This window comes from Lotus japonicus, chromosome 1, assembly GCF_012489685.1.
Source record: "Lotus japonicus ecotype B-129 chromosome 1, LjGifu_v1.2".
NCBI classification, from domain to species: Eukaryota; Viridiplantae; Streptophyta; class Magnoliopsida; order Fabales; family Fabaceae; genus Lotus; species Lotus japonicus.
In genome coordinates, this window is record NC_080041.1 from 34,308,225 (window position 1) to 34,371,134 (window position 62,910).

The 62,910-nt window shown below is 36.3% G+C and overlaps 6 protein-coding genes across 9 annotated transcripts; 4 read left to right on the forward strand and 2 right to left on the reverse strand.

The window, feature by feature from the left end:
• Positions 1-1,010: 1,010 nt before the first annotated feature.
• LOC130734503 (glutaredoxin) lies at positions 1,011-4,719 on the forward strand. Of its 2 annotated transcripts, none has more exons than XM_057586950.1 (4): positions 1,011-1,937; positions 3,005-3,093; positions 3,738-3,836; positions 4,388-4,719. In XM_057586950.1, exons 1-4 carry the CDS (start codon positions 1,837-1,839, stop codon positions 4,471-4,473), a joined length of 375 nt encoding a protein of 124 aa, XP_057442933.1. In that variant the 5' UTR covers positions 1,011-1,836; the 3' UTR covers positions 4,474-4,719. The 2 variants fall into 2 exon arrangements, 1 of the variants encoding a protein (XP_057442933.1); XR_009017972.1 differs by having other exon boundaries at positions 1,525-1,937; positions 3,738-3,969.
• Positions 4,720-10,894: 6,175 nt separating this feature from the next.
• On the forward strand, positions 10,895-14,727 carry LOC130734500 (anthranilate phosphoribosyltransferase, chloroplastic). The gene is made up of 10 exons (XM_057586948.1): positions 10,895-11,143; positions 11,249-11,392; positions 11,493-11,654; positions 11,755-11,838; positions 12,051-12,239; positions 12,877-12,967; positions 13,076-13,135; positions 13,286-13,404; positions 14,094-14,228; positions 14,317-14,727. The coding sequence occupies exons 1-10, from the start codon at positions 10,955-10,957 to the stop codon at positions 14,350-14,352; spliced, it is 1,209 nt and encodes a 402-aa protein (XP_057442931.1). The 5' UTR covers positions 10,895-10,954; the 3' UTR covers positions 14,353-14,727.
• Positions 14,728-17,259: 2,532 nt separating this feature from the next.
• LOC130734499 (uncharacterized) lies at positions 17,260-23,748 on the forward strand. 2 transcript variants are annotated; one of them, XM_057586947.1, is made up of 5 exons: positions 17,260-18,855; positions 19,421-20,410; positions 21,081-21,306; positions 22,558-22,700; positions 22,842-23,257. In XM_057586947.1, the coding sequence occupies exons 1-5, from the start codon at positions 17,551-17,553 to the stop codon at positions 22,848-22,850; spliced, it is 2,673 nt and encodes an 890-aa protein (XP_057442930.1). In that variant the 5' UTR covers positions 17,260-17,550; the 3' UTR covers positions 22,851-23,257. The 2 variants fall into 2 exon arrangements, with proteins under 2 accessions (XP_057442930.1, XP_057442929.1); XM_057586946.1 differs by lacking the exon at positions 22,842-23,257 and adding an exon at positions 23,285-23,748 and having other exon boundaries at positions 17,264-18,855.
• Positions 23,749-24,125: 377 nt separating this feature from the next.
• Positions 24,126-26,922, reverse strand: LOC130734501 (uncharacterized). The gene is made up of 8 exons (XM_057586949.1): positions 26,271-26,922; positions 25,769-25,802; positions 25,431-25,658; positions 25,079-25,168; positions 24,913-24,978; positions 24,736-24,827; positions 24,494-24,541; positions 24,126-24,320 (listed from the first exon to the last, which is right to left on the reverse strand). Exons 1-8 carry the CDS (start codon positions 26,594-26,596, stop codon positions 24,203-24,205), a joined length of 1,002 nt encoding a protein of 333 aa, XP_057442932.1. The 5' UTR covers positions 26,597-26,922; the 3' UTR covers positions 24,126-24,202.
• A 506-nt stretch (positions 26,923-27,428) lies between these two features.
• Positions 27,429-32,800, forward strand: LOC130733704 (succinate--CoA ligase [ADP-forming] subunit alpha-1, mitochondrial-like). Its single transcript, XM_057585949.1, has 5 exons — positions 27,429-27,750; positions 31,152-31,312; positions 31,599-31,769; positions 32,361-32,484; positions 32,649-32,800. Exons 1-5 carry the CDS (start codon positions 27,429-27,431, stop codon positions 32,798-32,800), a joined length of 930 nt encoding a protein of 309 aa, XP_057441932.1.
• Positions 32,801-48,249: 15,449 nt separating this feature from the next.
• LOC130734504 (uncharacterized) lies at positions 48,250-51,891 on the reverse strand. Of its 2 annotated transcripts, XM_057586952.1 has the most exons (9): positions 51,752-51,891; positions 50,845-51,199; positions 50,159-50,192; positions 49,821-50,048; positions 49,442-49,531; positions 49,252-49,317; positions 49,072-49,163; positions 48,824-48,871; positions 48,250-48,674 (listed from the first exon to the last, which is right to left on the reverse strand). In XM_057586952.1, exons 2-9 carry the CDS (start codon positions 51,168-51,170, stop codon positions 48,557-48,559), a joined length of 1,002 nt encoding a protein of 333 aa, XP_057442935.1. In that variant the 5' UTR covers positions 51,171-51,199; positions 51,752-51,891; the 3' UTR covers positions 48,250-48,556. The 2 variants fall into 2 exon arrangements, with proteins under 2 accessions (XP_057442935.1, XP_057442934.1); XM_057586951.1 differs by lacking the exon at positions 51,752-51,891 and having other exon boundaries at positions 50,845-51,718.
• Positions 51,892-62,910: the final 11,019 nt, after the last annotated feature.

Consider the following 62,910-nt stretch of genomic DNA (forward strand, 5'->3'; position numbering starts at 1 on the left):
CAGATTTCGTCCTTCAGGAATGCACTTTATAATAGACCTTTAACTTTCACTATGCTTGAGTAGAACATGATTCCCTCAGTAGAGGATACATGTGGTCAACACAAATAAATTATAAGGACTTAGTTGAAAAGATTATTAAACATGTGGACCATATTAATGTGCAAAAACGAAAGTTTGTTAAGAATGATTGTTATTTTTTATCAATGAAGATATATTGTAGCCATATCAAATATAATTTCATTTAGGAAGTTTATTAAATACTTCATTGCATACTACATTTTTATTCTATTGTAGATGAGTGCAACAATGATATATCTCATAGGAGATTATAAACTCATACTAAATATTATTAGAAAACATATTTTAAATTAAAATTATAACTATTATCGACCAAAAATTTGAAATTAAACTATTTTGACAAATAAATTTAATTAAATTATTCTATTATTTTTTATAACTAACATGACATGCATAACATATTTAATATATATCTCCTAATTTAATTAACTTAGTTTTTAATATATTTAATTTATTTATCATCATATATGTATTTAAATGGAAAAACTACTCTATGATAATTTTAACTATCAATAATTATTTAATAACAAATATTTATTATTTTAAATATATTTTATCAACCAAAAAAATCTATTTTATCTAAATTAATTAATTATAAATATTATTTATAATTAATTAATTTTAATTTAATTAATTTTAATTCTTAATATTTATCAACTCAAGTTATTTTTTTTAAATTACAGCTATTATTATTTAATATAGGATTTTTTGTGAATATTTAATGTAGGTAGTTGAATAGCTTTTGATAATACAATTTTTTTTTCAGTTTTTAATCTTATTATTCAATATATTTATTACAAAGATAATTTGTTATTACTTAATGCATTATAATACATGCAATCTTTACTAATGTATTTAATGTAATAGTTCAAGTGTGCTTTACTTATATATATAGATATAGACTAGTAGAAAAAAATGAGTAAACAACCATTTTGGTCCTTGACTGTGTTCACTTATGACGGAGTGGTCCTCATGCTTTGAAAATGAGTGTTTTTCATCCCTGAATGTGCTGCTGTCGGTCAAGTTAGTCATTGGTTCAGTTTTCCGTTAGCCCCTCAAACAGAAAACACCACATGTCACGTTTTTTTACACGTTGGCATCCTACTTGGCTCCTTATTCATATTCCCTCAGAAACTTCACTGTCAAACAAGTCCTTGGATAGGTGTCGATCCTCTATTGGATGCCAAAGTCGGGCAAATCAGTCTTTGCCAGCTTCTTTTAGAAACCAAGCGTTTCTTCACCTCTTACCCATCAGATAAACAGCCAAAAACACAGAGAGAGGAGAGTGAAGAACGGCTGAAGAACCCTAGGTTTCTACTCCATTGCAAACGCTATGTGGTGTTTCCGTATGAGAGACTAACGGAAAACTGACCCAATGACTAACTTGACCGACAGCAACACATTCAGGGATAAAAAACACCTATTTTCAAAGTATGATAATCACTCCGTCATAAGTGAACATAGTCAATGACCAAAATGCATGTTTACTCAGAAAAAAACTAAAAATTAAAGACCAAATTTGCGTTGACACTTGACACTTGACAAGAGCAAATAAAGCAGAATTCCACCATATCACAATCTGATCGCGGTACACGACGACGCCGTGGTTTCTAATTTTGTTCTGTTTTCCTCTCAATCTACGTGCCATCCACCAACATCAAATTTCCAACACCTGTGTGTTCTGTATTCTAACACCTGTCAATTGCCAGAAGCTTCAAGATTTCTCATCACTGCGTTTTACCCTCTCTTGCTATATTAATGGGGTCTGCGTTTAGTTCAGGGTTGAGCAAGGAAGAGATGGAAACGATGATGAATAAGGCTAAGGAGTTAGCTTCCTCTGCTCCTGTCTTTGTCTTCAGGTATGTATTTCACTTCAATCTCATCTTTTTTTTTAATGATTAAGGATGGCTTCAATGTTAGGCACTAATTGAGTAGTGTATTTATCTAGTTCATTCTACTTGTCAAACTGCAATTAATTTTTGAGTATGTTTGGTTTGGTATTAAATGCTAACTTGATTTCACAATAGTATGATGATAGTACCAACAATTATTAGAATTTGAGTGGTCTTAATTCAACTCAAAAGTTAGTTCGTGAGTTAATGGTTGTTTTATTCTTTAAAAAACTATCTTGATCATATCTCTAGTAGAAACCTGGGACTTCTCAACACACGTTCTCACGCCTAACCCAGCCTCTGGGTTGGATATTTGGAGTGTGAGATTTGTAGGATCGAACAACCGAGGGTGGATATACGGGTGTTATTTACTTAACGGATCTAGGATAGACTCTAATATCATATTAGAATTTGGAGATCTAACTCAACCCAAAAGTTAGCTCATGAGTTGAGGGTTGTTCTACCTTTTATTAAGGTTATCTTGGTTATCAATGTGTGACTTTTCAATATCAACAGAGAAACTAGAATTTTACGGTTGAGTTTAAGATGAAGAGGAGAAGCAGAATTTTGCCACTTCAAGGGAAATTCAAACATACATTAGGTTTAGACCCAAAACCACGTTCATTGAAAAGCAACAATAGCTAATGTTTGTTCAAACTCACATCCAATCGTGGTTTATTTCAATGTAGTATACCAATTGATATGTACTATGTAGTGTTTGGCAAGTATCATTTTTCCACTGATCAGATTCTAATTTTAGAATTAGTTTGGTTTCATTAAAAAATGGAGAAATTTGTGTACAATTTTCTTTCATTACTGAGATTTTCCTCAATTGTACTTTTTTCATTTTTATTTCCCAATTCTGACTTTGGTAGTTGCAACTTTGGAAATTGATTGTGCATATATGTCCCTTTAGCTTTAAATACCAATTGGTGTCTTACATTTTCACTCACCCTTATTTTTCATTTTGATAAAACAGCTTCTTTTTATTTTTTATATCTTAATAACCTATATTGTAAGTTTTGTTCTGGCAGTAAGACTTACTGTGGTTACTGCAAGCGGCTCAAGGATCTCCTCACACAACTAGGAGCAACCTACAAGGTCATTGAATTGGATACAGAACGTAAGTGTGCTTTAAATGGAAATGCTCTCTCAATGGAATTCTTGTTTGTTCCATTAAATGCGTGGTTAGAGACCAGTTAAATGCAATATGAATGAACTTTTAAGTTTTATCTCAATTTATAAGAACAGTTCTCTCTTTTATTTTTCTTAAACTACATGTTAACATCCATTTGCTATTCAAATTAGTCTAGTGTTGGTGTGAGGAGTTTGAGGACTGCTTTTGTTGTCCCTTCTATAGGTTTTGCCTGATATTGACCCTTTCTTACATTTGAAGTTTCCCAATTAGATGGTTAGATAACTGTGGAGGTGAATTGGTTGCTTCTGAACACTTGTCTGATAGTTTATGCATGACAGCACATGTCAGAGTTACTTTGGTTTCTTTTTTTCTTGACCAGCAAAAGAAAATTTATCAATAATCGTAAGAGTATCATCTATTTTTTGATACTTTTCTATTTGCATCATGATTTATGCAAATATGTGAACTTTATCCCCCATTTTATATCCGACTTAGAGTCTAATGGTCTATTTTCTTCTGCCTAGAGAGCTAAACATTACTTTCAGGAAACTAATTTGCTACCAATTCTTCGTGATGCCTCTTTTTTGTGATTTCGTTTTCAAGAACCTAATTTGCTATTAATTTTGAAGGTGATGGAGATGGTATTCAATCAGCTCTAGCTGAGTGGACAGGTCAGAGGACGGTGCCAAACGTGTTCATTGGAGGAAAACACATTGGTGGTTGTGACAGTAAGCCCCCCCCCATTTGCTATTAATTTTGAAGGTGATGGAGATGGTATTCAATCAGCTCTAGCTGAGTGGACAGGTCAGAGGACGGTGCCAAACGTGTTCATTGGAGGAAAACACATTGGTGGTTGTGACAGTAAGCCCCCCCCCCCCTCCCTCCCCTCTTCTTTTTCCCTCTTTTGTGCCAATCATTTTCAAAGATTTGGATCTCTTGACAAAATTTCAACAAAAGCAAACTTGTGGAAACTTTCACATAAGAGGTTCATCTCACCTATTTCATACAAATGAAGAGAGAAATAGATACAAAGTTTCACCACAATAGAACTTAGGAAATTTTCATGTGACAGCTGACACCTCTCAACTGTCTCATACACCACATTTTCTCTATATCTCTTTTTTCCTATCACATCACATTGTATATCTCATCTATCATTTATCTCTCTTCTCTTCGTATCTCACATCAGATGTTTACATCACTTAATTAGTTAATTGGATCTACACCAAACATTTCTTTTTTTCATCATCTTTCTGTATGGTACTATCTTGTCTTGCAGCTGTTTTGGAGAAACACCGGGCAGGTCAATTGGTTCCCCTTCTCAATGACGCTGGAGCCATTGCCAATAACTCTGCTCAGCTCTGAAAATCCACGGAATGTTTTCTTCTATAAGCTGAGAAAAGGAAAACGTATATGCTGAAATTCTGAGAATGTTTTGTATGGATATAAAGGGCAACCAATAAGCACTGTAATGTGCTCTAGTATGGGAAAGAGGAATCCTCTTGTGACAATAAGAGGAAACCTAATCATTGTCATAAATGTGTGTATGTAACATCAAAATCGAAAATATGAAATTGTGTGATTATTTTTAATGGTTATTTAGTTTTTGCAGGGATTGCTAGCTTAACATTTTTTATATGGAGAATTGCTAATTACATTCTGTTTTGGTGAAAAATGTGTGTTATACATGTAAAATTAAAACAAAAATTTATTGATATTTTAGTCATGTATACTTTTATTTCTTTAATGAACAAAGAGGTTAGAAAATTTTAAATTTATCGAATAAAGAGAATTTCATATTCTAATATTATTTTATAGGTGTTTTGGTACATATATTCTAATATTATTTCATAGTTAATTGTATTCATTATTAATAACTTTTTAATTTTTTAATTAAATTAGGTAATAGTAATATTTTGTGTAACTGTGTGTATATATTAATATTCGGGGGTGTTTGAGGAAAATTGCACTCAAATCTTACCTCGTGAGTGCATTGTCATATCTCTATTAATCAACTTTTTTTTGAAAAATCTATTAATCAACTTAAAATCACATAAGTCCTAGTAGAGTGTGGAGAGAGAGAAAAAAGGTATTGCACCGTCATCCCTGCCGGATCTCCTCCCCTTTTGGTGGGTCACCCTCTTCTCCGTGGATGGTATTAAGAGAAATAAGCTACAGCTTAAAGCCTCCCAAGAAAAAAATTAGTTACTCACTATTAATAAATTTTAAACAACCAAAGTATAAAAAATAAGAATTATTTATTTCTTAAATATTAGCCAACTAAAAAAGGAAGTTAGACCAATATATCATTTTTTTTTAAATTAACTAAAAGGTCTTATCACTTATTTAAATAACTATGTGGAAAAAGGGTTTGCATTGGCTTTAGAATCCACAAAAATGATGGCCATTGAAATCGATATAGAGCCAAAATTTCGTGAAAAACGTAAAATTCATAAAAAAAAAGCTCATTTTGATAGAAATACTTGTAACTAGAAATAATACTCGTGCGTTGCATGAGTTTATTTACACTACTTTTTTTAATATAGTATAAAAATTATTACAGTGTAATTAAATTTCTTTTGTATTAGTATTAAATTAATTTTAAAAACTTTGGTTGTAATATATTTTATTGTTTTGGGTTCTCTGTTTTTAAGTTTATTATTGTGGTTTTAATTGCAGAGGTGTTGATTTATCATATATCCGGTTGTAAACATTGATACTCAATTATTGTCCCCATATGTTATTCTATTTTTCAATCATAACTAATCTTTAAAAACCAATTTAATAATTTGAAAAATCCTTAAGTGAATTTAAAATATTTTAAATCAAGTAATGAGGTTTTAATATAATTTATAATAACATATTTTTTTATACTTTTTTATCAACAATAAAATAATTTTAACTTTTTTTTAACTTGAAATAATTTTAACTTAAAAATTATAATTGAAATAACTTTTTATTACTTGAAATAAAATAATTATTTTTATTTTTTGTGCTTCCTCAAGTTATTTTTACTTCTACATAATAGATCAAAAATCATATTAATTTTTTTTTCAAATAATATACACATTCGATATAGTAATAATAATATCTTATAGAGACATTGTTTTTTAATTTTCAACTATTTTTTCGATATTAATTATTAATAAATATTTTTTATAAGTAATAAATAGTAATAATTTTTTTTTTATTTTTTTTTTAATTTCTCAACTTATGATTAATAACTAATAAGATTTATAATTATTATTAACAATAATGTAAAGAATATAAACAAATTATTATTAACAATCTATTATTGTTATTAATGTAAGGTAGTCAATTTCAATTATTATTATTTTTTAAAAATTCACCTCAAGTTGTAATGAATAATTAAAATTTAAATAATTTAAATATTTCATTTTAAATAAGAGAAATTGAAAAGTTTTAAATTTTAATATTTACTTTTAAATATGAGAAATTGAAAAGTTTAACAATTAATAATTAATATAATGAATAATAAAGTTGATGTAGTTTTTATTTTAGTTTTCAATTTTTTTTATTTAATGTTTTTAATTCAAAATAAATTTACTATTTTTTATGTGTTTAATGTTATTTTTTCAAGTCTGCTTTACATATATATATATATATATATATATATATATATGAAATTTTTTTATTTTAAAAGTTTTTAATCTAAATTAATTATTAATAAATATTATTTTGTTTTTAATTTTGATATTTTAAATTTGTTAAATGCAAAGCTCAAGTCAATTTTAAGTCTATGAATGTTGTTATTTAATATAAGTAGTTGAATAGTTTTTTATAATACAAATTTTTTCAGTTTTTAATTTATTAAATTATTTATTTTTTAATGTATTTAATATAAAAGTATGTGAGCTTTTATGATTTAATGCATTTATTGCATGCAAAAAACACAAGTGTGCTTTACATATATACTAGAAATAATACCCGTGCGTTGCACGGGTTGATTTATAATATTTTTAAAATTATATATAATTATTATAGTTTTGATAAATATAAATATAAAATATGTTTAATTATAAAATATAATAAATTAAATAATAATGGAAGTGAGACATTCATTGAATAGAATTAGAGTTCTCTAGATCTAAATAATTAATATTACTCAAATTAATAATTGATATTTAAAAAAAATACTGAAACGCAATAAAAATGAGAACAATCTTCTCATTTAGATAATTACATTGGATCACAACAAACCTTATCTGTTGTTCTCTACCACACCCTTGATTTACCAAAAAGTTCGTCACAGTGTTTCCCTCACGCAATACATGCACCACACCAACACACTGAATTACAAAAATCAGATGATCTATATGATTAAATACATTTTTCAATTTCCATGACCTCCTATCTCCCCTAGACACTCACCCAACCACTAAGGAGGAATCACTCTCAACCACCACATTTGAAAATTTAAATTGCTGAAAAAATAACAAAGCATGTAACACTACTTGAACCTTCGTCAAAAGCTCACAACAATCCAGTTCCTTTTGCAAAGTAACCACAAAACCCCGCCAATACCACTTACCATTGGGTTCCCTTTCGCGCCTCATCCACATTAAACTTCAAAATAGTGGCTGGCGGTTGCTCCCAATACACTGTTCGTGGCATCTTTTGTTTTCGTGGCCATTCGATACGCTCAAAGCCTCTAGCAAACTATTCCAAATTATATGGACAATCATTCCACTTCCCCTTGACCCACCAAACACACAAACCAAGCAATAGTCTCATATATGTTCAACACAAACAACTTTATTATTAAATACGCATGCATTTCTTTGTAGTAATTGATATTAAATAATTAGCACTGAAGTAGACTTAAAATTTTATTCATTTAAAAAATATAGAAAATCATTATGTGAATTTGAAAGATATGAAATAAAGTAATAAATTTTAATATCTTAAATAAGTTATAAAGACATATTTTTACACATTATATCCACAATAAATTAATTTTAACTTTTAAAATTATAATAAGAAATGATTTTATTAGTGTAAAGAATTATTTATTAAATTTAAACTTATTAAACTTTGGTCATAGTTATTTTACTCCGTTATTCTTTTTCAAGTAATTTCTACTAATATATAATAGACCAAATATTATATTTAAAGAATTTTTTCAACGAATACACACATATTATAATTAATGGTAAATACCTATAGAGCACCACTTTTTTATTTAAAGACAACATTTTCTTAATTATTTTTTAATAAATATTATTTTATTATATTTAATTTTAACTCTCAATATTTTTTTGTGTATCAAGATATTACATAGTTTTATTTTAACTTTCTCCCCTTCAATTTATGATTGATAATTAATATTCTAACATTTTTTAATTAATACTTATAAATATTTTTTTATAAGTAACTGAAATGTATAATTAATAGTTAATACAATTAAAAAATGGGAGTTTTTTATTATTTAATATATTTTCTATTTTTACTATTTAATATATAGTACAACCATATGATTTAATGTAGTTTTTTTTATAGTTGATGATTGTTTTCTTGAAATAAAGAAATAATAAATGGGTAATGTAAAAAAAAAACTCAAAATTTAGTTTATAATTTTATTATTTAGTATAGGTAGCTAAATTAATCTTTATATTTAATTTATTTAATAAAAAATTATTACATAATTTAATTCAAAGGTTACATTATATTGGCATGTGTAAAGTCAAAAAATAAAAAGATTGACATGTTTCAAAAGTTACATTATATTGAATGTTAAATAGAAATTTAATTTGGTTAACTTCATTGTTTAATGTATTTAATACTTATAGCTCAAGTGAGCTTTACATATATATATAGATATAGATATAGATATTAGATAGATAGATAGATGAGAACACACATTCACCTGAAGAATCTTTTCGTATTGAGTATTTTTATACATATTAGATCTATCAATTAATTCTATTGAGAAACGATTTGAACAATTTTTACAATATATGAGACCATTTTTGGTTTTTTATTTGATACCAAAAAATTTAAATATTTAGATGAGGATGAATTAGTCTTGAAAAGTTTTTAAGTTTTAATGAGTATTCTGATATTGATGGTTTTGATTTATTTTCAGAGTTGAAAGTACTAAGAGAAGTGTTAACAACAGAAATGAGCACACTGATTGTATTGAGTTATAAAACATAAAATCTATTGAGTCAACAATGTTACAAGATAGTTTGAACGTGTTCGCTATTTTATCTATTGAAAGTGAAATGTTAGAATTATTTAATTATAAAACTCTGGTCAATGATTTTGCAGGTAAAAAAGTTAGAAGATTAATATAAAAATAAATATTTTATGTTAAGTTTCTTAAAAAAGGCCCATTTAACATTTTCGCCTAAGGCCACAAAATGTCTGTACACGGCCTTGCCTCTTCTATGGAGGCTTTTCATTCAGTTTAGTATGTGTTTTCTCTAAAATAGGTGGTTTTATTCCACATCAGATTATTTTGCTATTCAAATAAGTGAGTTTTTTTTTCAATTAGTTTGAGTTTTTGTCCCTTTTCATTCTTCTAGTGTCTTGGGTACTTTGGAAGTCCCATGCATCCGCCCCCACTATCATCTTTTTGCCACCCATGTTGTGTGCACCACCTCTGCTTGGAACCTTTTTCTGCTTGCCCTCGCATGTCACCACCGCTTATGGCCTCCACCCACCTCCTCCAGCCTCTATATATAGTCTCTTCTACGGCTGCCACCACCCACCTTTGGGCTATGTCCTTTCACTACAAGAAAAATGTCCATTATTGATGGCCAAAAGCTATCAATAACCATGAAAAATCATCGGTAATGTTTAATTACCGATAACCAAAAGGCAACGGGTATTGGCTTAGTCAGTATTTTTTTCCCGAAGGATCTGAAAAGTCATCGGTGCCTTACTGATGGTTTTTTTTTTGTCGATAGCTTATCACCGACTTTTTTCGTTAATTATTAGCCATGGTTGTCAGTAATAGATTTGGTCTGCACAAAAAAACTTCTTTTGTTGTGAATAAAATTTGTATTTTCATGAAAGTTTCATCCATAAAAATAGCATTCTTATCCGCAGCAAATATAGCATTTTGCATTCCTATGAACTTTAAAACTTTCATTATTCATAATTTATACAATCGTAAAATTAAGAATGTAAACGCTTATTTATAGGTTACCAACGATTTTAGCACTTTTTAAAGATACTTATTTGTTATCTCAAAAGAGAAGTAATGTAAAGAAAAGGGGAGGAAGATATAAGAGAAAAAGAAATGGAAGTGCACTAAGGATTACATTGTGGATAATTGACTTGTTTGAAAGATAAAATATTTACCCGTATTTATAGTAATCCATTTAGTATCTTAAAATCGTAAAAAAACATTTAATTCTTTCTCCATTTAGTATGTAAGATGATTTATAGGAAAATGAATTAGGAGGATATAAAGTCACTCAAAAGAGAAAGTTAAAAACCTAAGAGAATTGCTTTAGTAGAGCATGATAGAGTCTTGTATCTGACAGGTCGCAGGTTCGAACTCCTGTAAATTTCCTTTAATGAAGTAAATGTAAATCTTTTATAAGTGTTTTTTGAGCCCGACAACTTTCTCTACCTTAGACTTAGACTGAGACATCATCCTCAAACCCTTATACGTGAAAAAACCTTAAAATGGACCATGAACAAAAAGAATGTGCCCACCTTCACATTTTTACCATTTTTAGGCAAGATTACCAAATTCCACCCAATCATGTGCTCCCTGGTCCTCCTACTACTTGTTGTATATATGACTAGACTCATTCCTCTCAATTTTGACAAATGTAACCCAAAAAAAATAAAGTAAAACCAGAAAACCACTATGGTTATGGCACAAGCTCTCTTCTCCACACTCACTTCTTCCCCTTCCTTCTTCTTCACTCACCACCGCGTTCCCTCTCCCAATCTCACCCTCCTCCGAACCCCGCCACTTCCCTCTCCGATTTCCCACCGTGTCTCCGCCGCCGTTTCCTGCAATGCTGGTGTCTCCTCCATTAAGTCCGTCCCTCAGGTCAATCAATTCATTCTTTCACGGTTAATCAATTTCATCATTACTTGTCTTCAATTCCGTCGATTGAAATTGAAGTTGAAATTGAAATTGAAATTTCATGTGCAGCTAATTGAATCGTTGATTAATGGCGTTGACCTGTCGGAAACCGAAGCCGAAGCGTGTCTTGATTTGGTCTTGAATGAACCCAATGAGGCATTGATTAGCGCTGTTCTTGTGCTCTTGAGAGCAAAAGGGGAAACATTTGAAGAAGTAACTTTGCTTTTCTGCTTCACATTCTATATTTTATGCCTAATCTATCATGAAAATGTTGAAAAAAATGGGTGGTTATTGTTGATTTTTTGTTGTTTAGGTTGTGGGGTTAGCGAGGGCTATGATGAAACATGCAAACAAGGTTGAAGGTTTGGTGGATGTGGTTGACATTGTGGGCACAGGAGGGGACGGGGCGAATACCGTTAATATTTCAACTGGGGCTTCCATTCTTGCTGCTGCTTGTGGGGTTAAAGTTGCAAAGGTTTTGTTGTGTTGTCGTAGCGCGAATCTGTTATTATTATTATTGATTGAAAGTGTGTTTTGATGTGTGGTTTGTGTTTTGTTTTGTTTCCTCGCTGCAGCAAGGAAGCCGTTCGAGTTCTTCTGCGTGTGGAAGTGCTGATGTATTAGAAGCTTTGGGCGTGGTTATTGATTTGGGCCCTCAGGTTAGTGGGGGGGGCAAATATCTCGGTTACTACCTTTGTTTTGTGGAAGTTGATAACATGTGCTAGGATTGTATGTCTCATTCAGTAGTACATTTATGGTTAGTTGTATAAAATGATAGGGTAAATAGTGCTTGCTGGTGTGTGTTTTTGGATATCGAACTGGTTATCGATCAATGCATTTGGCCATTGATTTTTCTGTTCTTGCAAACCAGGGGGTAAAAAAGTGTGTGAATGAAGCAGGAATTGGGTTCATGATGGCACCAAAGTATCACCCGGCAATGAAGATTGTCAGGCCTGTGAGAAAGAAGCTGAAAATAAGAACTGTATTCAATATATTGGGTCCCATGTTAAATCCAGCAGGGGCACCTTTTGCAGTTGTAGGAGTGTACACTGAGGACTTGGTAAGCTCCATCATAGATAATTGATCGGTAATGTATTCAAATTGATAACATTTGCTGAGTGAAGATTGATTGAAATAATTGGGTTGCATTGAAATTTTGTAAATGAGTTCCATCCTTCCTCTCACATCAACCTATTTTAGCTACTTTTGATATTCTAAACTTTAAACATTGATGTATGAAGCAAAAGGGCTCTGACTCCAAATATTGACCTGGTCGGACAGTACTTTGCACCAGTTTTAGACCGGTTTTTTCATTAGTTTTCCCTGATTTTGAGATCAACGGATTCTTTAGGGTAAGCATTTGAACCAGTCAGTTTGGGTCAGATTTCAAAACTAAGGTTTCTGCTCAAATCAGAACTTCAAATCGTCTAGAGTCTTACCCTTTTTTTTACTAAGAGATTGTAATTACAAACTGAATTTGACATGTTTCAATTATAAATAAACTTCATGGATTATTTAGTTTCCCCCCTTAACTTACTTTATAAACATTTGTTTTTGTTTGCTAATTCCTTTGTTCCTTTTACTAAAAAATAAATAAGTGAAGGAAATATAAATTTAAAGGTTTAGAATCTCATTCTTGCTGCTTTTCTCTATCTATGTCGTCCCTAATAAGCCATTTGTCTTGGGCTTTTGGTTAGGTCATCAAAATGGCTAAGGCACTTCATAGATTTGGCATGAAAAGAGCTTTAGTTGTCCACTCTGAAGGTTTGGATGAAATAAGTCCTCTTGGTAAGATATCTTGCAGTTTGGCATCTGGAAATTGTTTATTTGAAAGACATAGGTATTTGAATCTGATTTGTTAGGTACCTTCTGATCTCTTGTTTGTGTGGCATACAGGACCTGGTCTAGTGCTTGATGTTACTCCAGAAAAGATTGATAGGTTCTCATTCGATCCCTGTAAGCATATGATAATTGTTAATCTTTTATCTGTTTCTGTTGCGAAGTAGTTTGGTAAAGCTGACTCACATGCGAAGGTGCTATTATGGATCTTTCATTGAAAATACACACTTTAATGCATTCTTCACATCATGTTGTCTATTGGAACAGTGGATTTTGGCATTCCGCGGTGCAATCTTGAAAGCTTAAAAGGTGGTGACCCAGAATACAATGCAGCGATTCTGAAGCGTGTTCTAGGTGGGGAGATTGGGCCTATTGCAGATGCTTTGGTGAGTATCTTTGGTTTCTATGATCATTTAAAATTCTGAGAGAATGTTAGCTCAGCATGATTGATTGGAAGGTGCGGTGGCCTTGGAAATGTGGAATGAAAATATATAATGATGCTTTGACTGCAAATTCAGCTAGGAGCTTATGATATTTTGATTGAGATGGACTTGTTCCCTTATATCTTAATTTGACCTTGTTACATTAAAACTGTAATTAATTTATCTTCCTTATTTTTTTACTGGCTTAAAATTTAGCTCTGATTGGCCTCATCAGGATTCAGGAGATGAAACTTGTGTCTTTACTTGGTTTTCAAGAAATGAAATTTACCATGTAATTGTGTCAGTAAGCTCCTTCGGCAGCCTTTTTTTTTTTTTCTTTTTCTTTCTGCATAGAAGATTTTGCGTCTTAACCACATGAAAGTGATTCTTGATGAAATACGGGCAGCAGTTGTTTGCATCTATACTTTTATCCCCCACCCCCCTAAAAGTAAAAGTTCTCTTGTAACTCTAGAGTGCTATTTTACTGAATTCCATTCAAAGGCAGATTCTCTATTGTTCATTCTGTTTCAATTTTCCTCGGAAGTAATGAAATTCATAATATGTCCTGCATTATATATGGTTACTTATCTTTCGCTCTATGAATGCACTTGTTTTAACATTTAATTTTGTTATTATGCACCAAAAATGGCTAGGTTCTCAATGCAGCAGCAGCTCTCTTGGTTAGTGGCTATGTAAGCAACCTAGCTGAAGGGGTGTCTATGGCGCGTGAAACACAACAATCAGGAAAGGCTCTCAAGACACTCAACTTGTGGAAGGATATCTCAAATGTGAGTTTAACTGGTTCCTGCATCTAGACATCTACTACTTTGGTTGCAATTTTAGTTAATTTTCTTTCACCTCCTTTTGTTATTGCAGAACATAAAAGATGTCGCAGACATGGAATATGCCTGAATCATTTTACTATACTCAGGTTTGATTTTTACAATAAACTGGATTCATACCAGAGGAGCCTGGAAGACCATGCTGTACATTTGGTTGTATTACTGAAGAGATGTACACAAATAATGTAATTTAATGTTAGTTATAAAAGTATTTTATCCTTCAGTGCTGTGGGAAAAGGTCACAGGATAGGAAAGAAGGATAATAAATTAGGCTGTTTTCATTTCAAAAAAATATTTGCACAGAAAATAGATTTATTGTTTTGTTTTTTACATGAACTTTGACATTTGTTGTTAAATTCTCGTGGACAAAGATATCCTCGTCCATGGGAATAGAACTTAGCCCTTGGCTTGGTTTTGCAACATAAGAGTTTGGGTTCGATCCTCACTCCACCCTATAGTTGGATTTTTTAAAATTGTCACATAAAATGCTTACGTGTTCGCGACTCAGGATGCTGATTGTGCAATTATCTGCCATGTAAGCATGACATATCCTATTCGTCATATGCCACATCACTCCCATTTTAACAGTTTCTTCCTCGCTATTTCATTCAATACTTACATTCTTGTTGATTGTAACCTTGAACAACTAACCTTGCTTTGTTCCTTGTAAATGTACCATCTTCGTCGAGCTTGTTTCTAAAAACCTATCTTGCTCCAATGACTATCTTGTCTTCTGGTTCTAGAACAAGGGTCCATATATCATTTATCTTGAATTAATTGAGTTCTTCTTGCATAGTTAGAATCCATATCTCATCATTTAGAGCTTCATCTTTGTCTTTAGGCTCAATCTCAAAAATAAATGCCTCAAGTTCAGGATCCTTAGTCGTGAGTTCAGGATCCTTAGTCCTGAGCTCGTCACGACTCCTCTTAATGGTTCTCCGATGATTTGTTCAGGAGACTGATACTTTTTGTACTTCCACTGCTTGTTGGTATGATCATCATTCTTATCTCTTTTAGTACTAGTTGTGTCCATCATATGAGTAGCATCAGTATCTGAACTGTCCAAATTCTAATCCTCATTTAGATCCAGTCCTGCAAGCGATTCTTCATGTTCTAGAATGTGTTCCAGACTTTAACTTTCATCAAATTTAACATGCACAATTTCTTCCATAGTTTGAGTTGGATAATTGTATGCTTTGTATGCCTTAGATTTTTTCAGGATAATCAAGAAATATTTCCTTATCGTTTTTGCATAAAAGTTTCCAATTTTATCTATAGTATTAAGAATATAACACTATTAAAAAAAAAAAGAATATAACACACATCCAAAAGCATGAAAATATGAAATGTTTGGGATTTCTACCATTCCGAAATTCATATGAAGTTTTCTTTAATATTGGTCTTAACAGCATTCTATTATGGATGTTGCATGAAGTGCCGAAACCTCCCGCCTTGAAATACTTTTACAGATATTTCCCATGCAACGTAGCTCTAGCTATCTCTTGGAGAGTCCTATTTTTTCAGCTCTACTACTCCATGGCGTTCTTGGAGCTAACAATTTGCGAGGGATGCCACTCTCCTCACAAAAGGATTTGAACTTTACATTTTTAGATTCGCCTCCATTGCCAATTCTAATAGCAAAGATGTGAAATCCCTTTTCAATTTGCACCCTCTTACAGAAGATTGAGAATTTCTCAAAAGATCCATTCTTGAAGGTTAAGAAGATCACCCAGGTGAATCTAGAACAATCGTCAACAATGACTAAGCCATAGTATTGTCCACACAAACTTGCAACTTTTATGGGTGCAAACAGATCTAGGCGCAAAAGCTCCATCTGTTCAAAAGTGGATACTAAGTTCTTAGACTCAAAGGGACTCAAAGGAACTTTTAGCCTACTTCACCTTCTGACATGCTTCACATAAGGCACTGGGATCATATTAGATCTTAGGCAAACCACTTACAAGGTTGTTTCGACTTAGCTTAGGAAGATGCTTGAAGCTTACATGCCCAAGTCTCTTATGCCAAATCCATTGCTCATCTGTCATCACGATGAAACATGATACATCTTTGATCAGCAAGGTCATCATTATCAATCTTATACAAATTTATTCATTTATGAGCAACCAACAAGCGCTTATCATGTGAATCTTTGACTATACCAGACTTTTTGTTAAAGATGACTTGATAACCACTGGTGCATAATTGACTGATTCTAAGTAAGTTATGCTCCAATCCCTTAACATATAACACATTATTAAGTAGGGTCAACGTCGAGGATCTTCACTTTCTTCTACAGTTCAGAAACTTCATCACATTGTTCTGATCTCCAAGTCTTCTTTCGATGTGCTGCTTTGAGAAGAAGATCATTCTTCTCGTCAAACAACATGTTACATCTCTTGAAAAATTTCTCATAGTTTTTCTCAGATTGCTTTTCACAGTCAATTTTAAGCTTTTTCTCCAGATCCTTGTACTCGTGTACTAAATTATAAGTGTTGATCATAAGATCTTCCTAAGCATCTCTAAGTTCAAAATAAAGGATCACCTCTTCATAGTCTTCTTCTGCTTCAGATTCTCTGTCAAAGTTGTTGAAGCAACCATGAGACACACATGTTGGCTTCCTCTTCAACAATGCCTTCTTCAGAATTATCCTCGTTGTCTTATGATAATTCTTCATCAAGATCCTCCCAGACAGTCATTAATGTCTTCTTCTTTTTGAAGATCTTTCTAGGTTGACTTTCGAACCGAAGACAGTAGGTTCTGTATGATGTGTTCATAATTGAAGAAACATATCTCCTATACCTTTATGCGTCTTGAGTTTTCACACATGTACATAATAATAAGGTGTTGGTTTCATGATAAACAAGTTGAAACTTGAATCTATGTAAGTGTGAGACAAAAAAATCCAAAGACAAAAATAAAAAACTAGTAGAAATAAACACACAAGACAGGACAGTTGATTGGTAGGTAAAGCAGTAAGCACATCCACGCCTCCGGTCTTTAAACTGGTAGTTTTGAAACTACTTTTCTCTTTTTTTTTTTCCAAGTCGAAAAATAACAAAAATCTGATTCTCATTTTTGTTTTTCCATTTTCCCCCTCTGCATCATCGTGATTTCTTCGTGTTCTTCTTCCCTTCGTGTTACAGCGAAGAAGAAGAAGCCTCTCACCACTGTGCCCAATCTCAACCTCGATCCTACGATTCCTTTCCAGATTCACAGGTTCCGTTTCCCATTTCTCTTCGATTCGTGTTTTTTGATTGGATTTGAAATCATGAACGGTGGTTCACCTGATCCATTGGATTCGTTCCCACGGTTGCGGCTTCGCGAATCGGACGGTGCATCGCGCCGCTCCTCCTCCTCCTGCGACGGCGACTCCGAGTTCGAGCGCTACTGCAGCGCCAACTCGGTCATGGAGACTCCGAGCACCAGCATGAGCATGCGCAGCGCCATCACCGTCTTCCACGACTTCTCCGATTTCGATTTCACCAGGGGCGGCGCCGCCGCCTCCGACGACGTTAACAGCGGCTCGGAGAATTTCAGTTCGGCGGCGGAGACCAAGTTCAGGACGCAGCGGAACTTGAGGTACGGTTCCTGCGGATTGGAGATGTATGGTGACGGCGGTGACGAGCTTTCTATGACGGAGCTCGATTCGTCGGAGTTTATCGGGTTTAACCGGAGGGAAGAGGGTGAGGGGAATGAGAGTGATGGTGAAGGTGGGGAAAGAGAGGTGGAGGGGGAAGAAGGTGAGGAATTTTCAGAGGGCGAGGAATCGATGTACAACTATGGGAGTGAGGGTGAGAATAGGAATGAATTCTATTTGAGGCAGGGTGAAAATGCGAATGAGTTCTATGCATCTAACAGTGGTGTGTGCTATCATGAGGAAATTGAAGTGAGAAACGATGATCATCCTTTGTTTATGAATTCTTCTGTTGCATTTGGTTCGCATGATTTGGATGATTTTTTGCTGCAAAATGGTCCCATTTCTGGTATGTCTGATCTATTTCGGAAGCCGCAAGAAAAGGATGATCAAGTTGAAGAGGGTGCAGTGAGTTCAGGTGGAAAAGAGGGGAGAATAGATGAAAAGGATGAAGAAGTTGAGGAAACTAAAGATGGTGGTGATTCAGAAGATGTGAAAGATGTGAAAGATGTCAGGGATAGGGACAGGGACAAGGACAATGACATTCTTGCTGAATACAGTTGTTCTCAAGGTTCTCATAACTCCGAGGTCTGTCAAGAAGGTTTGGATATGGTGCCAGAAGAGGTTCCCCAGAATAGGAGTTTGGATGTTACTGATGGTGTAAGCAAGGAAAAGGGCGGTGATGAAGCTATTGCCACTAGAAATGCTCAATGTGTAAACCCTGAGGTGGATAATTCCATGTCTGAGTTTGATTACTTTGGTGATAGGGGAGTTGATCACAATTCTTCCGATCCACGCATCCATGTAGGGAGTGTGAATGCAAAATCATTTGAGAATCTTGAACCAATTGTGCTGCCTTCAAGTAGTGGAATGGGGGAAACATTAGAGAGCTCTTCCACTTCGACAAGTTTGTTAGAAAAAGGTCCTGTGATGTCTAAGGTGAGCAAAGAGTGCCATTGTCTTTCAAGTTATCATTTTCAAACCTCTCAATTTGTACAACTTTTATTAATATGTAGCCTCTAAGTTTTAAATTGTAAGTTTGGTTGAGTAATTGAGTCGCAGTTACGGTTGTGTAACGGGAGTTGTGGGCCTGAGTGGGACACTATGAGGTTGCAGTGGCTGCTGCAATTCTGATATGGTGGCCAAATCGGTTGATGTTGTTCATGATTTAAACCCGTCTGTAAACCCTTCAGATTTTGTATTGCATTTCTAACTCAATATTAAGTAAACATGCATAATGTCCAGGAAGAAATATTTTTGCCGGGTTTGAAATTATTTATTCTTGAGCTAATTCATTAAGCTGTACTCAATCAGTTAGAGCCTGAAGTCTATCTTATTTTTATTATCAAGAAAGAATGTTTTATTTCCTGTCTCAGAAAAAAGATGGTTAGAAATGCTGTCATGGGCTTATGGATTGAAATAACTCATTTTGGCTTTAAATTTTGACATTGTGGCAGTAACCATTCTACATATATAGAGTTTAATGTTTCACTAAATATTGCAGAAAGAGGACTTTGAGCTAAATGAATTCTATGATGAGGTTGTTCAGGAGATGGAAGAAATTTTACTGGACTCTGTGGATTCTCCTGCAGCTAGGCTTTCCATGGGTAACAGATTTTTTGAACCACAATTGTCCATGCCTTTAAGAGATGGTGGCATGACTGCTTCTACTTCTAGTACAGATGATGCATACCTGCTAGTTCAGCGCCCAAGAAGAATAAATAGGATTGAAGTTGTAGGTGCAAGGCAGAAGAAAGGGGATGTTTCTCTTAGTGAAAGATTGGTTGGGGTGAAGGAATACACTGTTTATAAAATTAAAGTGTGGAGTGGCAAGGATCAGTGGGAGGTTGAAAGGAGATATCGTGATTTCCTCACTCTCTATCGTTGCTTGAAAACCTTATTCAATGAGCAGGGCTGGATTTTACCTTTGCCTTGGTTGTCTGTTGAAAAGGAATCCAAGATATTTAGAAGTGCATCTCCTGATATTATTGTGAAAAGAAGTGATCTCATTCAAGAGTGTTTACAGTCTATTCTCTGTACCAGGTTTTTTTCAAGTCCTCCAAGACCATTGATTTGGTTTTTGTCCCCTCAAGATGCACATCCTATTTCACCTGTGTCAAATGCACCTGCGCCTCAGTCTTCTTTTACAAGAGGGGAAAACATTCGAAACTTTTCCACTTTAGGGAAGACCATATCACTTATAGTTGAAATGCCGTCAAATAAATCTATAAGACAGTTGTTAGAAGCACAACATTACACTTGCGCTGGATGCCATAAGCATTTTGATGATGGAAAAACTTTGATTTGGGATTTTGTACAGACATTGGGATGGGGGAAGCCTCGACTTTGTGAATATACTGGTCAATTGTTCTGCTCTTCTTGCCATACAAATGATACTGCAGTCTTGCCAGCAAGGGTTTTACATCATTGGGATTTCACTCGTTATCCTGTTTCTCAGATGGCAAAGTCTTATCTGGACTCTATACATGAACAGGTAATTTTAAAACTAACACTAGCCTATTGTTTTCACCTTATAAAATGAACCGGCTTATCTTTCATATGTATATGTCTTGTCCAAAGTTTCTAAATTTTCTAGAAATAGCTGCTGTTTCTCACTCTTATCTTTGTTTGTTGCAAAAACTGAGTTTTCCTCCTATCTTCGATTCCTATAGGGTGGATATACATATAGTGAATTAATGATTGTTACTTGTGAGTGTGAAAGATGCTGTTTAGTTGCAACTACAGTGAAGATTGGGTGCACAGACTTTGAAGTGATTCGAACTAACTACACTAATGCATATTGATGCATGTTATGATCTTATTTCCTTTTCCATATGCTAATTAAATTTCATGGCTTTTCTTCGTTAGTGTTGTAGCTTAATTGTCCTTGTATTTTCTCAAGTGTTTAGCTGCCACTGACTTGTAAGTTTGAATTTGGATCCAATTTTATTCTGAGGAGTCCCAGGAAGTGTTCGTAGTATAAAACAAGTGCTTAATTGAACATGAGTATATTTACATTACATAATCATTATTTGTTGAACAACCAATATGCTAGATTCATGTATTTTTTCTTCCTTCCCACTCATTTGAACTTCATATTTTTTGAAATTATTCTTATCAAGTATCAACCACTTCACATTTTTATTGATGAAATTTTCCTGCAGCCTATGCTTTGTGTCACCGCAGTTAATCCCTTCCTTTTGTCAAGGGTCCCAGCCTTGCTTCATGTTATGAATGTCAGAAAAAAGATAGGTATAATGCTTCCATATGTTCGCTGCCCATTCCGAAGGTCTATCAACAGAGGGCTTGGAAACCGGAGATATCTTCTTGAAAGCAATGACTTTTTTGCTCTCAAAGATTTGCTTGATCTTTCCAAAGGAGTCTTTGCCGGTTAGCTTCTATTTTTGGCTCATTCGAGCTTTGTGTTTTAGATGGAAGTTATCTTCATTTAATTTTCACGTACATGTGCTTTACTTCTTTTGATGAATAATATTGGGTGTGATGCAATGGTATCTGTTAGGAACCAGAAAAGAGCACAGTGACTGAGAATGAAAATAGGATAGATGAGCACCGAATCCTCTGGAAAATACCCAGAAGCAGTGTTTTAGAGAATTACAAATAACAGTAGAAAATTAAAGATAAGAAACTGAGGCAATTCGAGAGTGCCTCTACTCTCCCAAGCCTAATCCCAAAACAAGCCTAACCTCTCTCTCACACAATACATGCTTATATAATCCCCAACCTCTCTCAGCATTCTCTCTCTTTCACACTCCTAGCACCCTGAAGATACTGCCACATCAGCTTGGCAGTTATCACTAGTGGGAATCAATTTTATTCCCCCTTCTACCCTTCCTAACAAATACCTTAGCAATACTAAGACTACTAATATTTGGGTTCCTATCAGTATCTAAAGCCTACTTCTGGTGCACCCACAGACATAAAAATACATTACTTGCCCCTAATACCAAAATTGACACCCTGACCAGTCTGATTTTAATTTTATACTGAGCTCTCTCAGTTTTTCCGCTTTGATGGGTTGGCTAAATAATTTTACTATGTGGATTTCATGGTATAGCAGTCTGCCTGAATATAGATTCATATCATTATGAGGATTAATTGTGGTTGAACCAGATCATTAATGGTCCAATAGATCTCTCTATATCTGCCTAATGGTAACTAGTCATTGCCAGTTCTAGAAATTAGGGTCATAACAGGTAGTATGGAGGGCATATCGTGTGGTATCTCAACTCTGTGAGTTAACATTAATCATCAGGATCCTGAAATTGGTGCTTGTAAGACTTTCAGAGATGTGGCTACTATTAGTTTTTGACTATTGGTTAATACCCTGGATAGAACTGCAGCCCGTAATATAGGATTTACAGCTGTTAGTGGTATCGAAACCGTGATCTAATCCATTATCTGGAATCAACATATTTGTTAGAAAGTGGGCATCATGATTTACAATTTCGTAGCCTGTATAGTAACATAATGTGTATTGGCTTGTATGTTTCACTACAGTTTCATGTCTTTATTTTGTTTTATGAGAGCAGAACTGTGGAATTGGTCATGAATTGATTAGTAGTTAATTTGGAAGTTTTGTTGCGTTCCCTGTATTTCTGATGTAAGGCAACTATTATGCAGCACTTCCTGTAATGGTGGAAACTCTGTCAAGGAAAATCCTGGAACACATTACTGACCAATGCCTCATATGCTGTGATGTGGGAGACCCCTGTAGCGCCCGACAAGATTGCAGTGACCCATCGTCTCTCATTTTCCCATTTCAGGTGTGTATCTTTCAGTAGCTAAGATTCTGAAATATAGAACTAGTTAAGGAAAAAAATATTTATATCAGTGAAAAAAGGTAATGATTTCTTGTAAAAATTTTAATCAGCTACATATGTTTACTGTTAGAAAATGAAATGCAGGGTGCATAGATGAAGAGATTGATGATTTGGATGTGGTGAAATATAATCACACATAAAAAGGAGGTTAATGAACATCAGAAGGGTTTTGTAGACCATTGATTTTTCATAAAAAAATGTGGTAAGAAGGGGAGAGAAAAATGAGTGGTAATTATTGAGTCTGTGAAATGCGTTTAAAACTTGTCTGCATGTAACAGCACTTCAGACTTTTATGAAGTGCAAAACGAGTCACATAAAATTTAGGCTTAATGTAGCCTAAATTTTATAAAGCCTAAATTAAACAAAATAATAGTACTTTTAGATTTTTCAACAACTTAGCCTCCCACTTCTGATTAAAAAATTCAAGTCATTCCGTTACTTTATCATCCAAGCCTGAATGTGGCATTACTCCATTCTTTTAGTCTACTGAAAAGTAGCAACTTTAATGTAAGCTAATTTATCAACAGGAAGACGATATTGAAAGGTGCAAAGCTTGTCAATTGGTTTTCCACAAGCGTTGTTTTAAAAAGATTTCTAATTGTCCTTGTGGTGCACAACTGAGATTGAATGTGACGAGGAGCTTAACCAACAGAGCAAGCCATAGAGGAGGAGGTGAAACAAGAGGAACTTTGGACTTCTTAGGCAGAGGACTGAGTTCTGGTTTGTCATCTAAGTTCCTCTCTGGACTATTTACGAAGGAAAAGCCTGAGAAGACTGGGGAGCATAAAGGCGAAAATATCATCTTAATGGGTTCCTTGCCAAGCACTTCTTTGTGATCCATATCTCAAGTTGATCAGCTGTACCTATATTCTGTTGCATCTTTAGGATGTTTCTTCAATAATCACAATTGTGTATGTAGTCATTTTTTGGGTGTGATTCTTTGTAGCAAAAATTCATGTATAGTAATAAATCTCTTCATTTCTTTCGTTCATCCATGCTGTCCATTTGCTTGGAATACAACTCTTGAGCAATTCGATCCTCTGAATATACATGTATGTCAGCTCACCCTTCACCAACTTAGGCACCGTGAGCCTTATAAGTTGCAATCAGCCCCAACAATGACATCTCTTTTAGAGAAGTGTTAGCAAGAACGAATTTCTAGTTGCTTTTAAAACTGTTAATCTTCCCTGGAAAAACAAAATAAACAAAGTTGATATATTTTTCTATTGATTTCAGCTATCGGGTCTCTTCGGGTCTAGGGATATGTTCGGGTTTAAAAACTGACCCAATCAATATTTAGGGTCGGGTAAAAATCAAGTCGAACCCGTCCCAACCCTCCCCACGAACACCCCTACTCATTATTGCTACAATGGTACTATCTGACATTTTATTCTTCCTTCTATGGTAAAATATTCTCTCCCGTGTAGTTTACTCCTAAGCCAAAGTCACCTTAGACATTGATATGAGTCAGGGCACCACGTAGTGAAGACATAGTGTTTCAGCTTCATCACCAAAGCGAAAATACCATAGCACGGAATATGCAGCAATGCCACCGCAAAGTACCTAGAAATCAATTACAAACCATAGAAAAAGGGTTACCAAATTAACTCAAGTAGCAAAAAGCCAAATATCCATCAACAATTTATAAGAATAAGGTATGTTCAAAGCTCTATTATAAGAATGAAAATGAGGGAAGATATTTTGTGGTGGGTATGAAAAGGAAATAAAATCCATACCATAGTGGAGCATATGAAGATGACAAGTCAAGAAATGGATAAGGCCACCTGTTTTTCCAGAGAAGAAACATGTATTAGACAATAAACTCGTTCGGATGCGGACCAAAGAGCAGTTATCAAAGTTTATCTAGTGTTTTTTATAGATAAGCTACAGTAAGTGTTCTTTAGTCAGTACTAAAACAACGTGATGATGTATAAGATGCTTTCAGGTAGTTGAGGCCAAACTAAAAACAAAGACTTACCAGAGATTAATGCAAGCATGAACAATCCACTGGAAAATCAGATATGTGGCTGTCCATAGGCAAAAGTATCCGATTCGAAACCAAGGGAACCGCTGAAGAGGGGAAAAATGCAAGAATTTTCAGATATGTAAACATTGAAAGTGGATAATTATATGGAAACAAATGAGAAAAACGCACCAGGCAATTTAAAGCTGTATCGCCGATAAGGAAAACCGCATTGAGTGAATGCATACAGACTGTCAACTGCCACAAGAGATATAAAATATGGTTTAATTTGGTAAGAGCAATGATAAAAGTTATCAGATAAACTTTCTAAATTAAAGAGGTCATCAATGATACTTACAAAACTCAGGTTGTAATCTCTGTTGGTTAGAAATGGAACAATTACAAACCAAAATACACAATCAGTGAGCATTACAGCACCTGCATTGATCTGTTAACAATTGTAAAGACAAAAATCAGTTATGAGGCCAATGGAAAAACTACAAACATAAAATTGAGAAAAAAATAATGCAGAAAGATTTAAACGTATGAAGGAAAAGGAGAAAGCTGATCTCCTAACTCAGATCCTTGGATTATAATGGGTAAAATTAGAGCACAATGTACTATGAATTGAGCTGATCACAGTAATAATAATTTTTCCTTGAAGATTGAAAATGTACCAATCAGTGATCTATGGAATTTGAAAAGTGTACCTGGAATATTATTTGAAAAATATAACCCCAAGTTCCTGCATGTTGGCGAACATGTTTTTTTTCTGGGGCTTCCAAGTTTTTCTCTTGGTCGGATGCAATAGAACTTAGAGGGAGTGCAGGAGCACTAGAAATGCCTTGCTCCGCATCTCCATCCACATTATCAACCTTATCCCCGTTCGCTTTCTTATGATGTTGGTAACATCCATGCATAGAGAGCAAGGATCCAAGCTGAGATATCAAGCACACAAGGAAAAGGGCATATAAGAGAATATATGGAAGATGATAGACATGAGTAACATGACTACTAAAGAAGAAGATATGAGGGCCTTTATAATTACCCCAAAGTAAATGATGAGTAACAGACAAGTCCACCTGTTTCAGAAACCATAAAGAAATCAAATCAAATCCAATGCCAAAACAAAAGCTCGGAATATGCTCAATCAACACAGGGAGCTGAAATAGGCTTCTAGCAATGAATGGAGATTTCTTAATTCTGCATCATTACTTTTCTTAGAATGAATTATTAAATTGACTCCTAGTCCTAACTAATTAAACCCACAAGTCAGAAAGATTGTGTAGGACTAACTACGAGAGCATAGAAGAAATAATTGCAATAACATAACCAATCCCTTCAACTAGAAAAACTATAGCTTCATTGTAGCTTCAGATTAACTTGGTTTATAACATAATATGCTTCCAAATTTTGTTTGTTCTATCCAACAGGAGACTACATAAAATGATTCTATATTATGCATAGACCCTATTCATAATGTGCTATAGAACAGTAGCCAAATCAGAGAAAAAAATTCAATAATTAGGAATGAGATTATGAGAACTTACTGAGTGTAAAAGAAGAAAACGTGTCCCCCATAAACAGCAGCATCGACTATGAGAAGCACCAAAAGCAGAATAAATGCAAAAACTCTGAAAGCCATCAACCAAGCAGGGTGAATTCCTTTCAGGGAAGGTTTCCAAGTTTCATCCTCATACAAAGTTGCTGATGTTTCTTCTTGGTTTTCCCTGCTTCCATTTCTTGCTCGCCTTCTTATACGTTCATACTTCCATATCAGCACCAATGAGAAGATGGTTATGACCAAGAGACAGATGGAACAAAGCAAAAATCTCCAGTTCAGCCAGTAACTCTGGCTGTTTGTTTGAGCAGCCATGATTGGCTGCCAATAAAATAACTTTTTGAAGAACCTGTTGGAAAACTCATGGAGTAGTTAGTTACTTCAGCCTTTCAGGTATTGTTTCCAGTTCCCAAATTATTATTATTACATGGTGGAAAAGAGAATGAAGATTGAAAAAAATGTGGGTAAGACAAGTAAACAACTACTGTTGAAGAATGAATGAACTTGTATCAAACAGATTGAATGCTTCCTATCATTGATCTTTCAAAAACCAGTGACCCTAAAAGGAAAGATAGGAACTTTGAAATGGGTCTAATCAAATCACATGTTTTATGGTCCTCAACTAAAAAAACCACCCACTACTGAACCACCAGAATTGGAGATTGCCATATTATGCAATCAAAAGAGGACCTCAATAACAAACTACTCATGGACTCCACATGCATCTAAAAATAGGAACATGTGCATAAATTTTGAGCAATCAATGACCAAAAATTGAAATTCTTGACCCATTTTGACCAAATTAATAATTTGTAGAGACTAGGATGCACATTACGGGCCGCATTTTCCAACAAACCTAGCTAGTATGTTAATTTGTTGACCAAATGAGAATGGGTCTCACAATATATCTTGACCAAATGAGTTTTTATGTGAAAACATAAGAATAAATTGTAACCGTTGTATGACTTAAAACATGAAGTCATATGACTTTTTAAAAAATCATATATTATATATATAAAGATTAAATTGTACAAACGATAGACTTATTTTTATGATATACTTATTTTTTAATTCAAGTAACTAATTAAATCACTAACAAAATAAATAATTTCTTAACTAATTTATTTTCTGTTGTCCTAACACGCTGATGTCAGAGGCTTATGCGCTTAAGCTAGGGCTGTTGTTGATCTGGGACCGTGGATTCCGTCGAGTAATTTGCAACGTTGATTGTGCAGAGCTTCTTCAGTCTTTGAGAGATGAGGAGAGTAGGCACTTCCTCCCTATTCTGGAGGAAATCTCAGGCCTTCTGAGTCGTAACTGGGACATTTCGCTTGCTCGTATTGATAGAGATTACAATCGTCCAGAGGATTGGCTAGCTAGGAAGGGAGCTCCCTCTCCAAGTTCACCGCTCAACGTGTTGATCAATCCCCCAGGGGAGCTGGAGATCCTCATCATGGAGGATCGTTTAGGTGTTCCTTAGTCGTTTGTTTTTCTGTCAATTTTCCGATGTAACAAAAAAAAAGTTAGATAACTGATTAATACTTAATATGTGTTAGTTAATTTGAGACTACCTTCTTTAAAAAAAAATAAAAAAATTGAGACTACCATCTTATAAACTTTCGTGCTTTAAAATTAAGAATTAACAAAACTTGGACTAAAAAAAACTGATCATTTAACACTTAAGGACCATGAGGCCCAGTACTCACGGCTGAATGAAAGAAAGAGACAGAAGATGATTGGGACTCAGTTTGTCAAGTAAATTGATCCCTCTTTAATTTTGAACTATATATATGTAGTTTCGATGTATTCAACTAATTTAGCAAAATAAACACACAATCAGATGACCACAGTGCATATCCATTAATTCTTTAAGAAACATATATACATCAACATTTGGAATTAATTATCATGGCATCAATTCACTGCACAAATTAAACACAAATAAAGTAATGAGAGTAAGTGTGGTTACTTGGTTGGTTGAAGCACAACAAAAACTTTCTTTGAATATTCTAAATCGCCTGATGACTCAGCTAATGTAATTCTCCTTTGGTGTGTTCTGATGATGGGACTCTCACTCTTATATTGTATGCCTTTCTTTCAAAATTGAGGCTCAAGTATGGAACTCCAACCCTTATAAGTTATAATATAAGTGATCACTCTATTTTCTCTCTCTGAGTCTGAACCTTTCTTTCCACCATCAACCCTTTTCTGTAATCGTTATCCTTGGGTTGGTTATCGTGTAATTTGATAAGATTTGGACTTGTTTTTGAATTTTCTGATTAAACTTGATAATATTTATTGGGTAAAAACACACTTTCATGTTTAACGCTACTTGATTTTTTTTCTCCTCCGTCTCTTTCAATTGAATGTGCTCTAAACCCATTTTAAATTTATGCACCCCAAGTGATGTTTTAACGTTCAGCCCAGCCAATGAGGGTTTTAATCAAAACCAGTTTTGTAAACTTTAGTTGACATAAACTCAGTTAAGAAAACTTTAATTCAAACACACTCTAAGTGATTGTTGGAATAACGTAAGATTTTTTTTTAAAGCATGTAAGAATTAATCATGAATATAATTGATGTTGATTACTTTAGTTAAAAATTAGGAAAATTCTGTGGTACCCTGAAATTCTTTTGGGTACGGTACCCCGACTAGAAGAAAATGTGAAATTGAAGGGCAAAGAAAGAAAGGAGATTAGACCTTTTGACTTTTGTTGGAATCTTAGACGTCATGTTGTTTGTTTCAGCTTTTTTAAAGTCAGAATTTAGCGGTGGAAGTGGAAATGTATGCGATGTAAGAACAAGAGAGTTATTGACCACAATAAGAGTGAGATATGAAAATTGGTGTCTGGCGAACGACAAGATAATGAGATAATCTACTAAAATGCTCATGAATGATGGTGCTAGAGGCTTTTAGAAGTTAAATTTTTTGGAGATAAATAGGTTTTACATCATTTAAGGTACCCCACCCTCATTTAAATTAAGGTACCACAGCAAGCACCTGATCATCTACATCTCAAAATTCGAATTTGGTTATATGTTGTTGCTATTCTGTTGTTTAATTTGAAATTGTTGATAAGTTGTTGGTTCATTTGAAATTGTTGATATTTCGTTATTATGACATTTGAATTTTGAATCTGTGATTGTTTTAATTGTTTGAGTTTAACCCTTTATGTTTGGTAATTGTTATTTGGGCGCCTAACGCTAGACTTAGATAAGGGAGAACCAACACTGAGATTTGAACTTTTTGAGAACGAGGAGTCCGACGCGTGGACGTTTGATGTTGCGAAGCGAGGACTACATGTTGAAGCATGGCTAGGCGACGCGAAGATGGATATCTATGGATTCTCATACTGCGTTAAATTAATTTTGGATTTTATTCAACGTTTAACTTTGAATATATTTTTGCACGCGCCATTATTATTGAATTTTGAGTTTTTAGATATAATATATAATTATTGGGTATTATTTAAATATTGCGATATGGATAAGAGTTTGAAAATCTAAAAAGTTAAATTGGAAATGTTTTATCAAGCGAGGGTTTAAAGATAAACTCGTTTGAATTCAAGTAAGACTCTTGGGTTGTTCTGTCTAAGGAAAATGACTTTCAATCAAGCATTGTGTTGGGCCAGTTTTCCTAGGAACTTCTCGGATTATTGTTTGGGTGATGATGGGTCTGTTTTCGAAATTGACATCACCTTTTGAAAAAAATTCCAAGTTAATTCCCTAGACTTGTTGGGTTACTAATGTGATCCTCGGTTGAGAAATTGAGGCGTCACTACTAGAAAAAAAGACTTTTCACATCAGGGTTTTCACATCGGTTAATCAATTACCTGATGTAAAAGATAACGCGGTGGCAATATTGAAATTTTAGTGAACTTTTATGATAGTTTTCACATCGGTTGGGAATATGTCTGATGTGAAAAGTAATTAGTAATCATTATTTACAACGGTTGTTAGAATAAGCGATGTGAAAGCTAAATGCGGTGACATTTTTGAAATTTTAATGAAGTACTTTTCACATCGGTTATATTACAACCGTTGGGAAAAGTCCATCTTTCTTTAGTTTTCACATCGGTTATATTACAACGGTTGGGAAAAGTCTCTCTTTTCTTTAGTTTTCACATCGGTTATATAACAACCGTTGGGAAAAGTCCCTCTTTTCTTTAATTTTTACACAAATGCTGAAAGCTTTCTTCCTCAGTCATTCACGAAAAAACAAGAAGCTTTCTTCCTCGGTCTTTTCTTCCTCGATCAGTCCCTCTTTCCGCTGTGCGTTTGGTTCTTCCGTTGGTGGTGGCGCCGTTGGTTTTGGCCATCTTGGCGGCGGAGTCACCTTCCTCTTCCTCTCTGTACCCATCAAAACCCTAATCTTAAACCTCTTCGACTCTTCCGTTGGTGGTGGCGTCGTTGGTTTTTCCGTTCGCTCGCACCAGGTTCCTGCTTAAACTCACCTGCGTTTTGTGTTCCTGGTTCGACACTCAATTCCTCTCTGTACCCATCACTCACTTCAGATTTCTAAAGCGGGACATCAATTCCTCCTATGTGGTGGCGCCGTTGGTTCTTCCGTTCGCTCGCACCAGGTTCCTACTTCTTCTCCTCCTCTGTTATCTTGTTTCCTCCATTGGTTTTGTGTTATTCACGATGTTCAATTTTCATGCTCTGGTTTTCTCATTTCGATCAATTAGGGTTTTTTCTCAAATTGTTCTAAATTTATGGGGAATGTAAAAGTTAAGCTGATCAATATCATGAGCTAGGAATCAAATCGTAGTTGTGGTTGTATTCTAGGGTTATGGAGTAGTCTCACAGAGACAATGAGCTTTGTGCTGAATTATTAAAGTTTGAAATATCTTATGATCTATGCTTTAAGTTAGTGCTGAATTACATATCTACTTGTTTGCAAACCAAATCAATAAATGCCACATTATCTATGTTCCTCCGCCTTTCGCCGCCAAAGCCATCATGGAGGCCTTGGAGGCTGAGTTGGATCTCGTTGTTTGCATCACTGAAGGCATCCCCCAACATGATATGGTAACACTGATTTCTCACTTTTCATCTCAATTTTTTTGGAGCATGTTACAATGAGATGAATATTTATACAAATCATGATTTGGGGTTTTGAGAATTATAGGTTTCGATTTTATGCTATGACCTGTTGTTTGATTCTACCTTAGGTTTGGTATTAGACTGTGTGTTTATTCATGTAAGGTTTTGATATGATGGCAATGTATGCCTTTGATTTTGTTTAATTGCATTTGTGATGATTCGGCGATTGTTAAGTTGTAGTGGCTGAAGTTAATTATTTTTTCGACCGCAGGTGCGAGTTAAAGCAGCGATTAACAGACAGTCGAAAACTCGTCTGATAGGACCAAACTGCCCTGGTATCATCAAGCCTGGGGAATGTAAAATCGGAATCATGCCGGGTTACATTCATAAGCCTGGGCGCATTGGAATTATTTCTCGTTCTGGGACTTTGACGTATGAGGCGGTGAGTCCTTTTTTTTTATGTTGGGAAGACTGTTTACTTTGGTTTAGAAGTATACTTGATTGTCTTATAGCTAACTTCAATGATATTTATCTGTTAAAACTTCAAATGAAGTCCACGCTCCTCATGAGTAATGGGGTTTTGGTGTTACATCAAGCAAAATGTTGATACATTGTACTGGACTTAGTTCTGAATATATTATGACACTCTTTTTAAGCGGTTAATACTCTTAGTCTCTTACTGCTTTTCCACTTGTGACCGCACATTCCTATGAATCTTGGGTTGTGTGTCCCATTTCATGTTATCATCTGTCTTGGTTCCATCTACAGCAGAGTCAGATCATAATAATCAACTTGCTTTTATTCTACGGAATAAGTTACTGATATTGTATGCTTTAAAAGGAAATCTCTACTCTCATACAACTTTTTGAATTTTTAATTATTGTTTTCAAGAAGAAAACAACGATGCTTGTCTGTTATTGAGTAACACACTTAACTCTGGGAGTTATTGCCAGTTGAAATTTGAAGTTATTTTCATAATACAACAATTATGGTTACCCATGGATAAACCACATATTTGTTTTTTACTATTCAGGTTTTCCAAACGTCTGCTGTTGGCCTTGGACAATCCACTTGTGTGGGTATCGGAGGAGATCCCTTTAATGGAACAAATTTTGTTGATTGCCTTAAGAAATTCCTATCAGATCCTCAGACAGAAGGTACTTTGTCATTTTTATTGTGTCATATATATTACCCTCTATTCTGTATATCCACCGAACCGTGTTGATGGCTTCTGTGCGTAGTTTCTTTGTCTGGGAAAATTTTTTGTGTATGATTAATGGAACAGGTTCACTTATCATTACTGTTTGTTCGTTTAATTCAGGTATCGTTCTTATAGGAGAGATAGGTGGAACTGCAGAAGAGTATGCTGCTGCACTAATTAAGGTTCCTTTTAAATGTTACCTGTGCATAAATTTTCCGTGTTGCATTATTATTCTATTCCAAATACTTTTATTTTATCAAATCAATTTATGATGTTCTGGCATCTGTTCTCCAATGTGTAGTGATTATTATCAATTGCAAATTATCTCTTTTCTAGTCCAACTTATTTACAAATGTTTTTTCTTTCTTTCTATATTTTGTTTTTGTCACCCTACACTTCAGTTTCAGTTTGAAACCATGAACTAAAAACTGATGTATACAGATTGCATACCAATATATCTCAAAGCTAGACATATAGGAAAAGTAGTTAATAAAGCATATTGATTGTATGTGGCATCTCTCTATATAAGGAGAATTCAAATGTGCTTTTTAAGGGAGCAAATTTCAATTTTGATAGGCTGTAGACTTGTAGTAGCTTATCAGCAAGCAAAAGGCCTATATAATGTGATCTGTAGATGTGAATCTTCTTTTTGTGGACAAGAAGTTAAATATTCATTAGGTGTTTATGTTATCAGGTGAACGGTTGGTGATGTTTATTTACGCTAGATAGAGAAAGATCAAAGAACAAGCACATATGTTCTAGCTGTTATATTGTCCTTTCAAAAGACTATTGCATGAGTTCTTTAATTGATTTTATGAATGACTATGCAGGAAAGCGGAACTGAGAAGCCTATTGTTGCATTTATTGCTGGATTAACTGCTCCCCCTGGCCGCCGTATGGGTCATGCTGGAGGTAAGTTTTTTTCTGACCTTTGGAACTGGTTGCTTCTGATTGAAAATATCACTCCTTTCCATTGTGTTTATGAATTAAGTGGCATCCTTCTTTAGCTTATTTTGTTTGTTTGTTCATACCATGGCATTTGATTTCCAAGATTAGTTTAAACCACTCTAAGGGCTGGTTCATCTATATTCCAATTGAACTTGTTGGTCCCATCCAATTTTTATATATATCATAGATGATCTGCGTAATCCAACTCTAAGAATTGTAAATCTCACCCTGCTGGAATTCTATTAAATTTTAATAGCTAATTCCAATCTACCGGCTCTAACTGAGAGAGAAGAGATTCAATTGCTAGATAATGTGGTATTTATTGATTTGGTTTGCAAACAAGTAGATGTTAAGATAATATGGGAAAATTGTGTCTGTTTTGTATCTCAAGTATACACTGTTATACATAATTTCATAATTAAGGGACCAAATGGTCTTGAAAGTAACTTGTTACAATTTCTGATAACAAATTGTTTTTTCTCAGAAACTGAATCAATTTCTAGCTCGCTCACATGTACGCTTGATTTGCATTTGCAGGAAGTGACAAGGTAATCAATTTGTGTTTCGTTCCTGCTCTTGTTCAGTTTCCGTTCCTGCTTTGAATCGACTCTGCTCCTGCTGTGACTCATCGCCGCTCCTGCTTCGACACTATCAAGGTAATCAATGCTGTTGCCTTCATGAACATTCCATCAAAGACTGAAGGCACGTTTAGAATAATCACTGATATTGCTCTAATTTTTAATTCAATTGTCCTGAGTTACTCTAATGTCGAATAATCGAGATGTTACAAAGTTTATGCTTGTTTGTTGTGTTGTTATGTTCACCTAATTTTTATTAAAGTTTGGGCAACTTGTTTTTTACATTATAACATGGATTGCTGATCTCTGTATTTATTGCATCTGTTTATAGGGTTCAAAGTTGCTCACCTCCGCTGCTCTCCTAATTTATGCTTATGGTGCTGGTGGCTTTCCTGCTTGGGGAATTAATTTGCTGAACTGTTGCTGTTTTGCTGAATTGTTGCTGTTTAACTATTTTGTCATAATTTCATGAGCAGTTGCTGTTTAACTACATTTAAAGAACTAGAATTGCTGAATTGTTCTAGTTCTTTTAGGCTATTATGTTTTCTTTTTTGCTGGGACCTTGGATGTTTAACTCACTTGAGAGAGTGTGTTCTCAAGATCTCTTTTTTATTTTAATAAATTTTCATTAAAAAAATATGTATATTATTCAGGTCAAATTCGTGTGAAAAAAAAAATGGTTGAGCATTCACATTGGTTTTCAGTCTACCCGATGTGAAAACTAGTTTTTCTAGTAGTGCGTTAGCCAACGAGTTGCCCACCGGTTTCTTTGATATGGAAAAGGATCTCCAACAAGGAGATCCACTCTCTCCCTTCTTGTTCAATAAATGCATTAATGGCCTATCTTGCATGCTAGACCAGATCATGGGCGATGTTATCTTTAGTGGGGTGAAAATTAGCTTAGGTCTTGCTCTAAACCACCTCCAATTCACGGACGATTCCCTCTTGTTTTGCAATTATGAAGAAGAGTAACTTGATCTTTTGTGCAATACCCTGCTACCCTTCCTCTTTACCCCGGGGCTTAAAATCAACTTACCAATATCAATGATCAATGGATGCAACATTGGAGACTCTGAAATCACTAGGTTGGTTGCATTATATGGTTGGAGTGTCAGTCATCTTCCTCTTTTATACGGTGCTCCATTGGGGGGAACCCCCAAAGACTTGCATTTTGGAACCCTATGCTAGACAAACTTAGGAAGAAAGGGAGATCTTGGAATTCTAAATATATTTCTCTGAGTGGGAGGATGGCATTGACAAAATCTGCCTTATGCTCAATCCCTTAGGATCTCATGTCCATCTTCAAAGCACCCATAGGCGTGGTAGGTGAGGTTGAGAAAATCCTTAGAGCTTTTATTTGGGGTAAAGATGACAATGGGGTGAAGAAAGCATGGATCCCGTGGACTATGATTTGCCAATTCCAAGAGTCAGGTGAACTCGGATTAGGATTTACCAGGTGGAAGAACAAATCTCTCCTTTAGAAATTGGCTTGGTGCTATGGGAAAGAGAGGGACAGCCTATGGCGGAGGTTGATTTCTAAAAAGTATGAGCTTGATAAGAGGGTTCTTCTATTTCACTTAGCCATGATTGATAGGAGAAAATGTTCCCCAATCCTACAAAACATAATCAATGTGTTAAGTGAGGAAGCTTTGTTGTCAAAGAGGTTTAAAGAGGTTCTAGTGGTTGGTGTGGATTGATCTCTGGGTTGATATAGAACCCCTACAAAACAGATTCCCAAGGCTGTTTGCTATGGGCAACAAAACAAAACAACAACGATTGATAAAGTGAGGATCTTTTCTGAAGGCAAATATGTCTGGAAGAAGGTTTTTCTTTGATTGGGAAGTAGAAATTTTCAAATATTTCAAAAGCTTGATCAATGCACATTTCCCCTCTTCAAATTCTCTTGACACGATTTTCTTGTGTATAGACAATTCAGGCATCTTCACGGTCAAAGCTTTGTGTTGTTGGTGGAAAAGAATATCTTTGGTGATGAGAATCTGGCCATTCGTTCTCAAATCATAAAAGTCATACCCCGTAAAGTGGGGCTTCAAAACAAAACTTGATAGGAAAGAGCCTTGAATTTGATGATAATGGAGCTTGTGCAATGTGTGTAGGGCTGGTGGAATCCACGAATCACATTTTTATGCATTTGTCACATATCTTGGATCCTATGGTGCGAAGTATTGAAGAGGGAAAGGCTGATCTGAGTAGTTCCATGATCGCTGTCAGCTCTTGCAGCGGAGTGTAATAACTAACCCACAATTATGGTGCTTAATTCCCTACATGGAAGGAATGTATGTATAACATTGACCAGTTTAGCAATAATTTTTGCGGCATCAAAATCAACAGGCAGAGCCTGCATCTTCGTTCACCAGTTTGGTCCCCTCCGCCCAATGGTATTATGAAAATCAATGTAGATGGGGCTTCTCAAGGGAGCCTTGGCCCAAGTGGGATATGGGGTGTCCCAAGAAACTCCAGTAATCAGGTTGTGGGTTATTTTTCCATCAATATGAGCTTCGGTTGGGCTTATGAAGCATAGGTAATGGCTATTTTGTAGGTACTTGTCTTTTGTCAAGAATTTCAACTCTAATACTTAGTTATTGAAAGCGACTCAACAACCGACATTGGATGGGTGAAATCCAAGGAAAATAGACCATGAAAGCTTCGTATCAAGCTTAACCAAATACACTACTTGATAAATGAGGTGAATTTCTTGGAGATCAACCCCATTTTTAGGGAGGCAAATGATACCGCTGACTTTTAAGCCAAAGCTGGTTGCAACATAGCAAATTATATCTGGTGGTGTTCTGATTCAACCAGATGATGCTTTTCACCAGACCAGTGAACAAGTGCAGTTGCTGGGTACTTTGAGTGTGGTACTACACGTCTTTTGCAACCCCTTTCTCTCGGTCCCTTGATGCTGCAGGAAGTTCTTGGTTGATACCTCCCCTGTCTCTTCCTTTGTTCATGTTTGTCCTTAGTGGCTCCTTTCATATTTTTTCATTTATGTTGTCTTTTGGCTTTTGTGTTGAATGTAGGGTCTGGTTTCCTCATTTAGTTTAGTTTTTTGAGGGGCAGCCTTGTTAGTTTTTTTATCTTGGGGTTTTTCTCCCAAGCTGCTTGTGTTGTTTTTTATGCTTTTCTTTTTATTTCGGTTGATGTCTTATATCTGGTCTTTGACACTTTTCATCTCTATATTTGAATTTTCGAAAAAAAAAACTAATGCATTATTCCTTCACATGCCCCATTTGACTAAATTTAGCAAGCAAGTTTGGCACACACTACTCATACCACACTGTATAATCTATTAAGCATTCACATACCCCATTTTACCAATTTTAGTAAGCAAGTTTAGAACACAGTATTCATAACCAAATTTCATACAAAAGATGTTAAAATGCTAGAGAGAGCAAAATAGGGTCATAACACCAATTTCAAATAACAAGAGAACTTCACAGTTCCTAATTTACATTATATTTAAATTGTTGTTAACTCTAAAATGTAGACAACAACTAAATGTTGTTAAAATGCACTTAGCTCCAAAGAGACGAGCTAATTGCAGATTTCAAATGATTAGTGTCGAAATCTTTTCAAAGTACAAAATTCATTCATTTGCTTGAAAATATAAAATTGAGTACGCTTAAAAAAGGAAATTGTAGCCTTGTCATAAATATGAAATCTCTAGAACAGATTATAGGCCATTATGACCATGCTTGATTAAGTTTTCATCAATAATACATTTAATAGCACGTCAAAGTACAAAATTCATTCATTCACTTGAAAATGTAAAATTAAGTATGCTTAAAGAGGAAATTGTAGCTTTGTCATAAATCTAAAATCTCTAGAACAGATAAGTCATTATGACCATGCTTTATCAAGTTTTCATCAATAATACATTTAATAGCACGTCAAACTACCAAATTCATTTATTCACTTGAAAATGTAAAATTGAGTATGCTTAAAGAGGAAATTATAGCCTTCTCATAAATCTGAAATCTCTAGAACAGATTATAGGTTATTATGACCATGGTTGATCATGTTTTCAGCAATACTACATTTAATAACATGTCATATGTGATTTTCTATCCCATTGGGATATCATTTTGTATTCGTATCGTTGACCAGAAAAACGGTTTTGTAGCAGATGATATCCCGATAATTGATTGATAATTAGTAAAGAAAAGGAAATAAATTGATTCATACTTATTTGGACTTTGTAGCCAATATTTCTGATTGATCATTATCGTTTTTCAAAAAGTTATTAAGTTTATCTAAATGTTTTGGGGTATAACTGCGGCCACCTAAAGGATGAGAACAATTCCAAAGTTCATCATCCATACCATCAAAACCTTCTTCCATTCAAGCTTCTTCTTCTTCCCATGGATTCTGTGAGCTATCCTCACAATTGGCCTGATAAGCCGCCTAATCTAGCTCAAATGTTCAACGCCAACATGACAAAGCAAAGAATGGCTTCAATTCTGCATGTGGTAGAAGCGCTGCAACACATCAGCGCCAAGATCAATAACTTCGCGCACATGCCCTTTCATGACCCTCAATATCAACCACATCCGAATAGGAGGATGATTCTGAATCTTCCTCGATACTTTTGTATCCAGGAAGCCAAGAGTCTGTACCTGGCTATTGACAAGGCGGTGTGTGCATCACCAGCTGCTCAACTCGCACATTTGCTATTGCTGGTCCCTGCTCCCGCCCCATGGTGGTGCTGTTGGTTGAGCTGGAAGAGGTCGCAGAGTTAATCGGGTCATGACAACGTCGTTCTCTAGGGGACGACATTGTTCAGAACTACATTTATGCGTATGGAGATGTTGATGTGCACGTGCTTGGAGTTGGACCCGGTGCCGGTATTCAGAACATGGTCATGGATGAGAAAGATGAGGAAGTTGAAGATGTCGCGGCCTGTGCGGCGCAATTTTTCTAGCCGCCTTTCCTTGGCGGTGGTGGAGGTGGCGATCAAGATCTCCTTCCCGGAGGTCCCGAGGCTGGCCCCTCGCGTGATTTGGTAAGACTCAAGAATCTCACCAAGAACCCTAGCAGAGCTAACCTAGCAGCAAGAAGAAAAATAACGATAAAGACAAGTAAATTTGGCTGAAGCCGTTTTCTTTGATAACTGTAAAATAGAGAACAGTACAATACTTATAGCTTGGAAATAAAAACCTACAGAGGATGCCCATATATTGGGCTTAGTCCAATGTTATTTCTTTTAAGTACTCTTAGTAGATAAGGCCCATTGGCTATTTTGATTCTATTACTTTAAAATAAAATCCTTCAAGTGATCTGGTTTCTTTTTCTTTCTCTTGGATTTCGTCTTTTGTTTGTATTTGTGGTGGACCGGCCTAATACAGCTACCAATACCATCCCCTTGAGACAAAGCCTTGTCCTCAAGGCTTGTAGAAGAAGACGTTGGAATGTCTTCAATTTGAGGAGTCCCACGTGGAAGATTAATTGGCCCTAGAGAGTAGTGGATAGGATTTTCAGATTGTATCTTGAATGGGTCATTGAATTGTGACGTTGGGGTGGGACTAGGAGTGCAACTTTGCTCAACTTGGGTCTTGTCTTTTATGCCAATGGGTCCCGCGTGAGAAACAAGTGGAGGGAATGGGTCTTGAGGAAGGAAGTCTGCCGTTGGCACATGGTATGGCTGTGTATTGAGAGAAGAGTCAATGACTATGCTTGTCAAAGTACTCTGACCCACATGGGTCTTTGAATGCAAATCTAAAGGCACATTTTTAGATACAGTAGATGTAGATGAATTGTTCAAAGCATTATCTTTCTTCTTCTACCTTGTCTTCTCCAAAACCACATCTAGCTCCATTTCCATTGATGGGTCAAATAAAGATTCTTTACCACCATGGTTGGAACCTGTGGTGGCCTTCACACCGGGGTTGGAGCCGCTCGCTGGTGGCTCGAGAGGAGGAGTTGGAGCTTGGTGATAGCCTCCAGTGGCACGCTTCGTCGTTGCTTCCTCCTTAAGAGCGGCAGTTGTTGCTTCAGAGAGCACTGCAGCAGGGTGTAGAGGGTCGCTGACATCATGTAACGCCGGAACAGAGGCGGTTGTCGCCGGTGGCTCGCCATGAAAGCGGCGGAGGAGGGACACGTGAAACACAAGGTGTAAGCGGCTAGAGGTGGTTCTAGCTCGTAAGCGACACTCCCCACGCGTTTTTGAACTCGAAATGGTCCAAAATAGCGCTTAGCTAGTTTCTAGGAGGACCGACGGTGGAGGGTTTGCTGACGGTATGGCTGTAAACGGAGAAGGACCAAATCACCCACCTCAAAGGTAATATCTTTTCTATGTTTATCCTTCTCTTTTTTCATCAAGTCTTGAGCTCGCTGCAAGTTGGCTTTGAGTGTTGACAAAATTGTTGTTCTTTCCTGTAACATGTCCGTACGAGAATTTTTTCTTTAAACTTTTAAATTTAATAAAAGTAAATACGCTGAATACTTTTAACTATTGTCGCCAGATATTGTCTTAGGAAAATTCTGAGGATCTGAATTCTTTTCCCTCCCACTCCAATTTTTCCTGAAAAAAACCCTAACGCACTAACCTCTTCTCACTCTCGCTTCTCAATCGGTCTCTCTCTCCCCTGCTCCCTCTCGTTCGTCGTTCGCCGTCACGCCCTTCGCGCTGTTGATCTCTGTCACGCGTCACTACTAAAAAAGACCTCCATCGGTCTCTTTGTGCTAGGACCTTCGCCCTTGACTGTACTCTCCACTCTCTCGATTCCGAAAATTGAAGTGGAGCTTCAGCTTCAGTGGTTGTAATTTGAACGAAGAAGCTTGAGGAGTTGAAGGAACTTATAAAGTAGAAATGAAGAAACGAAGTGATGACCAACATAGGCGATACAAGTACTTACGAAGGAGATTGGAATGGTCGCGAAAGTGTGGCAATTAAGAGAATCAGTGATAAGGATAAAGCGCATATTGAAGCAATGAAATATAAGAAATGCGACAAGGGTCTAAATGTCGTCAGTTTACATGGTGAAGTTATTCGTGAAAATTATGTGGATCTCATTTTAGAAAAAGTTGATTGCACTCTGGGAGAACTCATAAAGTCTTACTTCTGGCCAACACCTCAGTCGGGCGAAAAAGGAGATTTCCTTAAAATGGTCCGAGACCATTTGTGGGACCATGACTATGATCGTACATCTATCCAATTATTACAAATTATAAAAGATATTGTTAATGCAGCGGCTTATTTGTTTTGCAAAGGAGAGGTTCATCACAATATAGGGCCAAATAATGTTCTTATATTTGATGAGAATGGCGCCTTGCGAGCCAAACTCTCACTCTCACTAGGTAATATAATTTCTATTTAATATAATATTTAGGAAAATATTATAATTTCTGTAGAGTTAAACAAATATATTGATGATTATTGGCTTCCTTAAGTTCAACATGTGCTTTTTCATGTTATCTTATTTGTATGACCTATTTTGCTTATTACATGAGCAAAGTGGATGAACTTGTGGGCTGGTGTCATTGTGTTGTTACTTCTTGTGCTTACTTACAATAATAGCAGGTTCTCACAAACCACTGTTTTGGGAAGTCTTTATGTTAAAATAAACAGGTGCTATTTTTGGAAGTCCATAAGAGGATGATTGTTTCATTTCAAATTTCAAAACAGGGAGAAAGAGAGTAGAATATCTCAATGCTCTCTCAACAGTTTGTTTAGCCAAGATTAATGTTTTCATTTCAAAAACACTGTAGGGTGGAAAGCACCCAAACCTAAACATCATCCCGATCAAGAAAACCTTTTGTTTGGGTTAGGGTTACTTGTCTACTTTTGTGTATCAGAAGGAGGCCATCCATTTGGAGAAATCGACAACCTGGCCCTCTGTCAACAGAATATTGACAATAATCGAATGATTCTTGAATCTAGAAAGACTGGTACATTTCTTTGGGAAGAATTGAGACACCTGATTTACTCATCTATTAAAACCAGTAGCTAATAACAGGGTGGATCTCCCCTCTGTTCGCCGCCATCCGTTCTTTTGGAACATCAGGAAGAAGTTAAGTTTTTTCACATAACTTAATCTCAAGTTGAATTCAACATCAACTAAGAGTGAACTTAACCAACTAAACCAAAAGAAATATGCTTGGAGAATCGACAACTTATGGAATGCACGCCTGCCTAAGAAAATTCAGGAATTTATCAGCGACAGGGACAAAAGTGGGTACAAAAAGTGGGACGTAAAATATGATGCTTATTTGCTGAAAGATTTGGTTAGGCTAATTCGGAATTCATTTAATCACAGAGAAGAGCTCAAGGATTTAGCTGGTGGAACGTCCCTACATGAGATAGATAAGTACTATGCCTTGCACTTTGACGAATTCTTCATGAATATTCATGGATTTGTTCACAGTTTATGGGAAAACGATGAAGCTCTCAAGGACTTTTTTGAAGCCCAAATGTAACAGAGGCTGCTGAATATATTTTGAATATTGTCATTGGCATTAAACTTTAATAATGTCATCATGTATTATCTTTTTTACCCTCTGTGGTGAGCTCGGGTGGGTCTTTTATGGAGATTCTTGGTGTTGCTGCTGATTTTTTCATCCCTTTGAGACTTCATACTTGGGTTCTTTTCGCATGGAGGGGTGCTGCCAAGAGATTGGATTTGATGCCTTGTTCGTGCCCTTGTCATCTGTTGCACTATCGCTGTTTTTGTGTTTTGATGCTTGGGTTGAGCCTGATTTTGCTGCTGCTATTGCTAGTGGAAGGATTGCTGCTGCTACTTCAAGACTTTTTGCTGCAGCACTGTTTTCTACTATTTTTGCTGGAATGGGGTTGCACTTATTATATCTGGTTTTTATTTCGTGCAAAACTGGTCAAGATGCTCCTTGGTTGGATCTGCTCTTCCTCCCATGGCAGCTAGATGACGGTTATTGGTTGATTGTGGATAGGGCTGTTCCACTCCCTAATCCATTGAGGATTTATATTTTGGTGCTGACTTGCTTGAGCAGGGGGAGGGCTTTGTGCTGCAAAAGGCTTGTGTTGATTTTGAAGTTTATTTTCGCCTCTGCCATTGTTCTTGTTTACTGTTTTGCTAGTTTTTTTTTCCCATTAGTGTGATGTTGTTTTACTTTACTTTTCTGCTACTTTTCCTTAGCCTAGCATAGTAGTTTGTAGTTTTTTTTATGTTGTTCTGCCTATAGTGGACCTAAACTTTCCCCTATCATGAGAGGGTTGTTCTCATGAATTTATCCCATTATCTATATATATTTCCTTTTTCGAAAAAAAAAACTTTTAACTATTGAAGATTTCAAATGAGACGAACTAATTTAAGATTTCAAATGATGAGCGCCGAAATCTTTTCAAAGTACAAAATTCATTCATTCACTTGAAAATGTAAAACTGTGTATGCTTAGAAAAGAAACTATAGCCTTGTCATATATCTGAAATCACTAGAACAGATTATAAGTCATTATGACCATGCTTGATCAAGTTTTCATCAATAATACATTTAATAGCACGTCAAAGTACAAAATTCATTTATTCACTTTAAAATGTAAAACTGAGTATGCTTAAAGAGGAAATTATAGCCTTCTCATACATCTGAAATCTCTAGAACAAATTATAGGTCATTACGATCATGCTTAATCATGTTTTCATGAATACTACATTTAATAACATGTCATATGTGATTTTCCATCCCATTGGGATATCATTCTGTATCCGTATCGTTGGCCAGAAAAACTGTTTTGTAGCAGATGATATCTCGATAATAGAGCGATAATTAGTAAAGAAAAGGAAATAAATTGATTCATACTTATTTGGACTTTGTAGCCAATATTTCTCATTGATCAATATCGCTTTTCAAAAAGTTATTAAGTTTATCTAAATGTTTTGGGGTATAACTGCGACCACCTAAAGGATGGGAACAGTTCCAAAGTTCTTCATCCATACCGTCAAAACCTTCTTCCCTTCAGCTTCTTCTTCTTCCCATGGATCCAGACCAAACTCCTGGAAGATTCCGGTTCTAGAGGGATGCCAACCAGCGCCCCACTAGCTTCTTTTCCAATGTGAGCTATCCTCACAATTGACCTAATGAGCCACCCAATCTAGCTCAAATGTTCATCGCCAACATGACAAAGCAAAGAATGGTTTCAATTCTGCATGTGGCAGAAGCGCTGCAACGCATCAGCGCCAAGATCAATAACTTCGCGCACATGCCCTTTCATGACCCTCACTATCAACCACATCCGAGTAGGAGGATGATTCTGAATCTTCCTGAATACAAAAGTATCTAGGAAGCCAAAAGTCTGTACCTGGCTACGTCGCGGCCTGAGCGGCGCAATTTTTCCAGCCGCCTTTCCTTGGCGGTGGTGGAGCTGGCGATCAAGATCTCCTTCCCGGAGGTCTCAAGGCCAACCCTCGCGTGATAAACCAGATGAAAGTGGAAGCCTACTCCTTCCTTGCAAGAGGGGTAGAGATGGGGATTGAAAATCGTAGGTTATCTACTTCACTAGCTTGAACTGGAGTGCAAATTCATTGGGAGTTTGATCCTTTTGGAGCTCTATTTCAAAATTTGTTAGGGCATTTGTTTTAATCAGACTTTGGTAGTTCTAATCAGACAATGGTCATTTCTATGTTGTAAGACCTTATTTGCATTGTTGTTTTCATTTATCTTTAAAAATATGATTTTCTTCTATAAGATCACTTTGTTAATAATAAACTATATCATATTCCATCTAATTCAGATATTTCACAACGTTTAAGTGTTTATCATTCACAATAAATAAATTGAAGCAGAAGAAGACACAGACCCAATACATAATCAATTTAAGCAAAAGAAGATATCACAATAAATTCATATCAAACTTAACCAATAAGGAATCATTTGTTCACCAAAAGTTTTCCACCAGCCAATACTTTCCTAAAAAGTAAAACCAATATGTGGCGACCCAAAATTAAAGAAGTTGCATCTGAACTGTAATAGGTAGCAAGATCGTGAATGTAATTAACTGGAGAACTTGAAAAGAGAGGTAAAAGAAATGATTCAAACTATCATGCAATAAACCAAGTAAATTCAGAGATGAACATTGAGTGAAACAAAATCATTATATCAAAATTTATGACTTTAGAACTTTAAAAACATTAATTTTGCATCTGATGCATGTTTGACCCACGCCACCTAAAAATCACAACTACTAATTTGCTTCTCCACCTTCACTTCAATCCATGGTCAATTTCACTATCACTAACCAAGATCCTTCTTCATCCTTTTTATATACCCAATTATTTCAACACCCAGACATATATGCAACTAATTTGTCCATAGTTGCTGGTTCTGAGTCTAGAGCATGACTATTCTATTTGACGATCAGAAAATGACCTCCAGTAAGTAAACGATGCACAGAAAATGACCAAACCTCATCGATCTCACCTTCAATTGCGGCGTTATGTGTCGACCTCATAATAGATTGAAGAAAATGAACGCCAACATCATATCTGAGTTGAGAAATGAAGATATGAGATCTGAGTTGAGAAAAATGAAGAACTGAGATCTGAGATCGGCATTAGATCTCCAATGGTGGAGATATGGGTTGGGAGAGGAGGACATATGCAGAATTGAGGGAGACGGAGAAGTTGAGATCTAAATTTTTGGGATAAGCAGGAGGAGACCTCGTCGGAGTAGAAAGGAGACACGGCGGCAGAGACCTCGCCGGAGAAGAAAGGAGATGCGGATGAAAGCTCACCAGAGAAGAAAGAAGATAGAGTGAAGACCCAGAGAGAGGGTGAGGGTATTTTTGTATTATACAATGCCTTTATTGTTTTTCTTTTTTTTCCAACAGGTAACATGACCTGTTATAACAGGTTTTTTCCTCTTATGCATGGTGCAAGACCTAAGGGGCACTTGCACCCTAACAACCACCTATTTTTTATAACAGAAAATAGGAATAAGTAACTTTTTAGAAAAAAGTTGTGGAGATGAACTTTTTACTTAAATGTAACTTATGCTCATGTAACAAAAAAACTTACTACGCCTCTCCCTCCCACGACTTTCTATCTCTTCCATGACGCTCGTGTGCCATCAACAACGTCTCTGTTATTGCTTTGTTAGACGCAAAGCTTCACCTACAACTGATCAATCTCCACTCATTTCAAGAAAGAATGATAACAACAAAACAGAGTGAGAGGACAGTGGCGAAGTGAGTTGGTCATGTGTTGGGATCGGTGGTGTGCTATGTGGGTAATGCTCACAGGCCCCTTCTTCACTTTTTTTTTCTGGTTTCTTCAACTTTTTCGTTTTTTTTCTTCTGGTTCTTAAAAGAATTTAACATTATGAAAGAGGTTAATTTTGTTGGTTTTCTCAAAGAAATGATCATGTTAACAAGTGCTTCATGGATGGGAAATGTTTCTGATGTTGAGTTAGACGAATGATATCAACCTTTGTATGTATATAAGTTTGCATTCCAACTATTTGATAAAATGTTTAGATGAATAAATTTGTAGAGATATCAATTAGTGATCAAACAACTTTTAACTTAAAAGTTACATTTAAGTTGTAAAAATATGAAAATTACCAAACAGCTTTAGCTTTATTTTTAAAGCTCTTATTTTTAACTTAAATTATAAGTAACTTTTAAGCTCTAAAAAAGCTGGGTCAAACGGTAAGGAACTAAAATTACTAACTATTTCTTTTTCTTCTCAACATCGTACTATAGTCAACTTAAGAGATTTATATATCATTTTTATGTCATTCATATGATTAAATAAATAAATAAGATAAAAATGAAAGGAAAGAAGAAGCGAGTTATGAATTAATGAATATTGCATATGGAGAAAAGATAAAAAAGAAGAAGTGGATTACAAGAATTGAAATTAACAAAAAAATTGAACTTTTCAGTGAAAGTAAAAATCTAAAGCCATGGGACATTTATAATTTTGTGGGAGCAATTGAACACTCGAAATTCTAAGAATATAGTGTATAATGTAGTGTATATTAGTGTTAATAGTAGGAAATTTAGTAGGGCAAATTCCCCCTCTTCCTATTGAGTGGAGGCCTGATTCCAAATTAAACACATGCTAATAGTGTTTGTATCTGTGTTTAAGTATGTATGTTTTAAATATCACTTGAGTATAATATGGGCTAACTTTCATCTCAATTTATAAGAAGAGTTTTCTTAATTTTTTTTATCTCAAAGTGAGTACTAACGTCTGTTTACACATGTGACCACGTGTATTTAAACTTTAAACATACCCCATATCCTTTAGAAGTGTTAGCAAGAGCGAATTTCTAGTTGCTTCTTCCCACGAAAAAAAAATAAACACAGATGTAATATTTGCTTTTTATTTTATTTCAGTGTGTGAGTTCACTGCATACTTTTTTTTTTACCTTTCCTTCCATGGTATTAGCTCCCCCCTCAAGATAAATTTTACACATAATGAATAAGATAGGACAAGGGTCAGGATTGTTGTGTTATCCTATCATGCTGACACAACAAACAACAGATAAGAGCAGGATAAGATTTCACTATCCTATCTTGTCTGCTTATCCCGTCCACCAAACGAGTCCTAAGTGATTTATGAGAAAATTCGTTTTGTAAGGCAATATTGTGAAATCTATATGAGGCATCTCATAATTGATCATCTACACCACAAGAAGCTAGGATTTGTAGCTTCATTCAAAAATTGATTTTGGAGCTACAATTAAACGTGAAAGGAAAATCTAAACACCCAAAAATTGATTCTAGCCATGAAAAATCAATTCTAACACATACAAATATATAACCAGACAGACTCAAGTATGATTGTTTGGATCCGCGCTTTTCAATCCAAAAGTGATTCTATTTTGAATCTGATCAGTCTGCTAGTTTCTTTGATCTCACTCGGCCTTCCTTTTCCCTTAGCTTCCAATAGTTCGAACAGATATGAGAATTGCGTATATTGAGTGAGATGCCGCTTCAAAGATGCTGTTTACCTAGGATGGTGTCACTCAGATGTCTAGGATTTTATACTCATTCATATATCAATATTTTCATTTATCAATGATTCTTTTAATTGATTGGTGCAATTATATATTGTAGCTGGCCATTCCAAACGAGTAATGTTTCATCCACACCTCTCTTTTGAGGTGGAGAGGTGGAATTGTGAGAGAGATAAGAAGAAAAGAAAAAGTAAGAGAGAGAAAATATGAGATGTGATAGATGACGAGATGAGAGAGATAAAAATAAAAAGAGGTGGAAATGAAGTATTTGAAAAATGAGGTGTGTATATATCATTACCCTCATCTCAATTTATAAGAGTTTCATTATTTTTTATATCAAAGCGAGTATTAGGGCCTGTTTGCACATTTAACCACGTGTATTCAAACATAGGGCATCTCTTTGAGAAGTGTTAGGAAGAGCAAATTTCTAGTTGCTTCTTCCCGGGAAAAACAAAATAAACAAAGAGGTAATATTTGCTATTTATTTATTTCAGTATGTGAGTTCACTTCATACTTCAGAAATTTGAAGCCGTAGCTTAGTCCTAAGCCAAAGTCACCTAACACATTGATATGAGTCAGGGTACCATGTTGAAAACACATCGTGTTTCAGCTTCATCACCAAAGGGAAAATAGAATAGCAAGGAATATGCAGTAGTGCCACTGCAAAGTACCTAGAAATCAATGCCAAACCATAGAAAAAGGGTCACCAAATCAACTCAAATAGGAAAAGCCAAATATCCCATCAGCATTTTATAAGAATAAGAATGAAAATGAGGGTAGAATTTTTGTAGTTGGCATGGAAAGGGAATAAAATTCATACCATAGTGGAGAATATGAGGATGACAAGTCAAGAAATGGATATGGCCACCTGTTTTTCCATAGAAGAAACATGTATTAGACAATGAACTCGTTTGGATCCAGGCCAAAGAGCACTTATCAGAGCTTATCCTAGTTCTTTTTTCTCGTAGATAAGCTCCAATAAGTGTTATTTAGTCTGTATCAAAACTGAATCAATGATGCATCAGATGCTGTCAGGTACTTGCAGCCAAACTTAAAACAAAGACATACCAGAGATTAATGGAAGCATGAACAATCCACTGGAAAATCACATATGTGACTGTCCATAGGCAAAAGTATCCGATTCGAAACCAAGGGAACCGCTGAAGAGGGAAAAAATGCAAGAATTTTCTGATGAGTAAACATTGAAAGTGGATAATTCCATGGAATCAGAGGAAAAATAAAACTCACCAAGCAATTTAAAGCTGTATCACTGATAAGGAAAACCGCATTGAATGTATGCATGCTGACTATGAACTGCCACAAGAGAGTGTAACATAGGTTTAACTTTAAGTTTCTGGTTTCTTTGGCAAGAGCAGTGCCAGTGATAGAAGTTATCAGATAAACTTGTGAAATTAATCCGGTCACTAATGATACTTACAAAATTTAGATTGTAATCTTTGATGGTAAGAAACGGAACAATTATGAACCAAAATACACAATCAGTGAGCATAACAGCACCTGCATTGATCTATTAACAATTGTAGGGTCAAAAATCAATTATGAGGTCAATGCAAAAGCATCAAACATAAAATTGAAAGAAAAAAATGCAGCAAAGTTTAAAATTAAGCAGGAAAAGAAGAAAGTTGATCTCCTAACAAAGATCTAATGATGGAAATCTATATAGCAGGTAAAATAAGAGCACAATGCACTATGAATTGAGCTTATCACAGTTATAACACTTTTCTTTCTTGAAGAATTCAGAGAAAGAAATCATTCTTGTATCCCCATCAGTGATCTATGAAAATTGAAAATTGTACCTGGAATATTATTTGAAAAATATAACCCCAAGTTCCCGCAAGTTGGCGAAGAGGATCTTTTTCTGGGGCCTTCAAGTTTTTCTCTTGGTCAGATGCATTAGAACCTGGAGGGATTGCAGGAGCATTATGCATTCCTTTCTCTGCATCTCCATCCACATTATCAACCTTATCCCCACGCGCTTTCTTATGATGTTGGTAACATCCATGCATAGAGAGCAAAGATCCAAGCTGGGACACCAAGCACACAAGGAAAAGGGTATATAAGAGATTATATGGAAGATGATAGACATGAGAAACATGACTACCGAAGAATAAGATATGAGGGCCTTTATACTTACCCCAAAGTAAATGGTGACTGAAGTTAAAGTCCACCTGTTTCAGAAACCATACAGAAATCAAATTAAATTAAATGTCAAAACAGAACCTCAGGAATATGCTTAATCAACGCAGGGAGTTGAACTAGGCTTCTGGCAATGAATGGCAATTTCTTAAATTGGCATCATTATTCAAGTAAAGAAATTATCTTCTTAGAATGAATGATTAAGTTGACTCCTAAGATTATGAAGGCCTAACTTGAAGTAAGGAAGATTATGAAGGCCTAACTTGAAGAGCATAGAAGGAATAATTGCAATAACATAACCAATCCCTTCAACTAGCACAACTGCTAGCTTCATTGTAGTTTCCTATTGACTCCTACATTGAATCTTACTCACTTAGTGCATGTTTGGATATATGGTGGAAAACCACAATGAACTCAAAATCATGGTGGTCAGTCGCAAAAGCTAAAGGAAATTGCTTCTGTCCAATGTGATTTCGACTTCACCGTGATTTTCCATCGTGTATCCAAACATGCTTTAACTTTGTTTATAAAATAATATGCTTCCAAATTTTGTGTTTATGTTCCATCCAACAGGAAAGTACATAGAATGATTCTTTACTATGCAGAAGCCCTATTCTTAATGTGCCATAGAGTTGTAGCAAAATTTGAGATAACAATCAATAATAATAAGGAATGAGAACTTACTGAGTATAATAGTAGAAAATGCTTCCCCCATCAACAACAACATTCACTATGAGAAGCACCAAAAGAACAAAAAATGCAAAGACTCTAAAAGCCATCAACCAGGCAGGGTGAATTCCTTTCAGACAAGGCCTCCAAGTTTCATCCTCATACAAAGTTGCTGATGTTTCTTCTTGAATTTCCCTGCTGCCATTTCTCGCTATCCTTCTCAAACGTTCATGCTTCCATATCAGCACTGATGAGAAGGTGATTGAGACCATAACCAAGATGGAAGAAAGCAAAAATCTCCAGTTCAGCCAGTAACTATGGTTGTTGGTTTGAGCAGTCATGGTTGGCTGCCAAGAACCTCTGGGAGAGCCTGTTGGAAAACTCATGGAGAAGGAGTTACTTAAGCCTTTCGGGCCTTGTTTCCACTTCCCAAATTCAAGAATGTGGGTAAACAAATAAACAACCACTGACGAATGAATGAACAAATTGAACTAAATATCAAACAGCTTGAATGCTTCCTATCATTGAACTCTCCAAAATGGAAAGCTAGAAACTTTGAAATGGGTCTAATCAAATCCCATGTTTTATGCTCCTCAACTAAAAAATCAGGCACAACTAAACCACCAGAATTGGAGAGAACCATTTTATGCAATCAAGAAAAAATAAATGACATCAATAACAAAGTGCTCATGAGTTTCACATGCATCTCAAAATAGGAACAATGTGCAGAAACTTGAGGCAATCAATGACCAAAAAGTTGGAACTCTTGACCCATTTTGACCATATTAATCGTTTGCATTACATAGAGATTCCAAACTTGGATGGATTTTTGAACAAAAAGATACAACGACAGTTTTAATAGTACATTAATCGGTTTAAGCAAGGTAAAGATACTAAATATTGAATCATTGAAAGTTGAAACCTGCACGGGAAAGCAAGAGAATGTTTGTAGGAGAAGAGAAGATGCTTTGCTTCTTTGCTTTTGTTGCATATAGAAAAATATTGACAAAGAAAAGGATAGGGTGCTTTGAGCTCAAGCTTCTTCTCTAATTGCTAAAATTGATTTCCATATAATACACATGCCCATGCAGATTTTAAATGAATCCAAAAGACATTAATATTTGCTTAGTGATTTTCTAGGATTAACAAACTTTAGTTTATTATTTTTTTCCATTTTGTGACAAAAAGAATCACAGAGGACAGTGACAGGGCATAATTTTTATTTTTGGATTTATTGGAATGCTTCCAGATGGAGATGTTTCATGTGTGTGCTGTAGTCCAAGAATGGTCCCTGTACTGAGTCCTCAGTTGCTGATAAATTAGGAAAGTGCTTAACTAAGTACTAACTAAGGCTGTTTTTGGGTTTGAGAGGGAAAATGTACATTCAACATTCTTAGAAAGAATTTTTTCTAAGGTAATATTAAGAAATCTATATGTGAAATCTCATAATTATGTACACCACACTAGGTTTTGAAGCTACAATTAACTGCGAAAGTAAACTCCAAATACCCAAAAAGTAATCCTGACAATGAAAAATCAATTCCAACACTAACGGATAACCAAGCATGCTCTAAGTGGTTGATTGGATCCGCGCTTTTTCAATCCAAAAGTGATTCTATTCTCAAGCTTTCACTCACCTTTGACCTTACATCTCTAGGGTTCCTAGACATCAACCATAAGCCTTTCCTCGTTTGAACCTTTCTCCTTAACTTGAAGACTGTGTCATCCTAAGGTGTTGCTAGATGGAAGAAGGATCTTATCAACATTCCCATGAGACGATAAATAAAAACTAGTAATCCCAGAAAGTTTGTGAATAAGTGATTGTCTGATAATGAGTAAAGAATATCCGTCTTTCTACTAAAGATGATTGAAATCATAATTCAATAGATTCTTTTTCTGAAAGAAACAACTAAGGTCTTGCAGTCAAGCTCTCTTCTACTTTTACACTCGAGAGACTCGAGGAAACCTTTGCACGCCTCTATTACCATTGGGGATTATTTCTATTTTATTGAATATAATTTATGAATATTACATTGAATACTATTTTATATCCACTCATTTATCAATAGATTTTTTTCTTCGATTTGAACTCATTTCGATAATTCTTTTAGGTACTTTAATCTCTACAATTGACGTAGATCGTCATTCCAAACACAGAATAGTGATTGCATTAGCATTTATGTCTACTTTGATATTAGTTGAATGCAACATGAACCGACTTTCATCTCAATTTATAAAAGAATTTCATTCACATTTTATCTTAAAGTAAATGCTAGTATTTATTTTAAACTCGTGTCCACCTGTATCGAAAGATAAACCATAACAATCAAAATTAATTTTTCCCAACAAAAGTAGTTTCTCTCTCACCACTTCACTCAAATTGATTTTACTACACAACAAGGAAAAGTTTCCAAACATGTTATAAGTTGGAGACCACATAGACACAACAAAATAGAGACATGATAAAACATCTCCTTTGAGGAGATCTACTATATATGGAGCATACATATGTAGGACCTCAACAATGATTTGGAATATATGATGGTTGATTTCATTGATTGATCATTGATCAAACTTATTAGGATATGTGTTACGTGACACTCATTATTAAAGGTGAAATCTGCAAAGAATGATTTGGGAAATAAATTCAGGCTGTTGAAGAGTGTAAAAGAACAGTGTCATGAGGTCATTGACTCATTGTAGTGGCTTTTAGTGAAAGCATGAAAATGTTGATGCTTTGGGTCACGGACGGACGCACGTTGTGCGCCAAGGGTCATCTACCCCATGGAATTTTCTATAATACAACAGCAATATAGTATGGTAATTGGATTATATGTCCCCACAAGAATATTATATGCCCCCAGGAGGATACTAAATGCCCCATAATATCATACCTTTCTACTGCAGCACAGTGGTTTGGGACATGGTATTTTTCAATTTTCATCTTTCTTGCCACTTCTACCCAAAGTGACTTAAAATGTGTTATTTTTCCGTTTTCGTATTTTCTAACCAAACGTAAACTACACTTAAAGCAGTGGCGGATTTACCGCCTGGCGTGGTCGGGCTTATGCCCGAGCTCTAGAGAAAAAAAATAATTTTTTCTTTGGACCAGGATATCTTTTAGGCCCAAAAAAAAAAAGAAAAAAGGGCAAAATTTTAAAGTCTGAAGTGAAACCCTAATCTGGAGGCAAGTGTAATGAAAGGGGAAAATCTAGCTTGATCGATTTCATGAACACTGCTTCCTTCACGAGTTCAAGGCTTCACCACTGGGCTCTGAGTTGATCGATTCATTCGATTGGAACCTCCTCTGGCTTGATTGATTGTTGTCTCTTTCTCTCTGAGGTTCCATAATCTCCATAGATCTCGTCCTGTGGCCGCGCTTGTGGGGCTGTGGGTGAGTGAAGAGGGGGAGCAGCCTGCATGCGGTGGCCGGTGGTGGGTGAGGATGAAGCAGTCAACAGTGGGTCATGGGTATTGGGTGAGGCAGTGAGGCGTGAAGTGAGGGTGAGTGACAGAGTGAAGAGGGTTGAGAGGCAGAGAGTGAACGCAGAGAGTGAGTGAGGCTTGAGATTTGAGAAGTGAGAATTCAATGTGTTGGATGCGTGGGGTTTCCTTTGTCTCCATTCCAGGAAGAGCTTTTTCACTTTATTGGAATTCAATTGTGACTACCTTTCTCTGTTTTTGTATCTGTTCTGTTTTCTTCTATTTTCCTATGCTTTCCTTGTACAATTGTTTTTTGGACCTGCCCCTTAGTGGTTTTGAATAAATTATTGGTTTACCCAAAAAAAAAAAGATGGGAATTGGGAAAGGAAAAGTGAGACTTGAAGTGAGAATTGAGAGGTGAATTGGGGAAAATTGTATAAGATGGGAAACTTTGAATGAGAAGAGTCAGAAGTGATTTGGGGAATTGGGAATGAGAAAGTGAGACTTAAATTCATGAATTGGACTTGTCTTTTTCTTATTTTGTACTCCCTCCGGTCCTATTTATAAGCATGAAAGAGAAGAAAAATCTTGGTCCTTTTTATAAGAACCAAATGAAAGTTTGAGCTATATTAATTATTTTTTTCCAATGATGTCCTTATTAATTCTAACTTGTAAAATGTGTCTCATTAATTATTCTCTCTCTTTCTCACTTTCCAACACTAATAACAAAGGGTAATTTTGGAAGTTTATTTTGATTGAAGACAAATTTAATGCATTTTATCTAGTTTAACTACATTTCTTAAACTATGTGAATTTTTTTTTTGTAGCTTATAAATAGGACCGGAGGGAGTATTGTCTAACGAAATGAAACTCAAATTAGCTATATTTTTGTTGGTAAAATGACGAGTCTTTTTTATTTGGGTTTATAACTATTTATATATTGTGGCGTGTGAATTTAAGGTTTAAAAATTTGCCCAGGCTTCCCCAAATTTCTGGTTCCGCCACTGACTTAAAGTGTAATTATTCATATGAATGAAATGAAATTGTTGATAAAAATCTTATGTGTAGTGAATACATAAATGAATGAGCTATAAATTAATAATTTTTACTCAAAAAACTTCTTTTTAAGGCCAAGAATTTTGTTATATTGTTATAGTGATAAAATAAAAGGATTTTTATCGATGTAAGTAATACTGCCCCCACGACTTGAAATTCCTTAATCCGTCACTGCTTTGGGTCATGGAATGGACCTACACATACTGTTGAGACCACCTTGACTACTTCGTGGACTTAGAACGACCGTGAGTGACGCTGGTGGGTTCTCACACATGATTAACTAACTATTACTTCCCATGTTAATTATAAGAACTAAATTCAATGTTTAGTGTGGTAATTTTTATAAGAATTAACTTATTTTTTTACTGTATTCATTATTTTTTTTATAAAAATATTCATATTTAATTAAGTGTGTTAAGGGTACTTATAAAAAATTAATATAAACTGAAGATAAATTTGATTTTATTAATTAACTATATTAACTATCCCTTCAAAAAAAACTATAACTATATTTTTAAATGAGTGAAAAATAATTATTTATTTTGATTTTTTTAATGGGTGGGTATGCATAGGAATACTGTATGATGAACTTACACTATGTTTGGTTGTGAAGAGAGAGATAGAGAAGAGAGAGTAGAGAAGAGAGAAGTTGAGTAGAGAGAAATATGTGAGAGATAGAGTGGATTTGTTGGGTTATTTGGTATGGTAGAGATAAAGAAGAGAGAGATGAGAAATAATGATGTGGAAGAAAGAGAAAAAGTTGACTTCTGATTAAAATAACAATTTTAAATTAAAAAAGTGTGTCAGATGCAAATAGTGGCGGTTTAAAACCGCCACTAAATGTCAGTAACAAAAACAATAAAATAAAAAAAGAGAGTCCCTCCCGTTGTAAGGCCCAAGTTTTAACGTTTTGGATAAGTGGATAAAATAAAAGAGTTATTTGATTAAGATAAATTTGGGAAAGAAAAAGGTTCAGGAAAAGTCCAAGAATTTATCGAAAAACCGATAAGAGTTATAGCACGACTAACATACGCTTAATCCTAGGTCAAAGGCATTAGTGAATAGTTAATTTACGCTTTAGGACACGATGGAAACTAATTCCAAAAATCCTCAGAGAAATGTTAGAACTTCTCTTTTCCGTCCTTAAACAATCATTTCGATGCGAAATCCTGGAAAGTACGAACGTCAAATTCCAATTCTCGGAAGTTTGCCGAAACGGAATCCCTGATAGTTCGAGAAAACCTAAGATCGACAGACGATGAAGACTTTTTCTATTCGGAGCTGCAAAAGAAGATTCCACCCGCATTCTCCTATTTCTCTCATCATTCCTAATCTTTCTTCAGAAGGAAGTTTTCTCATCCGACGATCACTGCAAAAAGTAGTTCTTCGGGATAATCCGACTTACACCGACTTATGCCGATTTTGGATCTTTTGGTTTAATTCCAAGAATCCTGTTTTGAGTTCTGGAATTCTGTCGCCAGAACCTATCTTAGAATTCGCAGAGGAACGCGCAGGAAAAATCGGAATCGCGAAAAAATCATTTTTCCGCATTTTCCAAAACCTATAAATAGCTTGAAAAATTAGATTTTTTTGCAAAAATTACCCATTTCCCTCCCCAAACCCGCGAGCACCTAGAGAGAGAGAGAGATCCGGATCTTCGTCGTTTCTTGCCCGTTTGCTTCACCGATCGTCACTAATCGAAGACCTCGAGGTAGGTAAACTATACTCTCCTTCGAATCGTCGTTTCTGTCCACTTCTCCTACGACTTTCTGAGTTCAAAATTTTGAGGTTTTTGAAAAACTGTTCAAATACGCTGATTTCAGTGTCTAAACTTCTTCCCTGCATGCTCCTGAGCGTGTTCTGCGGATTAGATTTTGTCGAATGTCGACGAAATGCCGCCGGGATCAATTTCTACCTTAAATACCCATTTTTCGGCAAAGTCGCAACCTTTACGCTCTAATCTATCGACTTGGCTTAGTGCTAGTAGGATTTGTCGTCATAAACGTCGTTGTGGACGTCCCCATCCAATTTGTTTTTCAAAAATCCAATTTTGAAATTTTGAGCTAAAAATAATGACCAAACTACCCCTATATCAGTTTTCGATCCGAAAATTTTTCCGAGCCTAGAACCGTCTTAGTTACGGCTTATGTTAACCTAGGAACCAAGTTTGATCGAAGAAAAATCGACCCTCCCAATTAAAGGAAGTGGCCGAGAGCTATATCAAGGGGGGGGGGGGAGAATCCGATTTTTCGAAAACTTGTCTTAACGCGTTAGATTGTCGTACCACGGAGGTAGTAGTGTACCGTGTAACCCTAGGACTCTTTGATTGCTGAGTTTCTGACTCTTGGTGTCGATTTCTGTGATTTTTGCTTAAGGTTCGTTTGAGGAGATTCCCGGAGATCAAGGAGAAGAGCTTGAAGAACATTTTGAGGAAGAAGCTGGAAGACCCACCGGTGAGGGCTACTCTCTGAATTACTAGATAATGCTTTAGGTGTCGACAAGTTCGACTTGATTTATGTGTTATGCACTTAATTGCTAAATGTCTGAATTGTTCTCTGAGGCTTCGGCCGACCTTGTTGAGTAAATGATGCCATGATATTGTGTGCTAAATGATTCACATGCTATGTGCTACATGGTTAACTTAGGATGTGTTGGAATATGTTGTTTATGCTTTTGACTGAGCTGTTTTATTTATGCTATTCCACTTGTACCTGAGATTCTGAAGAGTGAGGTTTACGGGCAGGTCATGCCAAATTTTTATGAGATTTTGAGAGAGTTTTAAAAGGACGAACGGAGTTCGGACCTTGTTATGTTTTAATGGATCGAGACCTTCTCAGGGAATTATTTGAGATTATGGGATCTCTGAAAACTCTTAGGAAGTGTTATAAGATTAAAATGAAAACTATTTTATCACGGAAAACTCATAAGACATTAATCAATTTCTAAATCCTTTGAACAATAATAATACCCTTAGATAAGAGCTTAGAGCCTGAATATTAGTTTGGGAAATATGAGAAGTGTCGTCGAGTCCACGTTATGAGGAAATATACAAGTCTTCGAGTATGTTGAAACTCTTTTGCTCGATGAGCAGTTTAATGTTTGGCTATCTAAAGTTTAGCCGGAGACTATAAGTTTCCAAGTACTTCGGTACCCTTTTCGCTCGATGAGCAGTTTATTGATTGGCTATCTAAAGTTTAGCCGGGAACCACGAGTTCCAAAGTATCTTCTTCTTCTTTTGATTAATTCATTTTGTCGCAGAATCGACATTTGCCTTAGGGTATTTTTTTTAGAGACTTTAAGTTATATAGAACACGTGGCGACGTGTCGGGTGAGGTCGGAGACGTTGTTTGGCTAATCACTTGCATTCATGCACTCATTTTGAGGTTAATACACGGCGTGATACCGGACCTTGGTGGATTCCAAAATGGTCATAAGACCCGGATTTCCATATTTAGGACACTACGGTGGTCCTCAGTAGCAGACGGAATAGCAGACCTACGGGTTCACTGCTGATCTGACTACTTTTGTGTGGTGTAAGAGACACGCGAGCAGGAAGGTACCCACCGTGGCTGGTGTTAGGGCCGCCTCGTTGATGTCCATCCTTCTTCCGGAATGCATTTTGTTACCCAGCATTGCATTTCATGCAACATACATACTGACTTAGTTGCTGAGTGTGATTGGTAACTGTTTATCCTATTTTTGAGGCATGCTACTTGTTTTTATGGTTCTTTATATTCATTGTGATACATGCAACCCTAGGAAGCTATCCCAAAACTTATAAGCCTGAGAGGCAAGTATTTATTATCCTATAATTATATCTGGTTTTATTAATTATATAATTCTTTGGAGTTGACCCTCGCGTCTGCTGTTTGTGTTTGGGCGGACTACGCCATTTGTCAGATGAGTATGGGGGATTGGTTTACCATGGTCAGCCCCTCGGGGGGGACCAGGTACGAGATGCTTGATCAAGACGACCCAGGTGCATGGGTGGTCGATCCCGAGGGCCACCGTGCGACCTACACCGGTCGGGTCATGGAGGACCGTGTCGACCGATTCGGACGCTTGACGGAGGGGGTGATGAGGAGGCACATAGTGAGCTTCAACCTGCCTCCAGGTGTACACTGTGGACCCGGCTTGGGAGGACCTCCACCGCCACCATCCCTTCGGATGATGAGGACCCCTCTGAGGAGGTGCCAGTAGGTGGGGCTTCGACGGAGTCTAGTCCGTCTACTGCTGCTGCTGTCGTCGCGGATCTCGTTCCGGGCCCCGAGCCCGAGAGGCCAGTGCAGGAGCGCATTAGGGTGGACAGAGAGGGCAGTGTTGAGTATGTCGACTTAGTCGTCCTGGATGCAGATTCGGATGACGACCGCGCTAGCATGTAGGATCGAGTGCTAGTGTGGGCTCCTCGGGTAGGGATTAGTGTAGGAGTAGCGTCGATGCTCTGACCGTCATGCTTCAGTTTTGGGGACAGGGTAGTTTCCTACCGGTAGCTTTTTGTGTGGTTTCCTATGGAGGTCACAGAGAGCTGGTTGGATTTAGGGGGTCTTTTCTTAGGCCGCTGGGCCAACTTGTTCTCAGATTTTGAGGTTTAGTGTTGCGGACACAGTATTTTTACCTTGGGCTGTACATATTGCCTTCGGGCGTTACTCTCTTTCTGTCACCCGTCACTGGAGGTTACTCGTGACGTGGTTGTATTTAGCGAGGCATGTATATATAGTTGTATAGTAGTTTCTTTTATCTTTTGTTGGAAGGTTTATTACTTTCTGTCTTTAGTTATATTGTCGAAAAAAAATAATTCACTTTTTTTCCGCTTAAGTATTTCTTTTGGTTACTAAAGTGACGCCACCGAAATCGGGGTGTTACATTGTGGTATCAGAGCTTAGTCGAGTCTTTTGGGAGTCTTGGGGAATAGGTCTTCTGTGCTAGGTTGTGTGACTCTGCAAAGAGTAAAAATTGATTGTCTGCCAAGCGATTTTTCGCTTAGAATTGTTTGAAGTTATTGCTTAATCATATTGTATAGTTATATTAGATGCTATCTTATGATGAGCACTAACTATTTGTTAATTTAGCAGAACATGGTGAACGCTAACCAACTAGCTGAGATGATGGCCACTATGGCCCAAGCTGTGACTGCACAGGCAAACGATAATTCTATGAGGCGTGCTGCTGAGGAGGCACGTGATCAGCACCAACGCCAGAGGGAAGTGACAATGGACCAGAACAGAGGCCTGAATGATTTCAGGAGACAGGATCCACCTAAGTTCTCGGGGGGTACTGACCCGGACAAAGCGGATCTCTGGATCCAGGAGATTGAAAAGATCTTCGGTGTATTACAGACTGCTGAGGGGGACAAGGTGGGAATGGCAACCTTTCTACTGGTGGGTGATGCTGAGTACTGGTGGAGAGGCGCCAGAGGAATGATGGAAGCAAACAACTTGGAAGTAAATTGGGTTTCGTTTCGTGCTGCTTTTTTGGAGAAGTATTTTCCAGATAGTGCTCGGGACGAGCGTGAGTCGCAATTCCTGACACTTCGTCAGGGTAGCATGTCCATTCCGGAATATGCTGCCAAGCTGGAATCGTTGGCCAAGCACTTTCGATTCTTCCGCAATGGGGTCGATGAACCCTATATGTGCAAGCGCTTTGTGAATGGGCTGAGGCCCGATATTGAAGACTCGGTGAAACCGTTGGGAATCACTCGTTTTCAGACTTTGGTTGAGAAAGCCACTGAGGTGGAGATAATGAAGAACAGGAGACTGAACCGTGTTGGAACAGGAGGGCCGATGAGGTCGGGCTCTCAAAATTTTCAAGGCAGAGGGAGATTTCAGAGCAGGAGGCCGTATCAACGTCCTGCAGGTAGAGGAATTGCTTCAGGATCTTATAGGCCCATGGTGGGTACTGCTGGAGGTTCTGGAGGTCAGACTGTGAACAGGGAGATGACCTGTTACAGATGTGGGCAGCCTGGGCACTATGCCAATGCTTGTACTGACATGAGGCCCAAATGCTTTAACTGTAACAAGTTGGGGCATACTGCTGCTCAATGCAGAGCACCCAAGACAGAACCAGCTGTCAACACTGCTCGTGGGAAGCGTCCTGCTGCTAAGGCAAGAGTCTACACCATGGATGGTGAAGAAGCTGAAGGGGTTGATGGTCTGATCAGGGGAGACTGCGAGATTGACGGTAATCTCCTAACTGTACTTTTCGATTCCGGAGCAACGCACTCTTTTATCTCTAGGGAATGTGCTGCTAGATTAAAACTTCCCGTTACTACTTTGAGTTTCGATCTTATAGTTACCACACCTGCCAAAACTCTGCTTGCCAATACTGCATGCATGTATTGCCCAGTAACCTATAGGGATAAAGTTTACCATGCTAACCTAGTGTGCCTAACTCTCAAGAACCTAGATGTTATCCTAGGGATGGACTGGCTGTCCCACTACCATTGTCTTCTGGACTGCAGCCGAAAGAGAGTGGTGTTTCCTGACTCGGATCTTTCCGAGTATCTATCCGCCAATCATATTAGCGTCTCTCTGAATGAAGGATCTCAAGAGTATTCCGTTTTGTTAAGCTTGGAGAGTAAAGGGAATTCGGAAGTGAGTAATATTCCAGTTGTGAGAGACTTCGCGGATGTTTTTCCTGGCGATCCTGGTTTGCCGCCTGTACGCGACATTGAATTTGCTATTGACATCGTACCGGGAACAGGACCGATTTCGATTGCACCATATCGGATGGCACCTGCGGAATTGGTGGAGTTGAAGTCTCAACTTGAGGATCTTCTGTCGAAGGGATTCATCCGACCAAGCGTTTCACCTTGGGGAGCACCCGTCTTATTGGTGAAAAAGAAGGATGGGAAATCTAGACTTTGTGTCGACTATCGACAACTGAACAAAGTGACCGTCAAGAATAGGTATCCGCTACCTAGAATTGATGATTTGATGGATCAACTACGAGGAGCTGCGATATTCTCAAAGATAGACCTGAAGTCGGGTTACCATCAGATCAGAGTAAAGACTGAGGATATTCAGAAGACGGCATTCCGGACTCGTTATGGACACTATGAGTATCTAGTGATGCCATTTGGGGTGACAAACGCACCTGCTATCTTCATGGATTACATGAACAGGACATTCCATCCGTTCTTGGATCGATTCGTCGTGGTGTTTATCGACGACATTCTGATCTACTCAAAGAACGCTGAAGATCATGAAGGGCACTTGCGTCAGGTTTTACAAGTGTTGAGAGAGACAAAGCTGTACGCCAACCCTTCTAAGTGTGAATTTTGGCTCGAAGAGGTAAAATTCTTGGGCCATGTGATCTCTAAAGAAGGTATAGCTGTGGATCCAGCTAAGGTAGAGACGGTGTTGTCATGGGAACGGCCAAAGACCGTGACTGAGATCAGGAGTTTTGTCGGTTTGGCGGGATACTATCGTCGCTTCATTGAGAATTTCGCCAAGATCGTTGGACCCTTGACTCAACTTACGAGAAAGGATCAACCTTTTGCATGGACAGAAGCGTGCGAAACTAGCTTTCAGACAATGAAGGAACGTTTGACGACGTCACCTGTACTCGTCTTACCGCAACCAGAGGAACCGTATGAAGTGTACT

What these genes read in the sequence shown, in the direction of transcription:
- LOC130734503 (XM_057586950.1), top strand. Translation starts at nt 1,837, where the DNA reads ATGGGGTCTGCGTTTAGTTCAGGGTTGAGCAAGGAAGAGATGGAAACG. An exon ending in CATTGAATTGGATACAGAAC is followed by an intron (nt 3,094 to 3,737) that starts GTAAGTGTGCTT and finishes TTAATTTTGAAG; the next exon opens with GTGATGGAGATGGTATTCAA. An exon ending in ACACATTGGTGGTTGTGACA is followed by an intron (nt 3,837 to 4,387) that starts GTAAGCCCCCCC and finishes CTTGTCTTGCAG; the next exon opens with CTGTTTTGGAGAAACACCGG.
- LOC130734501 (XM_057586949.1), bottom strand. Translation starts at nt 26,596, where the DNA reads ATGGCTGCTCAAACAAACAGCCAGAGTTACTGGCTGAACTGGAGATTT. An exon ending in TTTTTCAAATAATATTCCAG is followed by an intron (nt 25,169 to 25,430) that starts GTACACTTTTCA and finishes AATTGTTAACAG; the next exon opens with ATCAATGCAGGTGCTGTAAT. An exon ending in ATACAGCTTTAAATTGCCTG is followed by an intron (nt 24,828 to 24,912) that starts GTGCGTTTTTCT and finishes TCCCCTCTTCAG; the next exon opens with CGGTTCCCTTGGTTTCGAAT.
- LOC130734500 (XM_057586948.1), top strand. Translation starts at nt 10,955, where the DNA reads ATGGTTATGGCACAAGCTCTCTTCTCCACACTCACTTCTTCCCCTTCC. An exon ending in CCATTAAGTCCGTCCCTCAG is followed by an intron (nt 11,144 to 11,248) that starts GTCAATCAATTC and finishes TTTCATGTGCAG; the next exon opens with CTAATTGAATCGTTGATTAA. An exon ending in TGTGGAAGGATATCTCAAAT is followed by an intron (nt 14,229 to 14,316) that starts GTGAGTTTAACT and finishes TTGTTATTGCAG; the next exon opens with AACATAAAAGATGTCGCAGA.
- LOC130734499 (XM_057586946.1), top strand. Translation starts at nt 17,551, where the DNA reads ATGAACGGTGGTTCACCTGATCCATTGGATTCGTTCCCACGGTTGCGG. An exon ending in TGGACTCTATACATGAACAG is followed by an intron (nt 20,411 to 21,080) that starts GTAATTTTAAAA and finishes ATTTTCCTGCAG; the next exon opens with CCTATGCTTTGTGTCACCGC. An exon ending in TTCCAAAGGAGTCTTTGCCG is followed by an intron (nt 21,307 to 22,557) that starts GTTAGCTTCTAT and finishes ACTATTATGCAG; the next exon opens with CACTTCCTGTAATGGTGGAA.
- LOC130734504 (XM_057586951.1), bottom strand. Translation starts at nt 51,215, where the DNA reads ATGAGTTTTCCAACAGGCTCTCCCAGAGGTTCTTGGCAGCCAACCATG. An exon ending in ATACAGCTTTAAATTGCTTG is followed by an intron (nt 49,164 to 49,251) that starts GTGAGTTTTATT and finishes TTCCCTCTTCAG; the next exon opens with CGGTTCCCTTGGTTTCGAAT. An exon ending in TCCTCATATTCTCCACTATG is followed by an intron (nt 48,675 to 48,823) that starts GTATGAATTTTA and finishes ATTGATTTCTAG; the next exon opens with GTACTTTGCAGTGGCACTAC.
- LOC130733704 (XM_057585949.1), top strand. Translation starts at nt 27,429, where the DNA reads ATGTCAGAGGCTTATGCGCTTAAGCTAGGGCTGTTGTTGATCTGGGAC. An exon ending in CATCATGGAGGATCGTTTAG is followed by an intron (nt 27,751 to 31,151) that starts GTGTTCCTTAGT and finishes CTATGCTTTAAG; the next exon opens with TTAGTGCTGAATTACATATC. An exon ending in GCATCCCCCAACATGATATG is followed by an intron (nt 31,313 to 31,598) that starts GTAACACTGATT and finishes TTTCGACCGCAG; the next exon opens with GTGCGAGTTAAAGCAGCGAT.